The sequence below is a fragment of the Ailuropoda melanoleuca genome, chromosome 15 (assembly GCF_002007445.2).
Source record: "Ailuropoda melanoleuca isolate Jingjing chromosome 15, ASM200744v2, whole genome shotgun sequence".
Taxonomy (NCBI): Eukaryota; Metazoa; Chordata; class Mammalia; order Carnivora; family Ursidae; genus Ailuropoda; species Ailuropoda melanoleuca.
The window spans coordinates 60,344,177-60,416,265 of NC_048232.1; the positions used below are offsets into that span (position 1 = coordinate 60,344,177).

Genomic DNA, 72,089 nt, shown 5'->3' on the forward strand with positions numbered 1-72,089 from the left:
ACCGCTGTGCCACCCAGGTGCCCCTAATTCTCTAGTTATTTTATTAGCAATGCTTGTGAGATAAACTGAAAGTATTTTCCTCAGTTTATCTTTTTCTTTTTTATTGCAAAAATTCTATATATATATGAGTGTATATATAAAATATATATAGGCATACATATATACATATGCAATACCTGTGTACAAACACACTGTTTTATCTACCCTATTGCTTTTGGATTTAGAGTCATATTTAGGAAAGTTTTACCCACTTCTATTTATAAAAGAATTCACACATATTTCTTCCAGTACATATATGGTTTCATAATTTTATATTTAAATCTCATAGATGTGAAATTTATCCTGGTATATGGTTTGAGGAATTAATCGAGATTTATCCTTTTACATAAACTCTTTATCTTGATATAATTTATTGTACAAATTCATCATCTTCCATTATTTGAGATGCCATCTGTGGGAGGTAGAATAATGCCCTCTCCCCACAAGGACTCCATGTCAGAATCCCTGGAACCTGTGAATGTGTTTACATGGCAAGGGATAATTAACTAGCAGATGGAATTAAGTTTGCTAATCAGCTAACCTTAAAATAAGGAGATTACTCTTACCCAGGTTGGCTCAGTGTAATCACAGGGTCCTTTAAACTGGAAGAGGGAGGCTGAAGAGGAGGTCAGAGTCAGAGAAAGATCTGAAGATGTTACACTGCTGGCTTTGAAAGTGAAGGAAGAAGCGAGCAGCCGTGGAATGTGAGAGGTCTGTTGAAGCTAGAGAAAGAAGGAAGTGGATTTTCTCCTAAAACCTATAGAAGGAATGCATCCCTACAGACACCTTGGCTTTAACCCACTGAGAGCCATCATAGACTTCTGACCTACAGAACTGCAAGACTATTAAATTTGTGTTGTTTTAAGTCACTGAATTTGTGGTAATTTGTTACAGCAGAAATAGGAAACTAGTACCTCCTCTTTATCATAAACTAAATTTAGGAATTAATTTTGTTTTATTTCTAGATTTTTAAAAAAGATCTTATTTATTTGAGAGAAAGAGAGCAGAGTGAGAGAGAGATAGCATGAGCAGAGGTGAAGGGCAGGGGGACAGGGACAAGCAGACTCCCTGCTGAGCAGGGAACGTGACACAGCCTGGATCCCAGGACCCAGGACCCAGGGACAAGCAGACTCCCTGCTGAGCAGGGAGCTTGACACAGCCTGGATCCCAGGACCCTGCGATCAGGACTTGAGCCAAAGGCAGACACTTAACTGTCTGAGCCACCCAGGCACCCCTCTTTCTGGATTTTCTATTATATTCCTTCATTCAGTCTGTTTTTCCATGTGCCAGTATAACACTGTTTTAATTATAGAGGCTTTATAGGAAGTCTTAATATCCATTGAAGATGCCACCCTCTCCCTTTCTTCCCCAGTGTTGTCCTAGCTATTCTCACTTGTTTATTTTTCTAAATAAAGTTTATTATCAATTTGTCTACCTCCAGGAAAAAAAAAAAAAAACTTAATGGTAGACTTAGTATCCATAGTCTTTTAACCTTGGGAAATCACATATTTGATTTATGAGGCTCAGTGATTCATACAATGAAAAATAAGACAGGTGTACCTGTCATAATATGCCAGGAGCTATGGTTGAAAAAAAAAGTGTTATAAAAAATTACTTGGAAATCAGATGTGTAAACAAACAATTCCTGTATTATCAAGATTTTTTAAATGCCAAGTGAACGGAAAATATTAATTGGCTCACACAATTAAAGATCCCAAATGAGGGTGGGAGCAGGTATTCAAATGACCTCACCAGCAGGTCTAACTTCTTCCTTTCTCACTGTTGTCTTCCTGCGCACATACACCCTCTTCATGCACTGCCTCCCTGTAGCTACAGACATGCGCTTTACCAACTGAGCAACTCCTGGAAGGAAAAAAAAAAGTGTGCCTCATAGTAGTTTCAGCAAAAGTTGAAATTTGAATCTGTCTGGCAAAGGAGTGCAAAAAGATTTCAAATAATGATATAAGAACCCTAAAGGCTAATAATCTTTCCTAGTAAAGAGAAAAGACTTCAGGAAAAAAAAAAAAAAAACAAAACCATGGCAAGGTGAAAGAATGTGTTCTGTCTGAGAGGCTCTGGGAACTCCATGCAGCTGCCGCAGAGTTTGCGTAGGGAGATGTCAGGCTTCAAGCCCAGAGAAGCAACAAATGGATCTTTCATGCCAGGTTAAAGAGTTTGCATCTGATCCTGAGTATTATCAGATGGTTTTAAAGAGGAAAGAGTGATGATGAGATTTTGTTTTAGGAGAACAGCCATGTTGATTATTTAAAACTGATTGAGCAGGAGGATAAAAGCAGATGACCCATGGGAAGGTTACTGTGGTGGTTTTCAGCAATGAAATGAGAACAAGAGTTAAGAAAGAGTCACTGCTGTGCACCTGAAACTAATGTAACACTACTATCAACTACACTCCAATTAAAAAGAAAAGAAGTTGAGGGAGAGAGAAGGATTAGGTCATCTTTTTTTTCTGAAGAGTTTTCCCAGGAGCACTAATGCAGCTGAATATCAAGGTATTATGTAAAAAAAAAAAAAAAAAACCTTAGAGCCAAATAAACTGAGGTCACTTTGTTTACTGCAGGACTTTTCAGAACATTTAATATACTAATGCATAGGTTCAGCCTTCCCAAAATAGTAACTTTGTCGATTCCATTCATTTTGGTCATCATGCTAACCAGATGTCTTTTTTGGCTAGTCTTTGAAAATATTGGATTAGAGAGTAGAAAAAAAGGTGATAAGATATAAGATACATATGATAAGTAATATAAGAAATAATATTGAAGTAGGAGATAATAGAATATATCATTTATAAGGTAAATATAAATAAAATATTTCAGCATGGCACTTCTCACTTAAATGTTTGATAGGATAATGTATGGCAAGTATGTCAAAGAGCCTAAAAGACAGATTGCAATAATTTTAAGTTGTAGCTCTTGTCAGGGTGTTAGGTAATATAACATTTTGTTTAGGAAAACTCCATTTTTGCCAGACCTCTTTCTATCCTTCAGACTCTAATGTCCTGATGCTTCACCAAAAGATATTGTTTTTAAAAGCGTTTACAACAGATATTTTTAAGAAAAACAATGTGATATATTACCACAGTCTACCTCACCACCCTAAATAGGTGAGTATGATTTCTTACTTTGCACTTCCATGTACCCAGTGATAGCCACCCTCCAAGAGGGGCCTCCTGGCAATGATACTCCAGGCAAGAACCAGTGAGGAACTAAAGCCTCTTGCCAATACCCATGAGGGAGCTTGGAAGTCCCAGTCACGCTTTCAGGGTCTGGCATCAAGGCCACCTCATGAGAGACCCTGAGCCAAATCAGCATTGTCTCATGGGGTTCCATTTCTGTTACTCGTTCTATCGAACTGTAGTCACTGAGTTTCAAAATGTTAGAGTTGACTTTGTTCCACTTCCTCATACCCATGTCAGTCATAACGTACAACTTCCTACTATCTCTTTCTTTATATTCTGGTGGCCTCTGTTCTAGCTGAGCTCTTAGTCTACCACAGTAAATCCCCAGATCCCCTCCCTCATGACCCTTCATTATCCCTTTTTTCCCGATTTCTTCTGCACACAAATCCCAGATTAGTCATATTTACTTTAGCTGGGTCAACACTGAAGGCCATGCAGTCTCTTGCTTCAGCTAAATTCTCCAGATTTGGCAATGATAAGAGCTAGCTTTGCAGGGCCTCTACCCATGTCTATTCATTGGCCCTTGCCTGCCGTTACCACTGCCACCATGACACCCCAAATTTAATATACAAAGTTAAAATGGAGTGCTCACTATGTAAATGAAACATTGAGATGAGATCTGAGCAAATACTTCACCAGACTTCCACCCAAGTTTTTTCTTCGTGTAGAAATTCTGTATCTATCCTTTTTACTTTGCATTACTTTTCATCTTATATGCTATGTTTTAAGTAATCTGGACTCTTGAGGGTAAAGTGAATTGAGTTCCCTTTTCCCCATACCTAGAATCATTTCTCACATTGATTCCACATGCAGTGCTGTGGTTAAGAATGTGGGTGTGCTATTCACACTGCCTGGGATCAAAGACCAGCTCTACCATGTACTTATTTTATGGCCTTGGGCAAGTTAATTAACATCTTTGCACCTCTGTTTCCTCATTTGTAAAAAGAAGATAATTAAAAAAACCTGACTTACAGAATTTTTGTGAAGATAAGCAGTTAATTTCCAAAATATTTAAGGAACTCAAAGGCCTCAAGAGAAAAAATTCAATTAAAAAGTGGTCTGAGGACCTGAATAGACAATTTTCCAAAGAAGACCTACAGATGGCCAACAGGTACGTGAAAAGATACTCAACATCACTAATCATCAGGAAAATGCACATCAAAACACAAGGAGATATTACTTCACACCTGTTAGAATGGCTGTTATCAAAAAGAAGATAAGAAATGAGTATTGGCAAGGAAATGTAGAAAAGGCAACACTTGTGCGCTGTTGGTGAGAGTTTAAGCTGGTGCAGCCATTATGGAAAACAGTATGGAGGTTCCTCAAAAAATTAAAAACAGAACTACCCTATGATCCAGCAATTCTACCTCTGGGCATATAACTGAAGGAAATGAAATCAAGACCTCAAGGAGAAATCTACACTCGTATTCATTGTATAATTGTTCACAATAGCAAAGATATGGAAACAATTTAAGTGTTTACAGATAAATGAACAAAGAAGATGTGATACACACAAACACACACACACACACACACACACTGCAATATTATTCAGCCAGGAGAAAGAAGGAAATCCTGCCATTTGCAACAACTTGGATGGACCATGAGGGCATTATGCTAAGCAAAATAAGTCAGACTGAGAAAGCAAATAGTGTATGATAGCACTATGTGCAATCTAAAAAAGCTGAATTCGTAGAAACAGAGCAGAATGGGTGTTGCCAGGTGCTGGCAGTGGGGAGGAGGAATGGAGAGATGTTGGTCAAAGAGTACAGTCTTCTAGTTATGAAATGAGTAAGTTTTGGGGAATCTAATGAGCAGCATGGTTATGACTTAACAATGCTGTACTATATACTTGAAAGTTACTGAGAGAATAGATCTTAAATGTTCTCACCACAATAAACACATGGTAATTATGATAGGGGATGGAGGTGTTAATCAACCCTCTTGTGATAATCATTTTGAATTATATGCATATCAAAACAACAGTTGTATATCTTAAACCTATACAATGTTATATGTCAATTATGTCTCAGTAAAGTTGGAAAATTAATGAAAAATCTATATCAACTAAAACAATATCTGAAGGAAAAAGACATAGAGTGAACAGAATGAAGAATAACAGTAGCAAGAAAAGAACATGAACCAGGAGATCTCAGTTTAAATCAAGGGCAGGCACATTACATGGTCTTTGAACTAGTGACACAGAGGGTCCAGAAGTGTGCCTGGAGTCAAAGTCTGGAGCAAGGCTATAGAGCCGAGGGAACTGAGCAGAGATACGTATTGGCTGTTGTCGAATTTTTGTACTGGCTACACACAGAATCTGCTTCCGTGTAGGGAATCAGTGGAGTATGGCAGAAGGGGCTCTGGAATTGGAGCAAATTCAGTGAGATAGGGCCCAGACTCTGCCACTCACTAGCTTTGTGATCTCTGAGGACCCTTTCCTCATCCAAGAGGGGGTAATATTACTGTCTTCAAGAGATGGTCATAAAGATTAAATAATTCTTTCATTGAGAGGGAAGATAACTAGGTGGCTCAGTGGGTTGAGCATCCGACTCTTGGTTTCAGCTCAGGTTATGATCTCAGGTTTGTGGGATCGAGTCCTGGGACAGGCTCTGCCCTCAGTGCAGAGTCTGCCTAAGAACGTCTTCCTCGGGGACCCTGGGTAGCGCAGTCGTTAAAGCACCTGCCTTTGGCTCAGGGTGTGATCCCGGCGTTCTGGGATTGAGCCCCACATCAGGCTCCTCTACTGGGAGCCTGCTTCTTTCCTCTCCCACTCCCCCTGCTTGTGTTCCCTGTCTCGCTGGCTGTCTCTCTCTCTGTCAAATAAATAAATAAATAAAATCTTTAAAAAAAAAAAAGTCTTCCTCTACCCCTCCCCCACCACCCCTTTTAAATAAATAAATCTTTTCTTAAAAGTCAATTAGAGAAAGACAATTATCCTATGATCTCACTCATATGTGGAATTTAAGAAAACAGAGGATCACAGGGGAAGAGAGGGAAAAATAAAACAAGATGAAATCAGAGAGGAAGACAAACCATAAGAGACTCTTAATCATTGGAAATAAACATGGTTGCTGGAGGGGAGGTGGGTGGACGGATGGGGTAACGGTGATGGATATTAAGGCGGGCACATGATGTAATGAGCACTGGGTATTATATAAGACTGATGAATCACTGACCTCTACCTCTGAAACTAATAATATATCATGTTAATTAATTGAATTTAAATTAAAAAATAAAAATAAAAACAAAACAAACGAAAGAAAAGAGAGGGAGAATGACTAGTCTCTAACTTCTCTCTAAAACTCAGATTATACTTCTATAATTAACCATAACCCTATTTTTTTTAACGACAATCTCCCTACCTATTAGAAAACTCAAAGGTCTTGCCTAAGTTGCTAGGCACACGATGCTCTCAGTGAATTCATTATTATGTAAGCAGGGACAGCAGCCTAATAATTAGGGGTGGCAAAGTGCAGGCAGGTAACCTCCAAGAATGTCATGAATCAGGCATGGCTGTCCTTCCACGACATTGTCACTAAGGGAGAAAATCAGCCTGATTTCAACACAAACGGAGATATTTACTTGGAAACCTCTTAATGTTTAAATGTTGGCAGTAACTCAAAAATTTAAACACTTGTTTAGACCACGTGAATCCTATCTGCAGGTCCAATTGCCGCCCCCAGCCATGAGTCTTTCCCCTCCCACCTTCACCTTAATCCTTCTAGGAATTTGCATATTTCAAAAAGGACAAAAGTATTCTTAAAAAGACTGAAAGGTAGACTTCCAGGTAATCCTACAGGAAAGAACATGAGACACGTCGAGTACAACACATTTTCAGCACCCTTAAGCCAAGGCATGTAGACTTTCTTTTACTTTGCCTGTTTGTACATATGGGGGGGGGGTCTATTTTGAACCAGGTGGTCAAGAAGGCCTCTCTGAGGAGGTGACATTTAAACTGAGAAACCATCATGTAAAACCTGGAGGGAGACCGTTGCAGGAAGAAAAACCCTACAGTGGAAGAAGCACAGAGGGTTGTAGGAAGAGGAGAGAGGCTGGTGAGGCTAGGTACAGTGAGTGACAAGGAGGGATGGGTGCCAGGCACCTCATGCAGGGCCTGGGAGGGAGGAAGCCTGCATTTTATTGGAGTGCAGTAGGAAGCTAGTGGATAGCTTTAAAAAGGTAAAAACATAACATAATTTTATTTTTGAAAGATCTCTGAGGCTACTGTATGAAGAATGTGCTGGAGAGCAGCGGGCTTTGAAACAGAGACCTGTGTTTCCAAAAGCAGGCAGGAGAAAATAATGACTTCAAGTAAGGTGGCGTTATCAGAGCTGGAGAGAGGTGGGTCAGTGCAGCCTCATTTTAGAGAAAAAGTCAGTAAGATGTGACATATGCATGATAACCAAAGGGGGAAAAAAGGAAAGAAAGGAGAGGGTTGCTGGGGTCAAGTACATTTAGGAAATGCAGGTGTGTGTGTGTGTGTGTGTGTGTGTGTGTGTGTGTGTGTGTGTGTGATGTCTTCAGAGGCTGGTGGCAAGAGGATGCACATGGAATCATTTTCCCCAGAAAGCATCTCTTGGGATTTGTATACCCCAGGATACACTTTGTAAAACATCTAATTTCAAAAAGTTAAAAAACATGATGTTTATATATTCAACTCATTAATTAAGGAAACAGCAGATGGTAAAATTGGTTTAAAAAGCATTTGAAGTGGGTGTTTTTATTCTTCATTTAAATACAATTGCTGGGGTGCCTGGGTGGTGACTTCGGTTAAGAATCTGACTCTTGGTTTCAGCTCAGGTCTTGATCTCAGTATCTGAGATCCAGACATGGGATGGGCTCCTGGCTCAGCAAGGGGTCTCCTTGAGATTCTCTCTCCCTCTCCCTCCCACGTGTTCTCTCTCTCTCTCTCTGTCAAATACATACATACATACATACATGCATGCATACATACATACATACATACACACATAAAATTGCTAAGTTAGATACAAAGCCAATTAATGTCCTCAGGGTGATAATCTTTGGGATTTTCTATTCTGTGACTCAGAAATCAGTTTCTTCTCCACTGGACACTATTATCCAAGTATAATAATTAATAGCATCCTGGTTTTGAAGACAAATTATATGGTTTCTCTATTTACTAAATGAACATATAAATTCACATAAATCTAGAGATTTAATAAAAAATGAATAGCAAGTCCTACAAAAGTGCATTCCCCTAAATATTAGGTAAATAATTGAGTAGGCCTGTTGAAGAATGTTCTCTTATAACATTGAAAAGACATGCTGTTCTCTATTTTTCTTATTTTTCTTGGGGCCATTTCTTAGTGGGGTGATTTTTCTTAACAGATGCCTTTATGATCATGAATAATCTCCAAAAATTATCTATAATTAACCATGAATAGAACACACACACACATACACACACAAATGATGGTCTTCCTGTGTTCTGGCTATCTTATTTACATAGAGGCAACACAAGATGTTAGCCTCCTTGAATATATAAAGCCGTATGGTGTTAAGAAATCACTGAATTGTCAAGTCACTATGTCATACACCTGAAACTAATATAACACTATGTCAACTATACTTCAATAATAAAAATTTTTAAAAATTAAAACTAAAAATTACTAACACCAGAGAATTATCTTTCATGTGGAAATATGTATAAGGAATGAGGGTTGTACTTGGAAAAGCTTCTGTGTTGTTTGCTCTTGGTCTAGAGGCTGAAAACCAAGCCTACGAAATTTATCTCCGTAAGTTTCACCTGCAGTACCTATCAATGGGAATGAATTCCTCTCTCGTCAAGGTTCCCGAATCTGTTGATGCTCCTGGCCTGACAGAGACCCAGGAAAGCCTGGGCTTGGGCTTCTCCTTTGTGTTGATAATTCTTCCCTCTTAAGACAGTTACAGCTCTTACTGTAGTAATAGTGTTGAGCTATTTAAGAAATATTGAACGTACTAATCAAACCTAATGGTTTCGAACGTCCTTCTTTTTAAAAGGTGAAAGAACAAATTTTGTAATTGTACCTGTACTCCTTGGGAGGACTCAATAATGATTTCCAGTGTACAAGATCTATTGAATGCATCCCTCCGACTCTGAATTTAGGGTCTTGTCTTGGAAGACAAAACAAAGAAGATATCAAAACAGATTTGGTCGCTTGATTAAGATAGGATCATGGGGGCGCCTGGGTGGCGCAGTCGTTGGGCGTCTGCCTTCGGCTCAGGGCGTGATCCCGGTGACCCGGGATCGAGCCCCACATCAGGCTCCTCCGCTATGAGCCTGCTTCTTCCTCTCCCACTCCCCTGCTGTGTTCTCTCTCACTGGCTGTCTCTCTGTCACATAAATAAATAAAATCTTTAAAAAAAAAAAAAGATAGGATCATGAATACCTAAAAAGAATAAATCGTGGAACATTGGCTATTTATCAACAAGAATAACAATAACATATTTTAAGTACACAATTGTAAGCAACATTAGGTCTCAAGTAAGGAGCTCTTTGTTTTTTAATAATAGCAAGACACAGAGTATCTATCGAGGAAATTACATAAAAGGTAAAGGATAAGCTTCTATTACATCTGCAAAGAGTAAAATATGCCAAGTCGCACTCATAATTTTCAGAGGGAAAATCAAATTTTAGTGTTGCAGGAATATAATATTTAGCGGTAAAAGATACACAGGCTCCTTTTTTAATAAATTATTTTCTGAATAACTCCTTCAATACTGAATAAATTTTGCTGAAATTTAACATGTTCTGTTACTTCTTTTCGGATACAGTATTTTTAGAGATTATAAAATGAGAAAGTAAAATTTACTTTCTGTAAACTTTCTACAACTTCCTATGTCCATATAAGTTTTGTCTCTTACTATCCTCTTTTTCTGAAAACCTGACACTTTACTTTGGGTCAACGCTATACTTTTTTACCCTTCATAAGGCCAGGCACATCTATTACATTGATACACAGTTGTGCTCCTTTGTCATTATTGTTCCTAACATCATTTTGACCACTGTGAAGTAATAGAAAAATATATATATTGGTCTCTGCCACTGGTTCCTGGCACAGAACTTCTAAAACCCCTGTAATTTCCTAAATGATAAGAGCACTAAAGCATCTTTTGTTCTAATATTTGGTCTTTGACTCTGGTTCCTGACACAGAGCTCCTAAATCCCTTGGTATATCCTGGATGATAAGATTATCTTTTACTCTAATAAGGTCACTCTTGGTGGGCTCCTGAATGAGAGACGAGCCATGATTATAAACTTGAAATTTTCAGCCCCATCCCCCATTCTCCAGACAGAGGCTAGAAGTTGAGTTAATGATCCATGTTGCCTATATGATGAAGTCTCCATAAAAATCCCCAGAATGTGGGGCTTGGAGAGCTTCTAGGCTGGTGTACACATCTATATACCAGAAAAGTGGAGCACCCCCAACTCCATGGGAATAGACTCTCCTGTGCTTGGGACCCCTCCAGACCTCACCCTATGCATCAATTCATTCGGATGCTCATCTGTATCTTTTACCATGTCATTTATTATATAATGAACTGGTAAACTCAAGTGTTCTCCTGAGTTCTGTGAGCTGTTCTAGCAATTACTCTAATCCAAGGAGAAGGAGGTCATGGGAAACTCTGATTTGCAACCAAGTCAGAGAGAAGTTGTGGGGAGCTGGGGACCTGCTACTTATACCAGTGGGGCAGTCTTGTGGGAATGAGCCAACTCCCATTATATGTGTCTCAACTCCAGTTAGTCAGAACTGGATCGAACTATAGGCTGCCCAGCTGATATCACAGAGAATTGCTTCAGTGTAGGGGAAAATCCCCACTCATCTGAAGTCAGAAATACTGTGAGTGTGGTCCGAGATGTGAGAGTAAAGGAGAAACACAGGACAAAGAGTGACATTTTCCTTTACAACTGCCCATATTAATTATAATTTTGGCCAGATTAACTATTTTTCCACAGAAAGACCTGGAAGACAGGTAATTGGTAAAACTGTGTGTCATAAACAAGCATGTTAGCATACTAACAAGTCTCGTGAAAGGAGAGGAGTAAAAATTTCTGTTGGAATAGGGGGCGCCTGGGTGGCTCAGTCCATTAAGCAGCTGAGTTTTGATTTCGACCAGGTCACAATCCCAGTGTTGTTAAGCCCCACCTTAGGCTCCAAGCTGGAAGTGGAGCCTGCTTCAGATCCCCTCTCCCTCTCCTTCTGCCTCTCCCTCCATCTCTCTCTTAAAAAAAAAAAAAAAAAAAAATTCTGTTAGAACAGTGTCTGGTGACAAATGTTTTAGTATTCTGTGTTACTTAAAAATTACCTATATATCCAAGATTATGCATTAATTACCCTGATATAATAGTACTTCAAGAATTTTTGAAAAACATCTTTAACTACAGATTTTGGAAATTTTGTTTAAGCTGACATTACAGAACATAATTACTATTTATATAAAAACATTTATCAAAAGTGTAATTCAATGTAGTTGAACACATGATTTTATATCTTTTTCTTAACTTTCCATGCTATGTGGAAGTAGTTGTAAGAAGTAATATGGGCTTATCTGATTGGTGAAACAGGATTGGAATGTTGAAGGATTCAGATCAACTAATTTCTTCAATTAAAAAAAAACTGCAAATGTTATATGAAATAAAATACAAGCTTGTATTCTACTCCAGACTGGTTAAGTCCAGAAAAGACATTACATTTTATAAAGAAAAATGATTAAATCATCATATTTTGTCCTAAGATTCACTTTATTTATATGAACTTGGATTATTGTTTAAAATGTAAGACAAGGGGCGCCTGGGTGGCACAGCGGTTAAGCGTCTGCCTTTGGCTCAGGGCGTGATCCCGGCGTTGTGGGATCGAGCCCCACATCAGGCTCCTCTGCTATGAGCCTGCTTCTTCCTCTCCCACTCCCCCTGCTTGTGTTCCCTCTCTCGCTGGCTGTCTCTATCTCTGTCAAATAAATTAATTAATTAATTAATTAATTAATTAATTAATTAAAAATTAAAGAAAAATGTAAGACAAAAGACTACAGAAATATGGAACTTGGGTAATATTAGATTTATTTGAACATTCATGAATCTCTATTAGCCAATCAGAACAGAGCTCTTTTATTTTGAGACTTTATGATTTATTTCTGTCTCTAGAGACAGGAGGATACTGGGTACTTCCCATTCATATGATGAAAGAGGTTTCTGTTATTTATTGCTGCTTGTCAGCCCACTATAAAACACAGTAGCTACAGACAATAGCTATCAGTTACTTGGATCACAAATCTACAGCTCCGGCAGAACTTGGCGTGCAGTGCTGTTTGGGGTAGCTTGGCCGAGGCTTGGAGGATGCACTTCCAGCAGGTCTCACTCACATGGCTGACAAGTTGGGTGTTGGCTCTTGGCTGTGAGTTTAACAGGGCTGAAAGCTGGGACCTTGGTTCCTGTCATGTGTGTCTTTCTACATGAATGGCTTAGGCTTTCTCACAGTGGGGTGGTGGGCCCTCCTCATAAAAACAAATTGCATCACCTTTTGTGACCTAGCTTTAGAAGTCATGTAGTGTCATACCATAGTGCAAAATCTGCTCAAATTTAAGAGTGCAGAACATAGACCCTGCTTCTCAACAAGGGGGGGTGCCAGAGTCGTATTGTAATAAGAACCTGTTGGATGGGAGAAACCGTGGTGGCCATCTGGGGAAGATACAGTCTGTCAAAAAAAAAAAAAAAAAGAGTTCGGGCTTTTCTCAAATACAGTCACATAGAAACACAGAGAATGTATTGTACAACCTCAGCCATGGGTCAAAAGTAAAAACAGAACACAAAAACACACTTGTCCAGATCTTAGTGTATTCTCCTCCTTTCCAAGAGGACTGAAGGATTTTCTTACATAACTTGAGCTCACAAATAGACAACCAACCAAAAAAACAAATTTTAAAAAGGTTAACAAACCAGATTCTCTGTCATTTCTTGCCACCTGCCTGAAATCTCTGAATGATCAGATCATAAAACCAGATTCCCCATCATTGCTGCTTATTAGCCATGTGCCTCTGACTTACTAGGGTAACTGTTAGCTTGCACAAGTAAAAGTTGCCTTAAGTGCAACTCTTGGATAAATAGAGTGTGTTTGCATTTCACAATTAGACCTTACTTTCACAAAGGGCATTTTCTAACAAGAAATCCAGTCTCAGCAAATATGATTTTTAAGTTGAAACTTCTAATCAACACAAGCTATATCTGGTCAATAAAAAGCTGAACAGAAATAATATTAATTTTTAAGTTATTTTTCCATCTTTGTGGCTACTGATAAGCTTTTGATCATTAGCAATAAAGTGCTGGAGTTGGAGTTGGGGCACAAGTGCTGGGTCTACTGCGTAATAGCTGTGTGTTCTTAGGCTCCTCCATAGTCCTTTCCATCTTTTGCCAGTCAAATAGGGAATAATAACTATATCTCAAAGACTCACATGAGTATTAAGTAAATCAATTTAGGTAAAACACTTAACATGATACCTGGCACAAAATAATCCCAGGAAATGCTAAAGATTAATACTATAACAATTACTAGATGATAGTAATATAATGTAAAGTCTATTATGCACATGGTATATAGCATATAGTGTATTATGTACTATGTATACAACCATATATACTATGTTTATGTGTATATTAAGAGCTGTAATAATATGTCTAGAGTATTAAAAGTATTACTATTACTCCCCCTTACTCATACCCCTATATATAAGGTAGTATGCATCAAGAGAGCTGTTCATCTGACCCTTGGATAGTCCAAAAGTTAAAGTGATAATAAGTCTCCACAAACATTCAGTATTTCAACCATAAAGCTAGATAACCTTTCATCTAAATTTGCATGTGGTACATTTACATTGTGCTTTTGTACGAATTTGAATCTCTTTTGGTTTGAAACTGCTTCAGAAAGAACAAGTCATTTTTGCTGCTGGGAGTTGAGGAATCCTGTCTGAAAACAGAAACCTAGATACAGCCCCTTATTAGACATGTCATTCACCCGCTCCAAAAGCCATTTTGAGGCATTGAGTTTGCAGTCACATAACTGCGAGGCTGATCCCTGCTCCTGCAGGCAGCTACATGTACAAGCAGAATTCCAGCCCTTTCTCCTTGTCATTTTCTCTTGTGCCTGTTCCCAGAAAGGGGGACGCGTGCATTCCCAAGCAAAGGGAGCATTTTAAAAATGTCTGTCTTTGGAAACTGCAGACTCTCACATGTCAAAATCCTCATCTAGGATCCCATGGACCTTCACATGGAGACTGATGAAAACTCCCCTGTGAGAAACCTGGTCAATAGCTGAATATCCTGCAACCCCACCACTAGCTTATCCCAAGTAGCACCTTCCTTATAGCACAGAGCTCTGCGTCTGTAGACAAAGAACTCCTAGAAGAAACATAATGATAAGAGGAAAACAAAACTCCAGCATTTTGAAGGCATAATGTCTTCTATTTTTGATAAATGACCGCTAAACTGAAAGCAAGGCCATCGAGCATCCTCATTTTCTGCACAAGAAGGACGACTAGTGGTGAGAAGATGTACTCATCACTTAATTTCTCATGCTTTGAATTTCTCAATCAAATATTTTGAAATTAAATTTACAGATCATTTAGTTTATAGGTTTATCATGGAGGAAACGTGACGCCATGAAAAGAAGTGGAATGACTTACTCAGTGTGTCCTGTCTGTTTAGGGCCAGATCCAGGTCTCTAATACGTAGCCCTGTTAGGTCAAATTTTCTTTGCCTGTGAATATGAAGTATAAAGTAATTAGCTCAGATTCCTTTAGTGTAGTTCAGAAGAATTTGGTTCCTCGTGCAAAGACCCACTACAACCAGTATGCTCACGCACTGGGAACCTTACACCCTAGTCTTCCTCAAGAATTCTGGTAGAGGTTTGTCTTCATTTCTGACTGGCTTTGAACCTTCTGAAAAGGAGTAGGTGTTATGTATTTATGTTGGTCCATATTTGTGCGTTGAAAGTTTTCTCTTTTTTTTAAGATTTTATTTAATTAATTAATTAATTTATTTATTTATTTATGTTTGAGAAAAAGAGATCAGAGCGAGAAAGAGAGAAAGCAAGGGGGAGAGGCAGAGGGAGAGGGAGAAGCAGACTCCCCGCTGAGCAGGGAGCCCGATGTGGGGTTCCATTCCAGGACCCTGGGATCATGATCTGAGCCAAAGGCAGACGCTTAACCAACTGAGCCCCCCAGGCGCCCCTGCCTTGAAAGTTTTCTAATGGAGTTATTGTTGAACAAGTAGATGCAAACCTGAAGGGCTGTACGAGGATGAAACTCCCTGTCCTTCTTTAAAAAAAAAAAAAAAGGATTTATTCATTTATTTGGGAGAGAGAAAACACAAGCAGGAAGTGCTGAATGCAGAGCCTTGTGGGGGGGGGGGGGCCAGGAAGGGGCCTCCAGAGATCACAGGACCTGAGCCAAAACCAAGTGTCCGATGCTTAACCAGCTGCGTCACCCAGGCGCCCCAGCTCCCTGTCCTTCTATCCACATAACTAAACATCTCAAGAACACAATCACCAGAGACCTACATTCCTCAGCCCTTTACTGAATGTTGACACTCTTGCCTGACTGTGTGTGTCTCAGGATAACTGTGTACCAACAAGTTCATGATCTCTAGCTAAATTTAGTTGTGTTTAGAAACTTGGAACAGTAAGTAGGTAATTGAATGTGTCTGAAAGTAATTGTTTTCGATTCAGAGCTTAAACAAAGATCTCTGCAAATTATCGAGGCATTTGCTTCTCATGGTTCAATCAAGGTATTTCTTAATTTTAACACAAAATTATCCTGTGGGCAGAAAACTCCCACACAAGAGGAAAACATCTTAGAGGTAGGTAATATAAAAGCAATGCGGGAAGAAAAAAGGAAGGAGAACTAAGAAATATTCTCTTGAAAATAAATTGGCATTTCTGATCTCCTGCTCAAAGATGTTCCACATTTCACATTTTCTTATGTATACAATTTATTTCAACAGTTCTCTCCACAGTGACCACATTCTCTGGCACAACCAACAAACACAGAGGTTCTAGGGGATGAAATACAGTTGACCCTTGAACAACACGGGTTTGAACTGTGTAGGTCCACTTACATTTAGTTTTTTAAAATAAATACTGTACAGTATTATAAGTGTATTTCCTCTTCTTTATGATTTTCTTAATAACATTCTTTTCTCCAGCTTACTGTATTGTAAGAATATAGTATATAATACATATAACCTACAAAATATGTATTAATTGACAGTTGATGTTATCAGTAAGGCTCCTGGTCAATAGCAGGCTATTTGTAGTGAAGTTTGGAGGGAGTCAAAAGTTATACATGGACTTTTTAACTGCATGGGGGGGGTCAGCACCCCAACCCCCATTTTATTCGAGGGTCAGCTGTATTTATTTTGGAAGACTGTGGGAATATCACAAAGGTTTAAGTAGATAAGAGGAAAAAGAACCCTCCTCAGGAAAGACAATCATATGAAGAAAGGTTAGTGGTAGAAAACACCATGATTCATATGACCTCTTTCTTCTATGAAAAGATTTTCTTTTACGTGCCACTGAAAGTGCTCTTTTTCTTATTTGAATCATCAGTCTCTACCAATCTCTCTAGTACAAAAAGGGTAAATGCTTTGTCCGAGGTGGTAGGTGGTAACATGTCCCGACTGATTTACTTTGAAGCACTAACAGTGAGCCATGAACTATTCTGGGTGCTGAAGTCATTAAGTAACTAAATGTCTAGTAAGGGAGCCAAATTTTTTAAAGTTCCAATGCAATGGTGTATATACTCTGACAATGTATGCATACCAATCCAATGGTGGTATATATTAAGCAAACATTTATCGATAAGAAGATCATATGTTCCAGTTTGCAGTTTGCCCATCTTACATCTGTTATCCCAAAGGAATGATTAATAGTGTTCCAGTTTGGAAGGCAGATTATGTAATTACCCTATTTATTAGGCAACTCATGCATGTTAAGCCCTAGAGACACAAGAAAATCTCTGCCCTTGAGTTAAGTATCTATTAGAAGAGATAGAAAATTAAATAAGCAATTTTAATAAATGTGGTAAGTGTTATATATATATACATAGAATCATCTTCAAAGTTTATTCATACCATACCTGGTTCAGACCCAAGGTCAGGAATACTTTACAGATTCAAGGGGCATCTAGTAGGTCGTCTTAAAGGAAAAAAAGAGGAGTTAGCTAAGTGAGGAAAGAATGCTGCAAACAGAAGGAGGTATAGCTGCCAAGGCAGAGGAACAAGAGAGCAAAGCAATTTTCAGGAGCTAAAAGCATTTGATTGGTCCAGAGCATCCGAAAGCAGGGCAGGAGCTAGAACTGGAGAGGATAATAATTGGATCATGAAATAACTCATATGCATTTAAAGTCGGAACTAAATCCTAAGGGTTGGGAAGTTACATAAAATATAGGATTATTTGGTCACAGCATGGAGCATAAAATAGAGGGTGCAAGACTACAGGGAGAGGCAAGCAGCTGTTTTGGGGTGGGATTTACATAAAATCACATTATTTGAGCTTAAATTTGACATAGGCCTCTTTCTTCCTTTCTCCTTTTCTGTTGCTTTCTGTTTGGAATAAGGATGTGTTGGCTGGATTCCAGCAAACATCTTGAGACCTTGGGAAGGAAGTGACACATAGGGAGTGAGCAAGGCAGAAATAATGAGCCTGGATTCCTATGACTTTGTGGATACATCTTACTAATTATAGATCACCTCCTTTGCACTATACCACCCTTTTCCTCTGTCCTTCCCAAGAGTTAACCATGATCCTGAAATTGATGTGTATCACTTCACAAATATTTTATATTTTATTGCATAAGTATTTAAAATAAATTTATCACTTTGTGTTATATTAATTAGGATACACATTAAGCTGCTATAACAAAAGAAATGGAAAAATATAATGGCTCAAAAATGCCATGGCTCAAGTGAGGAATCCAGTGATAGACTTAGCAACCAAAGCCAGATGACCTTACCCACAGGGTTATCCAGGACCTACGTTCCTACTCTTGGTGCTGAGTCATCATCTTAGCTGTCCACGTAGGTGAAGTTGGTATTTCTGCACTCTGGCCATCAGAAGGAAAAGAAAGGTAGTAGTGGGTGTGCGGGAACCTTACACATTTAAGGACGTAGCAGTGAAGTTGCACACATATTTCTGCTCACATCACATTGGGTGGAATTTGTCTCTTGGCTACACCTAGCTTTAAGGGAGGCCAGAAAATATCTAGCAACATGACCACATACTCATATACTCTGCCAAATCTTAGATGAGGGGCTGTTCTTTTATTAGAAGAAGGGTAAACTGGATCATGAGTAACAATTAGTCACTGGTATGTTTTAACATCTACATAAGTTGGTCTTGTTGAATGTATCCTAATGAAATTTCTTGCATTCAATGTTATATTTTTTAGACTTATCTCTATTGTTACATATAAATACATTTTAGTCATTTTAATAACTGTATGGATCCCATTATAGGTATAAATTACACTTTAATTCATTTCCTGATGGACGTTTAGGTATAAAAATCTAGGAAATAACACCCATTCTCTAACTGATTGAACCAATTGAGAATTGATTTTATCCTGTGAGAAATTATCTTAATATAATGGAAGACTCCAAGTACGCTACCAGGAGGGCAATCCTGGAACAAAACAGTTCACAGACCAGGTTAAGCTGTTCAGATGACATGGTTTATTCAATCAATATAAATAACACGATGAGAAGCAATGGCAAATTTTCTAAAAGGGTAGATTTCAGGTACTCTGATCACACACACACCCACACACACACACAGGTAAATATGTGAAAAAGAAAAAAACTGCATGATCTCACATGGAGAATCTAAAAGAGTTGAATACATAGAAGCAGAGACTAGAACGGTGCTTTCCAAGGGAAGAGAGGTGGGGGAAATGAAGTGACGTTGGTCACGGGTACAAAGTTGTAGTTATGAATGTACAGCATTATGACTGTAGTTGATAATACTATATTGAATACAGTATTCTTCTGAAATGTGTGCCTCTAGTGACATCGCAAGGCTCAGGAACCCGTATGCTCCTCAAGAGACTGTCCGTTCTGTTTAAGTGTTCTAGCCTTGGGTAGCATTTCTTTCTGCTCTGTGCGAGTGTGGGTATGTTTTGGGGGGGTGCAATAATGGATTATCCTGTAATGCTTAATTTCACTCTACTCTTCTCCTACATCTTTGTGGAAGATTCTACAGGGTGTGTAAGTAGTTTATTTGGTTTCTTAATTATTCCCTTTCCTTGTCTACCTCATGAAGAACTATAATTTTGCTAGCCCTCAGTGTCTTCTTTCATGCATTTACAGTTTGATTTCTGACCTAGACTGTCAGTTTTCTAATATATTCCTCCAGGTTTGGTTTTGCATTTTTTTCTCAATAAAAGATATGAAATCAGTGTGTTCTGAACCCGCCAAAATAATCCACCACTCAAATCCTTGTCCACTTTCACCTTTCTTGGTTGAAGAATCTCAGCTGGAAGACACCTCCTTTGGCTCAACCTTTAACGGGGGCTGGACTCAACCTGTCTTTGCACTGCCTATTGCCTCTTTATCCTTTTACCTTTGCTCTGCCTTCCTTTCGAGTTTTAATTCCCTAATTTTCTCAGACACATTTCCTCTTAGAACAAGCGTGTCCTAGATTTCCATATGCAGAAACTGGCACCTGGAAACTCTCCCAATAATAATTTGAATATAATGCTGATCTTTTTCATTTTCAACTTTGAAATATGTCCAGATTTTTCTGCCACCACTAAGGAGAGCTGTTTCAGTCTTTAAGGGAATCTAATCTTTAAATTTTCCAAAGTAATATTTCAAATGACTTTGTCTAAGGGACAAGATCATAGCAAGTTGCTTTTCCTGTACAACATTAAAAATCTGGACAGTGACTTAAATCCTGGCCTTTCCTGGGGCAATCATTCATTTGTTCCCTAAGATTTTACTTTCTTCCCTGGGTCCCAGTCAATGCTTCTGACAGAGCAACAGGGCACCCCCTCCATCTCACCCCCTCTCTAATGGCCTCCAAGAGACTGGGTTTGAGATGCATCTCCATTTTCTTTTAATATTTTCTATATACTCCTTAAAATTTTAATGTCCCTTTTATAAAAGTTCGCCTAGTCTCTAAAGTCTCTGCTGTTTGCCTAAAGAAATTTCTCTTCTCCTAGTTCAGTCAGCCTGTCTTTCTGCTTATTGTTGTGTTTTTATTTTTTACTGCACTGTGTGTCTCAAACTTCTTCAGTTTCTTGAATTCCTAAGCAGACCATCTATGAAAGACAGATTATTCCAGGCATGGGATTTGTTGGTTGTCCTCCTCATTATTGCATCTGCAATAATTTCATTGAGCTCTCTAAGAGGAAATTATAAAATATAAAAATGGTATCTCAAGATGACTTTAATTTGTATTCCCATTTTCCCCATGAAGTTGAATTTTGTTTTTGTTTACTTGCCATCCACATTTTCTTTCAGTATGATTTCCCCATTGATATTTTCCCTCATACTTCCATTATTTTTCTTGACTTCTTACTGATTTATAAAAGACTTTTAAAAAAATCTGAATACAAAATCTAAGGTCACATGTTATAAAACTCCTTCTTTTGTATTTTTTAGCTGTTTGTCTCCTTATACTACATTTTAAGGTGGGATTGGGAGGGGGGTAGGCAGTGGGCAGGGCTCTATTTTCCTGTTGACTCATTCTCTTTTCCTGTATCTAATCTCTGTTTAGCTCATCAATCAGATTTAAACATCAGCCAGAATGGGAAAAAGAAAGACAAACTTCAAGTCAAATGCATGCCATAGCAAACCTTATAAACATCCCTCTTTAGCTCAAGTTCTTCAACTTTATTCTTGGCCACAAGCCTCTGAGTCTATTCCGTTTTAAAAATTCTTCCTCATTTAGCCTCTTCTAATTGCTTTTAATTCCCCTGAGGAACTCTTCTCTGCCCTGACCTTATATTGTTCATTCTGAAAAGCAAAAGTCTTAAAGTTGACTAAACCTCAATGCCATAGAAGACAATTTGATGACCATATTTCCTCTATTTTCAAGCAGCATCTCAAAATATTCACTCAGCAAAGGAAGGGTTCTGCCATAGGGTGGTCAACAGTGAGTTGGTCAGGACTTGCCCAGCACCGAGGGAATTATAATGTTAAAAAGGGAAATGTCGGGGCGCCTGGGTGGCACAGCGGTTATGCGTCTGCCTTCGGCTCAGGGCGTGATCCTGGCGTTATGGGATCGAGCCCCACATCAGGCTCCTCCGCTATGAGCCTGCTTCTTCCTCTCCCACTCCCCCTGCTTGTGTTCCCTCTCTCGCTGGCTGTCTCTATCTCTGTTGAATAAATAAATAAAATCTTTTTTAAAAAAAAATGGGAAATGTCCCCATCAAGTCAGGACAGGTAAGTCACCCTATTTTGTCTCAAGAAAAGCTACCCATATTTTTTCCATAACAGCGCTACTTGTTATTTTTCTAGGATAAACTTCCCTATATCGAATGACTGGGTCAAAGAGCATTCACTGCTTAAGGATTTTCACAAGTGTTGAAAAAAGTAGCCTTCTAATAGAATTGAACCTATTTTCAATTCCATAGGCAGGAGCAAGGATTTCTAGAGTTTTACAGTGGGCTAGAAAAGAATCCTTCGCTTTGAAAGCCACAGTATATTAGAGACCATTCAACTGAACAGATGGGAAAATTCTACAAGACTGTTCCCACATTTGTAGGACATCTAGCATCCTGACCCAGAACCAGAACCTCCATTCACACGTTCACACGTCATTGAGACAATTCCACAAATATCTCCAGGGGGTTGAAGACAATACTTACCTTGAAAAGTACCATGTCTATAGTAGTACCATCTCCAAAGCCATTTACTTGAAGTTTATTCTGTGCTAGGGACTATGTTAGAAACTATAGATTTCAAATGAATCAGAAAAAGTCACTGCCTTCAAACGTCATCTCTTGGGGGGAGACAAGCATATAAACAATATTTGAAATATCTATAATCTTTTTTTTTTTTTTAAGATTTTATTTATTTATTTGACAGAGATAGAGACAGCCAGCGAGAAAGGGAACACAAGCAGGGGGAGTGGGAGAGGAAGAAGCAGGCCCACAGCAGAGGAGCCTGACGTGGGGCTCGATCCTGTAACGCCGGGATCACGCCCTGAGCCGAAGGCAGACGCTTAACCGCTGTGCCACCCAGGCGCCCCTGAAATATCTATAATCTAAACTTTAACTTTCCAGAAACAAGTATACACTTTTAGGACACTGAGGAAATAAGTAATAATAGATATTTTTCCTTGGTAACAATAGAATATTATGTGTATTTCTATTCCAACTCTAATTCTCAAATTTCTTAATTTCCTGGCTTGCATTTCTAGTAATTATATCCATTGTGAATCCATTTTCCAATAAACTCAAATTCAGAAAAGAAACTGAATTTTAAGCTGTAATGTATATTTTATAAAAAGTCATCTCTATGGTGATGCTGATAATGATCCTAATGGTGAGCTATAGACTTTTTATTAAGTAGCTTTTATAGTCAAGTTCTGAAGGCTTGGTGTAAACCAGAGAAAGCAGGCTTGAGTACATTTCACCTTTGAAACTGGTCAGAGAATAAGGCTCATGATAAGCATCTCTGTAAGTCTCACGCATTTACACAGAAGTTACAAAATAGACTTAAAAATTTAAAAAAAAAAAAAAGGTGGCTCCACAAAGGAGTAATAACAAAACAAATCCAGTGGTTAAATTGGAACAAAACAAAAGTACTGTGTGTAAGTGATGCATGTCTGTACACTATTTGAGCAGTTGGGTTTTATATATTTTCTACCACTATCGGTCCTTTTTTTTCCCCACATTGACTGGACCCTCCTAGAAAGCACGGTTTTCTCAGTTGTGCCTGGGCACCTACCATCCAAATCTGTGATCACTGAAGGGGTGGCTATCAGTTGAATATTCTAAGTAGGAGTCCTGATATTTTTGCCTCAACTCTTGTAGTTGGCAATCATTCTAAAACATGCTACTCCTTTTCCTGTGAGGAAAAGCAGCCTTTCTGAACACAATTGAACCTTTCTTTGGTGATTATGAAGATTGGTGCCTCAGGGACATCCTCTGGAACAACAGTTTCCTTTGCCCAAAACCATAACTGTCAAAAGTGTGGGAGGTTGACCTTCGTAAACTTAATTCTTTATACCAGATGGTTTTCTTATCCTCCAAAAGAGGGGCACAAAAGCCCCCAAACTTTCCAGAGGCATTAAACCATGGTCAATTTAAACTAAACATTTCGTAGAGCCCCAGATTGTAAATGCTTATAATCTGCTCATTCTGGGTTCTTTTTTTCAGCCTGCATTTGGGAATTAGAGTCACAAACATCACCTTTGTTAAAGGATTAGCTTGTCTATTCTAAGCAACCAACTTCTTTCCTAATATGGCCAGTTGCTTTGCAAAAGCACGAACTGGACTCAGCTATGGATGGATTCACACACATCCATCTTTGCTGAAAAAACTAACAGTTCAATGAGCATGTACTTCCATTGCTTTTTCAACATATGAAAGATTCTACTAAATATTTGGCCATCTACCTGGCCCTGGGCCATTAGGTAAACAATTCAATTCAACCAACATTTATCAGATACCAACCTACCGCAGCAAGTACCTACCATTTGCTCTCAGTGTGTTTGAGGGAACTGACAAATTAAATCAAAAACAAGTTCTACAACCCGAAGCAGCTGTACACCTTGGCCAGGAGCAAGGAAAGGGAGCAAGTCCCATTGTTGGAGAGCAGGGACAGCCTCCATTGTGTGTTCTGAGGGATGCCCCAAGGTCTCTCCAGAACTGTCTTCTTCCTTAGTATAAATTTCCTACTAATAAAGTTTACTCTCCTGGGACAATCAATAAACATGCATTCATGTACCTATTCAATTTTTTTATTTATCTGTCTTCCTCTAGAGAGATTATAAGCTGCTTCATAGCTGCATGAAAGGTATTCATTAATATTTGCTTAGTTAATAAATTGAAGATGAGGAAATGGAGAATAAAGGAAATGTTAAAGTTCATATTCCTACTTGTTTCTCCCACTGTGCCTCTTGAACTTTTGACACTTCATAGCCTGAGAGTCTGTTGTTTGCGTCCACATCTTCCCTGAGCCTCCAGAATTGACAGATAAACTATTTCCAAAAGCAGGAATGACCATAGGCACAAACCATAATGTACATAATGTGTGTCTAGGGCAATAATTTGCTTCTTTTCTCCTTCACTGTTTAGTCTCCCAACAAAGGTTTCTAGAATTCTTTATAATTATGAGCAATCAACCTAGCTGAGCAAAAACTGATTGGCTGAGTAGCTACTATGTAGAAGGCTCTGTGGCAAGCCTTCTATTTATGTTATCATGAGTCTTAATGACAATTTAAGAAGGAAGATGTTATTAATCTTGTCCTACACATGAAAAATGTGGAGGCTCAGAGTGAGGTTGACTCACTCACCCCAGGCCACAGAACAGGAAAATGACAGAGCCAGGCTTTGAATCCAAGACTTCTGATTTCAGAGTTCTTTGCACCTTTCATTGTTGTAGCCAAGGCACCTTGACCAGGCCTCAGTTGTCACCTATACCTTGAGGATTTTATGTTGGATAACCTTGAGTTTTCTTTTTGAGTTGACCCTTCACAGTCTGCACTCCATGATCTCATCTGTCAGCAATTTAACATGTGCTTGGCCCATGTAAATTGAGATCCAGAGAGGTGAATTAACTTGCCCAAGACTAGCAATCTACTCGGTGTAATGCTAGGACCAGAGCCCAGATTTCTAATATCCATCCCCAATATGTTTAACACCAGATATACTTAACCTAGCTCCTGATTTTTCTAGCTCGTCGTCTCTATCTAGCATCAACAAATGCCATTTCTCCCTCGACTCATTACATTTTGCCCACAGTGACTAAAATTACCAGATCTTTCCCACTTCGTACACACGCTTTTCCTTTTGTCTGTCTGGTATACTCTTGCCCTTTATTTTCTTCCCCACACCTCTGAACCTGGATAATATCAATTATCCTCTAGGTCCAAGTTCAGATATCACTTCCTGAAAGTGCTTTCCTTAATTACTCCCTCCCCTAGTCCACACATAGAGTTCCCAAATAAAATATAGAAATCCAGTCCAAGTGGAATTTCAGAAAATCAATAAATAAGCTTTTAGTGTAAGTATATCCCAGGTGCTCTATAAGGCATACTTATACTGAAAGATTTGTTGTCTATCTGAATTTCAAATGTAAGTGGATGTCCTATATTATTTTCTCCTTATGGCAACAATAAGTATACTTCCAGATGAGGTCTGTCCCACTTCTTATATACTCTTAAGAGTACAATTAAAAAAAATGGACAAAGAACTTGAATAGACATGTCTCCAAAGAAGATACGAATGGCCAACAGATACATGAAACAATGCTCAACATCACTAATTGTGAGGGAAGTGCAAATTAAAACCACAGTGAGCTATTACTTCCCACCTGCTAGGATGGCACTATGAAAAAACAAAAGTATTGGTGAGGTTGTAAAGAAAAGAAAAGCCTTTTGTACACTTTTGGTAGGAATGTAAGATGATGCAGCTGCTATGTGAAACAGTATGGAGGTCCCTCAAAAATTAAAAGTGGAACAACCATACAATCTAGTTATCCTGCTTCTGGATATATTATATGTAGCCAAAGGAACTGAAATCGGGATCTCAAAGAGACGTCTGCACTGTCGTGTTCAATGAAGCATTATTCACAGTGACTTAGATATGTAAAAAATCTAAATGTCCATGATGAATGAATAAAGAAAAAACAGTATGTATATAAAATAAAATATGTATTTAGTTTTAAAAGAAAAAAAAGAGGGGGGCACCAGGGTAGATCAGTTGGTTAAGCATCCAACTCTTGATTTCAGGTCAGGTCATGATCTCAGTGTTGTGGGATCGAGCCCTGTGTCAGGCTCTGCATTGGGTGTGGAGCCTGCCTGAGATTTTCTCTCTGTCCCTCCCCACCCTCTAAAAAAAGAAAAAGAAAAAGGAAAAAATTCCTGCCATTTGCAACAACGTGGATAAACCTGGAGAACATTATGCCAAGTGAAATAAGCCAGGCACAGAATAAATATTAGGTAATTCTACCCATATGGGATATCTAAAATAGTCAAAATCATAGAAACAGAGAGTAGAATGTTGGTCACCAGCGGTTAGAGGAGGTAAATGGGGAGTTGCTGTTCAACAAGTGTAAAGTTTCAGTTATACAAGACGAATTAGTTCTAGAGATCTGCTGTAGGACATTGTGCCTAGAGTCAGCAATACTGCATTGTGTTTAAAAATGTTTTACAACAGTAGATCTTATGTTAAGTGTTCCTACCACGATAATAATAACAAAAGAATACCATCAGCATCTCCTTCTTAATACTTAAAATTGTACTTAATAATTTTTTTTATGATTCTTTGTTTCCAAATGGTTTCTATGCTATTCCAGACTCTAGGTTGCATGAGAGTCAAGACTGTGTCTGTTTTGTTAATTAACTACTATCTCCCCTGCACTTAGCACAGTGCCTGCCACGTAGTCAATATTCAATAAATACTTGTGTAGAAGAGCAAAGGGAGGGAGGGAGGGAGAGGGAGGNAGGGAGGGAGGGAGGGAGGGAGGAAGGAAGGAAGGAAGGAAGGAAAGGAGAAAAAGAAAGCAGCACTATCTCTCTTTCCTCCTTGGACGGGGAGAGTTCACATTAATATGTGTGCAACATCATGATTGCGATAAATTAGTACAACATTCAGAACCCACTGCTCTAGGGCCCAGGCACAGTGTATATATACAATATCTTCATTTCTTCCTCACTCTTTCTTTCCCTGCCTTCCTTACCTTATCCCAGGGTCTATTTGCATGTGCTGATGTGCTCAGAAACTTCTCTCTCAAACAGAATCATTTTGGCCCATCAAGATACAGCCAGTTTTTAAAAGCTATCACCATTTGGCTTCATGGACAGAAGATGTGGACAAGTGGGAGCCAGATCAGAAGAGAAGGATAAAAAAGGCCAATGAGGTGGCTGCAACTGACCGACGTACTTGTGGGCAAATGAGAGGAGCCCATATGGGCTACCCGGAAGTCACTGAGAACTCCTTATGAGTGGTGCTAATGTAAGGCAAGCAATCTTGAAATCTTTAAGAGGGGTTTGAAACAACGTCATTTTATCTTAAAAAGAAAAGTGAACTTTCGTAGCCACACACTAATGAAGAATTCTTCCAGTTGAGTTATTGGCCCAAATAACATTTCTAGCATTTTCTAGGTGTTTCTTCTCACCACGCTCAGCCTTATTCTGTTAAAGTTGCCTAATGACTAAGAATAGTTTTCTCTTTACACCTAAAGATTTCCAGGAGGTTGGGTCTTATGATGTGTTCCCTGTATATCCTCTAAAGTTTGCAAAACTTATTAAACCCCACTAAATCCTGCAAATCTATTCACTTCTCTCACACTTTCATATCTCAAACACTTTCCTCTACCCCTGCTCCAGAATTACTTATCAGCCAAGTTCATTCTATGTGATGCCTAATCCTTTGGCTTCCTGATTTTCCCCTACCCTGCCTCAGGCATAAAGGATTATGGGTTTGCCTGAACAAATGCAGTTGCTATTACTTTCTTACACAACCAAACCAAACCAAGCTGCATCATGAAACACTGGGCTCTGACTTCCATTGGGAAAGACGGATTCCAAGAGGTTAGGGCCGAAAGAATAACAGCAGAGAGAGGAGGAAGCACACTAAAAACAAACTTTAATGTTCCAAATTACAAGTTGGGCTGGCTGTTCGCCTCTGTCCACCTGGAGACCAAGCACAGTCAGTTAATTCCTCAATTGTTTCCTTTAGAAGTGAATTGGCTCCATGGCAACCAGGAAAACACAGCCTGGGGAAGATTTTGCAGAGCTAAACCCAAGAGAAGCTGTGCCAAGCAAACACCAGATATTTGCAGAAGCATTTTATTCTGCCCATGGCAGTTTCCTGTGCACATATGGGAAGAACAACGCCCTCTGCACCTCTTCAAAATATCCTCATTGCGTTCCATTGTAGAAGAGCCTTTAGTCATATGGACCCAAACTCTCTTCTATAGAACATTAACATCCACAGAAAGGTGGGTGTGTGTGTGTACACATATATATACACATATATGTCTTTTTACGTCTGTCTTTTTATATCTACCTATGTCATTTCAAATTTTATTTATTTGTTGAGAGAGAGCACAAGCAGGGGAGCAGCAGGCAGAGGGATAAGCAGGCTCCCCGCTGAGCAAGAAGCCCGATGCGGGACTTGATCCCAGGCCCCCGGGATCATGATCTGAGCCTAAGGCAGATGCTTAATCAACTGAGCCACTCAGATGTCCCAAACTCATTTCAATATAATTCTGCTCAGCATTCATCTAATGTACCCCTGGTGCACACCAGGCCCTCTCCTAGGCCTGATCATAAAAGGACTCAAGCCCTGGTCAGCACCCTTAGTCAATTCACAGCTGGGAGGAGGAGATAGGCATGGCCATGGAAGAGTACCGGGCAGAGTGATAGGTGCTGTGATCATCACAGCAGAACTGAGGGAGTGATTAGCTCTTTCTAGGGAAGTAAAGAAGGCTTCTCTGAAGAGGAGAGTCTTCAGCAAAGATTTCATGGACGGAAAGCAATTTGCCAGGCAAAGCATGAAGGGAATTCCAGGTGGAGAGAACACCTGGTCAAACACACATTAGTATGAAATACGGTGATTTTGGGAATTGAAGGCTAATTGAGAAAATGCATTTAAAGCTGTTTGCACAGCACGTGGTACTCAGTCATGTGACTTCTGCCTCGCATGAGTAGGGTAGACTTGGGAGAGAGGTAGACACCAGATTGCACTGGACTTACTATGCCATTCTGATCAGCGCGGACCTCACCTCAAAAACCACAGAGAACCACTGGGAGGGTTTCATCAGTGGAGTAACGTGATCAGATTTTTGTAGGAATTTTCATGCTTTATTAGATACAGACAAGGGAAAAGTCTTGAAATGTATATTATAAAAATATATCTAAAATCCATATTTTAATGGCAAGATCTAAGATTGCAAAGTGAAAGCAAACAAGAGAAAAAAAAATATTGCAGAGCATCCTCCATGAAGACAGCTATTCGTGTTGCTACTTAAAAAAATTGCCCCACATTTAGGATATTCCCAAGCTCTGGTCACCACCCACCACAAATTCTGTCCAAGAACCTGAGACCCACGTTTCCCTCAGGTCCATAAGCCTTAGATGAAAGCCCCGCTAGCCTTGCTTCTGCATAAGCACTAATACATTAGTGAGAGAAAATACCAGATAGATACATTGAAATGTCATACATACTAACATAAATTTCTCATCAACTCAACTACTTGTCTCTTTTGAGGCCATGTGTGCTTGCATCTTTACGTGCATCCGCATGAACATGGAACAAGGCTAGCATAAGAGGAAACTAAAGAAGGTTTGTCAGAATGGTCTTCAGGACATTATATACACAAATGAATAGAAATTATTTCAGCCAAACAGATAACTACTTTGGAAGAAAAAGAATGAATTTATTCACTCAATAGCTAGACAGTGGGCCGGCTGCATCTGTTTATTAAAACGAACAAACATGCCCACAATAATTAATCTGCAGATACGTCCATAATAATTGGGAGCCACTTAAAAGGAACTTAATTTTTTTTGGTCATGCATCAATACTTGCCTTCAAACCTCATTGAACCATGTGATTCCCAGATTTGAAAGTCTGGCACTTGAAATAATACTTTAAATATTTGTTTGTCATAATAGCTTCCTTCTTGCTGAATGGCCTCATTTTAATGATATTGGCATGTTGGCTGGGACTGAAGTGGGGCTTGGCTTGCCAACGCCTGCCGCCAGTGAAACATCTCTCACACGGTAACCTTCATTTGTAAGGGCTTCGAGTTCACAAAGCTGACTTTTGGTGGAAATCATTGCGTTTTCACACAGCTCCAGGGTTTACCCCTTAGACCTCAGCTTATACGTTATGTCCTCAGAGAGGTCTTTTGTGACCACACCATCTGAAAGAGGCCCACTGTCTCCCCAGTCCATCTTCATCACCCCACGCTATGCCTTGCCCAAACACCACCATTAGTCAGTTCAACTCTGTATCCACGACACATAGAACAATACCTGACATAGTTGCTGATCAATAAATATTTCCTAAATGAATGAATGAAAGGTGGAGTGAGGGAATGAGTAAGCTGAAAAGGGGGTCACAATTGATGCTACCAGGAAATAAAAGGTAGAGAAATATTCCCTTTGGGGAAAGGGACCAATCACTTCAGAATAAGTAACTTAACACAGGCAAATATCAGGCCTAAATGGGCATTTGCAGAATGAGGTCTCATTTGGACTTTTTGAAGGAGTTCCCTCAATAAATTTTACTTTGACCTCTAACAAATGTCCATATACTGGTCATTACACATGTTTCGTGCAAGGAAGAGCCGGGTTGGATTTCCCAAGACGTCATCTTCATAATGCAAGTGAACCTTCTGGGGGACACTTTTCTAAAGAAAAGAGAGGTCCTCTTACTCGCAAATGACAGAGATTAAACAGACAGGTCCTCTTACTCGCAAATGACAGAGATTTATGGGGTTGCTTAGCCCCCATAAATCAATCCTTTTCATACTTACTTCTTGAAATTAGCAAAGAGTAAATCTTAACTTGAGAGGATTAATAAAATAATAAAACAGCCCTGAACTCTTCAAAAATGTGTCCAAATTTCTGACTAAGAGAAATTAGTCTCTTAAGAGGCTGATATTTTGGGCATCTGGGTGGCTCAGTCGATTAAGCATCTGCCTTCGTCTCAGGTCATGATCTCAGGGTCCTGGGATCGAGCCCGCATCAGGCTCCCTGCTCATAGGGGCGTCTGCTTCTTCCTCTCCCTCTGGCTCTGCCCCCACTCATGCTTTCTCTCCCTCTGTCTCTCTCTCTCTCTCAAATAAATAAAATCTTAGAAAAAAAGAAGCTAACATTTTATCAGTGATTGCTTTAGTATGAATAACCACAATTGAGGTTCAGGGAGCTGCGCAGAGGGAGAAGAAAAGAAATGGCAAAACTTGCCCTGGGGAAAGTAATTTATTGCAAGGACACCTCTAGAAGATTATGGCCAAAATATGGTTTGTGGATATTCCAAATATGAAATGGTGGATAGCTGAAGGTAGTGCAGATCTATCTGAAGGAAAGCCATGGGAGTTGGACTTCATTTCCATTTTGAAGAGGGCTAATCGTATCTCTCCTGATGTGGTACCTTTTAGCCATTGAACTTGACCCTATCTCTTTGGCTTAGGCCTAATGACTGGATCCTTGGCCAACAAAAAATTCTTGAGACTATCACACCAGAAGGTCAGGTCTCTTCTTCAAAGGAATTTCAGCAAGGCCTTTAGCCACTTCTCTGGAATAGTTGTAGGCAAAATTAAGACATGTGGACTAGGGATGCATAATTGGGCTTGCTTCTATTCAATAAACTTACCCCCCAAAACATTGTAATGTATTCGGTACCAAAACATGGGGATATTTCTAGTAGGGAGTCTCAGCATTTGAACTCGGCTTTCTTCTAGCCCGTATTTTTAGTGAATAGTCAAACTCAGACACAGAAGGTATGCATAGCAATTTTTCAGATACCGGAAAATTAGAATGATTTCTTTGGTGATAATCTGAATTTAAAATCTGAGACAGGGTCAAAACTAAAAAATCCAATGCTTTAGCTCACGCGAAAAGTTTAGCTGTGGGGTTAAAGAATGTAAGAGACCTCACAGCAATTATGGTTGTAGAAATAGATTTTTTTTCTTCAAAGTTAGTGTAATGTCTTATTACCATTCTTCATTATAAGAATGCAAAAAATACCCCGAATAACCAGAACTGTACACTGGAATAAGAACACATTTCTAAGTAAGTAGTCATATTCTTTTTTAAAAATCTATATAACGTATGTATCTAGAGAGAACGGATTAGTGCTGAGCCACAGAAGTTCCTTCTAGAGTTATGCCAAACAGTACTGTACTTTAAAATGATTGTAAAAATGAATTTGCCCAGCATTTTGGGGGCTTTCTGTTCAATTTCAAGCAATCTGATGAGACACATACAAATGGAACAGATTTGAACATGATTGCATTTTTGGGGGGAAGTTCATGGAGGGTAGGGTTCATCTTTTCTTCTGTCTCTAATAGATGGAAGTTCAGAAGACTAAATCCAATCTTCACATTCATAGAAGTTTTCTCTTTAGGCTCAGGAAGGCACAGGAACCACTACAAATGTCCTCATCCATGGTAGTGAAGGGAACATCATGTTTCCCCCTTAACTCTTTCTTAAATTGGATTTATTAGTTTGAATGGAGCCAAGCGTCTGTGACTTTTAACATATTAAAATTTTGGATTCTGTTTATTTCTGAGGAAATAAGAGGGATCCTTTTTCCACACCAGGAGGGAAACTGGTGAGTTATTTCCTTCTCCCTATGATGAGAAAAGAAAGCACATTGGTGAAGATTCAAAATGACTCTGATAAAATGTCAACTTTTTCACCTGTAGACTTTAGGCATTCTAGTTAATCTCTCTAAGCCCCAGCCTTCTTTTCTGTAAATTAAAGATAATATTGCCTACTTGACTAGATGGTGTCCTGACTAAAGAAGATGGAAGGACATAGTGACTGGCATAAACTAAATGTGTGATACATTGTGTCTAGTGTTCAAGGTGGAACACAGGTGTCCATGCAAATGCCAAGGCTGCATCCCTGGGGGCACCCACAGCCACCTGCCTCTTGCCCTGCCCTTCTAGAAAATACATCACATTTTATTTAATTGTTCTATGTCCTTTACAGCCTCTTGTATGCACTTCCTTCTTTCTAAATGAATGGTTTAGCTTTTTTCATTTGCTACTTGTAAAGGCACTGATCTTTAAGACACAAATATACACAAGACAACCACACACACACACACACACACAAATATTTTTATGAAACTCTGAAGTTAACTCTATCTGGAAATAAGTGTGTTTACCAAGTCAGTTCAGTTAGAGATAAGCATTTCCCTTAATCTCTTTCAACTATAATTTTCTCAAACTGGAAGTCAGACCATATTTGCTAAGCTGTGACAATATGATTTCTTTTAGGCACACAGATATTCTAATACAGCAAGAATTCACAGGCGTATTTACAAGTTCAAAATATCTGGAATACAATTTTGCATTTCCTTTACATGAGCATTACATTTTTGAAAATAGGGATCTGCAAGTTTGATATGTAAGAGACAAAAAATATTTGCGTCTTGTAAAAGCTTCTATCAAACCTCTCAGAAGAACTTGTAAGATAGCTTTCAGAGTGATGGGGAGTGCCTCCTGGGGCAGAAAAGATAGTCATCTTCCCGGGTTGGGGGGGGGCACTAAATTCTCATTCACTGCAGAGAGCCACAGAGGAGAAAATGTACAATGTTGCCATTACACTATCTAGCTCACACACTTAGGGTCTGTTTTTTGGTGAAAGCACACACCGTTTTTCCAATATCCCAGGTGAATAGAATCAGCTCTCCTGACAGGAACAAAGGAGATGATGGACATTTATCAAGCACTTGACATTTGCTGGTGCCTCGCAAAGCACCCCTTTCTAATTTAACAGTCAAGACAAATCTGTAAGGTGAGTTATATTGTCCTCATACTAAAAAGAAGTTACCTGGGGTTTACTGAGTTCAGCTGATTTGCCCAAGCCAAGCAGCTAGTGAGTGGTGAACCAGGGTTTCTCAAAGTGTAGTCCCAGGCACCCTCACTCTAGGTCACAGAGAGCATCTTAAAACAACAGATTCCTCCCACACCCACACCTGCTAAATCAGAATGAAGGCCGGCAATGGAGCAGAAGCTGCATTTTAAAACAAGCACATCAGGTAATTCTGACCCTTTTTAATTAATCACTATGGTGGTGGACAAGGTCTCTGAAAAACAAACATAAGAAAGATCTCCATTCCTAGATCCATTAGTGATTTTCTTTTCTTCTGTTGAAATAATTTGTTTTACGTTGCATGAAACAACAGCTTTAGCTCCATTTGTCAGATACTCTCATACACATCTTCATCTTAAAATCAAAGCTAATGCAATACCATTCCTAGGTATTTACCTGAAAGAATTAAAAGTGGGTACCTAAGCAAGTACATGGACACTCATGTTCCAAGCAGCATGGTTCACAATTGCCAAAAGGTGGAAACAGCCCAAATGTCCACCAACAGATGAGTGGATAAACAGTGGAATATACATAGAAAGGAATAAAGTACCGATACACACTATGATGTGGACGAACTTCCAAAACATTATGCTACACAAAAGAAGCCCAACACAAAATGTCCCATGCTCTGTGATTCCATGTGTATGAAATATCCAAAATAGACAAATCCACAGAGACAGAATTCAGTTTTGTAGTTTCCAAGGGTTCTAAGGGAAGGGAAAAATTGCTTAATGAGTAATGGGTTTTGCTTATGAGTGATGTAAATGTTTTGGGACAAGATAAAGGGGTGTTTGCACAACACTGTGAAGGTACAAAATGCCACTGATTTATTCACCTTAAAATGGTTAATTTTATGTTGTGTGAATTTCACCTCAAAGTATTTTTTAAAAAATCAGGGATAATACTATTAGCTCCTAATTTCCTCTCATATTGGTCCAAGTTTGCTGCTAAGAGCATTGTCTTTTTTGGAGAAAGCAATAGTGATGACAAACTTTACAATAATATTCCTGTATTAAGTGCCTAGAATTCTATGGCCAACAGATGGCGCTCCAGCTTCAGTTGTCACAGACGGTCTCCGCAACTCTCACCGAAGGGCTGTTGCTGTTAATGACAAGGGAATATACGCATGTGCTCAAACTCTTATGTAGCTAGAAAAACTGACTAATGTTTCTTAATTTGCCTTAGAAATGACTTTCAACCTAATCATAAAGTGAATATACCAAAAAAAAGGAATATAGGGGCGCCTGGGTGGCACAGCGGTTAAGCGTCTGCCTTCGGCTCAGGGCGTGATCCCGGCGTTGTGGGATCGAGCCCCACATCAGGCTCTTCTGCTATGAGCCTGCTTCTTCCTCTCCCACTCCCCCTGCTTGTGTTCCCTCTCTCGCTGGCTATCTCTATCTCTATCAAATAAATAAATAAAATCTTTAAAAAAAAAAAAGGAATATAAAGCAACAACTTTGAGTACAGAAGTCATACATGAAATTTTAAGCGTGACTGACAGCAATGATGTCTTAGAAAAGCAGCAGTTTTCTAAGCAGATAGAACTAAATTCTAACTCAAATCCTGGCATTTGCCAACCATGTGCCCTTGTTTAACCACATTGCTTAGTCTCTTAGAATCTCAGTTCTCTCCTGCAAAATGTTGATAACGCATACTTCCAAAGTTAGTTGCTAACAATTAGGAATAATATATTTGTCAAGTGCTTTGCAAAACAGTTAGTATACAGTAGGTATTCAATAAGATTTAGCTAGTCTAATTAGTGACAGATTTTATATATTATATATATAGGATTTCTCTGCCTTGGGCCATATGTATTTAAATTAAAGCAATCCAATACTATTATTTGCATATTAAGAGCATGGAATTTGACACACCAGAGATCTATTTGTAAATTGTCAGAGTCCACTGAAAGTTTTAAATACTTATGCTTTCTCTAAATCAAACATGGGAGTGACATTATACTAACACAAGCAGAAAGCTCTTAATATACTTTTAGGTGAAGAGAGAAAACAGATTGACAGATTGCAAAATGATATTAGAGTGTACTCTTAATTTTGTTTAAAAACTGTATATATCTGGTAAGATATACATCAACATATTAATGTTGGTTATCTCTGGGTCATGAAACTATAGCTATTTTCAATGTTCTTAATAACTTTTTATACATTTTAAATATTTTCTATAATGAATATGTGTCAATTTCTACTCACACAAAAAAATCCTTTTTCGTGTAGTACGATGAAGCTAGGAATATATCAGATATGGACACTGCTTCCAACATGAACCAGTTGAGTCCATAGAGGAACCTCAGAGCTTAGCTATAGTGCCCTGGGACCTCCCTCCTACTCAGAATTCTCCATAGGGGAAAAAAGCAATGGAAAAAAACAAACCCAGCTGTGTTTCTCTTTGCCAGTTTTTCAGCCAGCATACATAAACAGTATCTGTGAGATGTTCAAACAACCGATTGGAAAGTAGAAAATTCAGTTGGCCTCATAATTTGGAATCAGGTCAAACACCCTCTTAAATGTAAACAGACATACCAATGTCAAAATTTCTTACGAATCTTAACTCATAAGATAAAGTTTTTGTATTCCTAACAATTCGGGAATATTCATCAAAAATTTTAAGTACACATATACTGTTGACCCAACGTACCCCTTTTCTAGGACTCTAGGACTTCAGCTAGGTGCTGAATCTAGCACCAAGGTTCACGGTCAAGGATTATGCAGGGCAGCATCGCTTATAAGAACAAAAATTTCCACTAACGGAATGATTTTTGCATTATGAGGCATTCGTGCTACAGAATGGTATGCAGCTATTAAATAGAATGCTATAGATTCTAAATATGGCCAGGAATGATCTCCAACACATATTAAGTGGAAAGAGAAAGAGAGTTATAACAAAGATAAGATATCATTTATGATAAAAAACCTCTGTGTGTGTATGTGCATAATCTTTACATATACATATTTAAACATTTAATACATAGAAATATTGAAAAAGGTCTAGAAAGGTAAATACCTGATTATTAACAATGATTATGTCTAAGGAAGGTGATTTTCTTTAACTTTACATTTTCTAAATTGTTTTAATTCCTGTCTCTCTGTCTCTCTCTCTCTCACACACACACACCCCATACATACACACATTAATACATGTGTCTACTATGTGCTATGTTCTGATGTAAATGCCAAGGATATATTAGCAATCCGCAACAGAAATAGCTCATTCTTATGAGAGTCTCAATGTAGAGGTTCATCCCTGGGGCCTTTCACAGCCTACTGGCTCTGTGGTCCAGTCAGACAATGAATAATTGTTTCTGCAGGTTGATCAGACAACTTGTGCTCCAGGGCCCTCTCTCCCACTTCTCAGTAAGGAAAAAAAAGACAAAGAACAAGCCCAGATTGAAATATAAGAAACAAAACTTTGAAGCGTTTGGAGGAAAACATAAAAGATTATATTTTTGGGGCTTTTTTAAAAAAAATACCCAAAAAGCATGAATCGTAAAGGAAAGTGTTGATTAATTTGACCATATTAAAGTTTAAAATATATTGAAAGCATTAGGGAAAAAAAAGAAAATGCCATAAACTTGAAGAAGGTATTTTCAATACACAGAATCAATAGGGGAACAGAAGCCAGAAGGTGTTTTAAAACACCTGTAAGAAATAAGAAAAAAGACCATGAGAAAAACAATGGGGAAAAGTCATAAAGTGTTTTTTTTAATGGATGGGAATTACAAATCTTGAACATTCAACTTTATTAGTAATCACAGAAATGAAAATTAAGACCACAAGGAGATGCATTTTATAACCAAGAAGTGTACAAAAATACAGGTCTGATATTGACAAATATTGGTAAGGACTTGAATCAATGGATATTCATACACTGCTGGTAAAAATGTAAACCAATTTTACCACTTTGGAAACAGGTTTGACACCTTCATATTAAGTTAAATATTCTATACTCCCAAGCCAAGCATATTCCTCTTTTAAATATCCACCCCAGAAAAATTCTTGTACATGTATACAAGAGAAAGGAATAAGAATGCTTAAGACATTATTATTCACATAGATGAAAACATGGGGGAAAAAACCCTCAAAGTTCCAATGACAAGCCAGATTACAGAAGTCACAGGATGGAATATTATGCAGACTAAAAGTGAATGAACTCTAGCTCCTTGGAAGCATATGAATACATTGTAGAATGTAATGTGAAATGAAATGAGCAAGTCGTAGGAGATTACCTTAACTCATAATGTTCAAACTCAAGAAATATCAAACCATATATTGCTAGGGAAACTTAAACTTTAAAAAAATTAGACTACGTTTTAAAAATGTAATGGAATGATTTCAGGAAAGTAGTAACATCTAAGAAGGAGGCATGGAGAATGCCTCTATTATATTCAGTCTGCTACAAACATGAATCAAATTCTAGTTCTTAAGATCAGTGGCAGATTCCTAGGTTTTCATTTTATTACTATACTATTAGCTTATATAACTGTTACTGTGATTTTTATGCAGTTGTTACATCTTTAAAAAAAATTTAGACAGTGTGCCTGGGTGACTGTGGCTTAAGCGTCTGCCTTCAGCTCAGGTCATGATCCCAGTGTCCTGGGATCTAGTCCCACATCAGGCTCCTTGCTCAGAGGGAAGTCTGCCTCTCCCTCTTCCTCTGCCTGCCCCTCCCCCTGTTTGCGTGCAAGCTCTCTCACTCTCTCAAATAAATAAATAAATCTTAAAAAAAAAAAAAAGAAAGAAAAGAAAATCCAAAGATTAGAGTATGTATTCAGGCATGTTTCACAGTTTGCTTTTCACCTGTATTCAATGTTCTTTCCTTTAGTACTTTTTTTTTTTTTAAGATTTTATTTATATATTTGACAGAGAGAGAACAAGTAGGGACAGTGACAGGCAGAGGAAGCGGGAGAAGCAGACTTCCCGCTGAGCAGGGAGTCCCATGCAGGATTCCCAGGACCCTGAGATCATGACCTGAGCTGAAGGCAGACACTTAACCAACTGAGCCCCTCAGGCACCCAGTACTTTCTTAAATATATGCGTTTTAGATCTAATGTTCTTCAGATTCTTTTTTTGTAGAACAGCATTTTGTCAAAGAAAGAAAGAAGTAGAGTAAGAATAGCAAAGAAATATCAAAGGACATTTCCAGGTACAATGGGACCCCAAAGAGACAATTTTTAATCCATCACTAGCTGGTAAATTAATTTTACTTTGTCTGATTGGAAAATGATCATAGGTTCTGGTTGTTCAATCTAGCCTGCCTTTATGAGGTTTAACTATAAGGTCCTGGCAGTTCTAAAATTTTAACTTGAAACAGGAGATCTCTGCTAGCCTTCAGAAGATTATGGTAGATTTGCACATTATCATGGAGTTTGCATCTGAATTTTCTACTCCTTGTGATTAACAAAACTCACTTAAAATAATTCAAGATTCAAACAAAATGTGCTTATCTTTGGATAATATAAGGTTTAAATTCTAATTTTATTTTTGGTGCTTAGCAGATTCACTTTTTATATTTGATACCTTAGACTCTTCCAATTTATGCAAAGACCTCTGAAAATCTGGCTCAAAAGCAATTTAGCTTAGTATTTCGGTATAATATCCGTCTCAGCCAGCCATATTGATCTCTTTCTTACATCACTTCTCCCTGGGTGTCAGACCTCTTCAGTAGATGCTGAAGAATAACAGTTTGGGGTTGCCTGGGTGGCTCAGTCAGTTGGGCGTCTGCCTTGGGCTTGGGTCATGGTCCTGGGGTCCTGGGATGGAGTGCCATATAGGGCCCCCTACTTAGTGGGATGTCTGCTTCTCCCTCTCCCCCGCCCCTGCTCCTGCTTTCTCTCTCACTCTCTCTCTCATGTGTGTGTGCACTCTCTCTCTAATAAACAAAAATCTTTAAAAAAGAAGAAGAAAAGAATAACAGCTGGGGAGAAAGAACACAGGATTTAGAGTATTAGTATGTGAGTTCAAGTCTGATTTACTTAGTAGCTAGGTCAAGTTACATGACTTTTCTGAGCTTCAATTTACTTATCTGGAAAACGGAAAAAATGATTGTATTTAGTCAGGCTCTTTTGTCCGCAATTCAAATTTTCAAACTCAGTTCAAGCTAGTTCAAAGAACAATTCAGACACTTCACATTCTCAAAGTTCAAGAGTCAACACAATTGGATCCAGAATGTCATAAGCCTCTTTCCCGATCCCTCTTTTCTGTCTCCAAAGACTCACTTTCTTAGGCAAACAAACCACCATTTGGTAGGAAAAACTATTTCCGATTGACCCAGAGCCACATTTTTCTGGTTTAGCAAGCACAGAAGGAAAAAAAAGGGGGGGGGGGCGAGGAAGGAGGCGATCCTATCACCCAACACAAGCTTTGTCTTTCTTAGGTCACGTGCTCACTCCTAAGCCAATCACTGCTCCTGGAAGGACAGGCTGTTATCATTGGTCCACCTGGGAACAAAGGAGAAGCTCTAGCGATGGTAGACTCACCAGGACGGCTTGCTTTGTTTGGATAATTGCAGATTTCCATGGCACAAGATGGGGTGGGGGGGTTTCTAGATAAAAATAACAACTCTCCACTGCCATAATAATTCCTCTAGGTAGGATGTTGTGAAAACTGAAAATTGGGAACAGAGAGCTTTGTATATTGTAAAATACATTAAATCTTGGGTTAAAATGATTTTTTTGTAAAAAAAAAAATCACTATGAACAAGTTGAGGGTCCATAAAATCGGATTAGAATGAGGTAGAATGAGGCATCTGTTCAAAACAAGTCATTTCTTATGTAAAATTGGGAAAATTGTTATATGTTCTTTACAAAGCAAATTATCTACACAATGAAGGAAATAAATATTAGTTTTATGTATAATATAGATTTTTTGAGAAATGAAAGCCGCAATAAAATCTCCAATGTCTTTATGTGCCCACAATAAATGTCTCATTTTCTATCAAGAACTAAATGTGCTCAGGGGTGTGAACATGTCATGATCGCTTAGCTTAATGGGTGTGAAGTAAATGTGCTCTTTTCTGGAGGGAAAATCTTTTCTAAAGATCATTGCAACATTTACAGAACTAAGCACATTTTTATAAAATTGGACAGTTGGAAATGACCTGCAAACTTCATCAAATCTCTGCCATGGCTTTAGAATGACAATCAAAACACCCCAGGGAAATAACTATCTTGAAATAGATTTTTAAAATGTCTTCCAGGGAGAGTCTCTCCGGGGAATCTATGTTTCTCGAAATACATCAACATCTACCTTCACCTCTTTCTTTCAGGCTGCCAGGAAATAATTGGATTACACTCCAGCTCCCCCAGGCAGCGGTTCCCAAACCGGGTTATTCATCAGAACCTCCTAGGAAACTGTAAAATACAGATTTCTGGGCCCCACTCTAGGCTTATCCGAATCAGGGCCCCAGAATCAGTTTTTTGTTTGCTTGTTTTTTTTAAAGCTTCCACCAGGTATCTTTATTCAGCCACTTTGATCTATGTGCTAGCTTTAGGAAATCACAGAGTACAGGACTAAGATGATATTTAATCATGACCCTAATGCCATTGCCAAGAGAAATGTGCCTCACTATTGTATTAGGCCCTGGAGGAGAAACAAGCAAGGTGTTTTTAACTTTTGAAGCTCTAACTGTATGAAGGAAGTTTATGAATCTCTTCCTAATTTTACTTTTGGAATATTGATGCTTGTACTCCGAATATTGACTATTAGATCCAGTTTGAAAACCTCTGTAAGCAGAGGCAGTAGGTTCCCTAATACATGCTCTGGATGTTGGAAAGTGCTAGAAAAGGAAATGACATTATGAGAAGGAGAAGAATGAATAAGTAGACAAGCTTCCATCATTTTGTATTAGAGAGAATTTTCTGAAATTATTAAGAATGGCTCCATTCTTTCTGAAAAGGTTATCAGTTCACATCCAAATGATGAACTATCATGCAGTTATTAAGGCGTGCTTGTACAGAATTTTAATGAGATCAGACCGTATAAAGGTTTTGCATCCTGACCTTTTCTTTCTGCATTATATCATAAGCATTTTTCCATGCAGTTATAATTCTTCACATATATGTTGGCAAACACATGTTAAGTATGAGCATGCATATACTAGTCTGTTTATAAATGCTTTCCAATGGCCTTCACTTATTTTTTCAACAAACACATTTTAAATGCTTCTGCTAGCACTTCCTAATTAACAGGGGGAGAAAAAGGGACATCAGGAAAAAGAAAAATAACCATGATAGGCAGATTGGGATGCAAGGGTAGGCCAGCTCATAGATATCTCAGCTGTTTAGAAGAGGAAGTAATTAAATGAGGAATAAGGATATGTGACATGAATTTCTGTAGGAGGGGAAATTTAAATTCATCAAAAAGGGGTGGGACTCAGACAAGTAGAAAATGAAGAGAAATTTTCATGGAGGGGAAGGGAATAAATTAAGATTTGAAATCAGAAATCTGCACATTGTGTTCAGGAAATGATAAGAGAAGTGTAAGGAGAAAAGTTTGGATTCCCAGGTAGCAGTGAGATAATAGATTTTGCTTTAATTTTCATTTCATTTTGTTTGTTTTTTAAAAAAATGAAAGATTTCAAAATTATAAAAAAAAGTATGGGATGTTATATAATAGACATCTATGTGTCCACTGCAGACTTTAAGCAGATGTTAAAGTTTGACATATGTGCTTGATTCTTGGGCATTTTTTAATGGCATGAATTTGAGTTTGGGTGCTATAGGCTTAGCCTGGGCTTCTCCAGCTGGAAGCATTCAGCAGGTTGAAGGGGATCAACATGTGGGGTTTCCTTAACTCTAAACTCTATTTAGAGATTGGAGAGGTAGGGAAAAGAGAAGTATAGTCATTTTCTCAATAAAAAATTTTAAACACCTTGACATTCTTTAATACTGATGTGTTTTAGAGGCAAATAAAAGACTGATGTGAATGTTTAATTAAAATTAAGAAATCAAGGAAAAATTTTGCCTGCTACATGCTCCCAAGGGCCACATCCCCCATGCCAAGGGTGAGATCCGGCTCTTCACAGGCAGACCTATTTCCCTATCTTTGGCTGTTAGGAATGCTTCTCTGATGAAAGTGTCAGATGCTCTCTTCTAGAGTACAGGGATCCACTGAAGTTTTACCTAATATGGGGCTTAACATTCTAAATAGTGAAGTTATACTATTTGCAACTTCAATGGACCATTGTCAATTAGTTCATTAAGTAAAAATGAACAGAAACCATGGGACCTTCTGGAGTTTTCAACCATAAGCAAGGAAAGATTGCCCCCACTGAATAAAATAGAAAAGAATGGTGGAAGATAAAAAGAATATTGTATTTTGAGTTTCTCATGAGTCAGGTGTGCTCAGTTTACTAGTTACTTACGTGAAATTTCAAGACAGCAGTCATGACCCCTGGTTTTCTCCCTCCCATAGGTGGGCTCAGTTCTCCAGGGTGATGTGAAGGAGGGCAATCTAAGCAAGAGACTGCCCACATGGAACCAATACTGAATTAGCTTGCTCGTGGCATCAGCTAGATGAGCCTGAGTTTCTGACTTCTCCCTCTCCAGAATGTCCTTCCAGACCCTGACGTCAACAATGCAAAATAGATTATACAATGAGAAAATAAAGTCGCATAATTTTTTAGTGATGGTGCCCTCACCAGAATCAATGGGAGAAGAACACTAGAAGTTATCCAACTCTCATACTTTGATTTATAGGGATCATAGTGTAAGGCTTCGGATTATAGATCCGGAGCCTGACTTCAGGGACCCAGCTCTGCCACTTACTCTGCGCCTCAATATCTCCTTTGTAAAATGGGAATGTTTTATCCTGTAAAGGATTGCTATGAGGATTAGATAATACGTAGAAAGTACTTAGAACAGTGCTTGACATTATGTATTCAATTAACCCTAGTTTTATTCCATGTTTATATAAAACCAAGACCTTTTCCTTCCGGTCTATATTTGTTATTTTGAATCCTTTCAGATTCCCGNTTAACCCTTTCAGATCCCCCCCCCCCCCCCCCCCCCCCCCGGGCAGGCTTACACATCTCCTACCTCCATGCGCGGACTACGGCTGTACCTCCACCTCCCAATGCTTCCAAGTCCTTTCAACACGTTGGGCTGATCCAGTGCTCCCGTCTGCCGTGTTTCACGCCCTTGCAGTTTTTCCTTGGTGATAACTCTAATAGTAATTGGTTTTCTCCCAAGTATGTGTAAAACATATGTGCAATACTAGCCTTGTTTCTCTGTGCCTTTCTCTTATACTAATACTCCTAGTTAACACTGAAACAGGAATAGAGATTTAAATAAATTGCCAACCTCAGCACCAGATGCAGTTTTCCTTCTAAGACACATTGTTTCAGAGATGGATTTTTTACCTGTGGGGTGACATTAAGGAGAAGAGAGTGGAAGCGGAAAAGCAACTTTATTTTATTTTTACATTTTTATTTATTTATTTTTTAATCCCAGTATAATTAACATAGTGTTATATTAGTTTTAGGTGTACAGTATAGTGATACAACGATTCTATTCATTACTCAGTGCTCATCATGATAAGTGTACTCTTAATCTCCTTCACCTATTTCACCCGTCCCCCCACCAACCTCCTCTCTGGCAACAACCAATTTGTTCTCTATATTTAAGACTCTGGTTTTTTGGGGTGCCTGAGTGGCTCAGCTGGTTAAACATCTGACTTTGGCTCAGGTCGTGATCCCGAGGTCCTGGGATTGAGCCCTGCATCTGGCTTCCCACTCATCGGGGATTCCACTTGTCTCTCTCTCTCTCTCTGGCCCTCCCCCTGCTCGTGCTCTCTCAAAAATAAATAAAATCTCTCTAAAAAAAAAAAAAAGATTCTGTTTTTTTGTTTATCTCTTTTTCTTTCCATTGTTTTGCTGTTGTTTTGTTTCTTAAATTCTACATGTGAGTGGTTGTGTGGTATTTGTCTTTCTCTGACTGACTTATTTCACTTGGCATTATGCCTTCTAGATCCATCTATGTTGGTGTAAATGGCAAGAGTTCATTCATTTTTATGGCTGAGTACTACTCCATTATATAGATATAGATATAAATGCCACATCTTTATTCATTCATCTATGGACGGACACTCGGGCTGCTTCCATATCTTGGCTATTGTAAATAATGCTGCAGGAAACATAGGGGTGCATCTATCTTTTCAAATTAGCGTTTTCATTTTCTTTGGATAAATGCCCAGCAGTGAAATTACTAGATCAAATGGTAATTTTTTGAGGATCCTCCACACTGTTTTCTAGAGAAGGTGGGGGGCTCGGACGGGTGAGGGCAAAGGGCCTGCTACCTCACTCTACAAGGAGCACAGAGGATGCCCTTTCTTAGAGCGTGGTTCATACTCATTTCCTATAGATCTGTCTTGTTACTGTCCTAAATACTTTATAAACACCCCCTGACCCTTAACAGAGGAAACCAAAGATAGGGGAATAGCCTAAAGGGAAACCCTTGCCTCCCGGTAAAGGTAACACTAAACTGTATTAGCGGGAAACTTTGCTATGAGGAGACAGATTATGCTTCTGAGATTAAATGTATTTAAAAATGGAAAAGCCCAGAAGTTTATCTTCTAGTATATCTTAAGGAAACCAGTTTGTGTTGAACTGATCTCTTTGCAAATTTCATCATTGTGTCTATTTGGGAATAGAGCACAGTTTTTCCCAGAGATCAGGTCTTCTTGTTCAAATTTGAACCTACTCATTTCATTATGTTTTACATGTCATTATTTTGCTCCCAAACAGAAAGTTCCTATATGTGCCTGAAGGAACAGAGAAGTCAAGGCTGATGATACAAATTTTGGAATCATCCACTTAGAACAAATATTTGAAGGCATGAAATCAATTGAAATCATGAAAGAGGTGGTAAAAGTGAAGAGCAGATGATAAAGGACAGAGTCTTAGGAACTACCAAGTTTATTTGCATGAGAACGGGAAAGAGAAGCTCTCCTAGAAGAGAGAGTAATTAACCAAAAATGTGAAGGACAAGAAAGCATGGAAAGGAGGATATCAAATAAGGAGGGATTCGCTAATAGAGTTAATTGTTTAAAGCAGGAAGAAAAGTGGGAACTGAGAAAAAACTTCTGGATTTATCTATTAGGAATCTGCTAGTGATATGCAAAGAAGCAGTTTCAATAAAGTGCTGGAAGAAGATGCCCCATTGATCCAGAGACATTGAGGAGGGTGAAAGTGTTCTGGTTCCAGGGAGCAATGAGACAGCTCTGGGCATAGATTCACAGGCTCTGCTCATGGAGCCTGCCTTCCCCATTTACCAAATTGCAGGTGCTGAGGTCCTACACCCAGTTTTACTCAGTCCAGCTTTTCCACTGAGGTAGGCTTCCCTGGGAAATATATACATTGGGATTTTCTGGAGAGGACTTTGGCATTAGTTGTGGGGCCATAAAGCCAGGTCCCTGGGCCTTGGCAGCGTGTTTGCGCCAACCTACAGTCTCCCCAAACTTCCACCCTTTGGCTCTGACCATTCCTAGGCTTGAGCTTTGACTTTAGGATTGGTACTCCCATTTTCCCACTGATGTTAAACCTGCACTGAATCCCAGCACCACCTGTCTGGGAAATTGGCAGTCAGACTAACCATTGCAGCACCTTCCTCAAGGGTCTGGCTTCTATTCCAAATCTCTGGTGGGGGTCATGATCCCATCATCATCATCAATCATCATGTTGCATATAACATATTAACATAAAAGAAACCTCTCTTCCCTCACCCCACCCTACTCTTTCTAACACCATCTGTCACCTTAGTCCTGTTATTCTAATGGACTTCAACCCCTTGGTCTGTGTTCTAGGTTGGCATGTATGCTTGTGAAGGTTTTCCATTTTTGGAGGTTATTTGGATACTCTGGCTTGCAAACTGCACCTTACTTCCAAGGCACATAAAACGTACATACACACAGATATACATACGTACACACACACAACCTCTGATTTTTGATGATCTTCGCATTCCTGTGGTTCCCACAGCTTGGGACCATCTTGAATCTACCAAAATTCTGCCAACTAGGCTAAACCCCAACCATAATCTCCCCACCCTCCGGAAGTTGTGCAGAGGGAATCAAACCTAGCTTTGGGCTCTACTAATAGAAACGAATGGCCCAGATAAAAGAAATTAAGCATCTAACTGAAATGGATACTGGGAAAAGACACAACTGAGCACTGAATGCAATTTGAGTACATTTTAACCTTTGTGTTCTCACAAAGTTCTGGTAAAAAATTACCAAACATGAAATAAGAGAAGCCCAATGTCTTAAATAGAAAAAAATAGCAAAATATCTATCCCATAATAAGATTACTTTTTTAACTGTGAAGTCTAATTGAGAAGGAGTTGTGGCTAGACAGTTAAAGAGCAATTAGAAAAACCACACTTGGGATCTACTGATCCCTAATGTTCCTTCCAGGTCTTAAATTCTGAGACATGGGAAACATCAAACACTCCTTTCACATCTCTCAAGACCTAATCTTGTTTCACTGCTTTTCTTTTCTTTTTTTAATCTCTCACATACATTCATTTTAAAAAAAATATGTAAACCATTCCATCTTCCAAACTCAGGAGTTCTACATCTAATATCTGGCCTGGCTTCTCCAGAACACTCTGTACAAACTTGATGGTTGTTTATTACATTTATTCAGATCTCACTTCTGAGAATCAAGAGCTTTGGAGTCTGCCAAGTCTTTCCTCAAATCGTGGCTCTGTCCTTTACTAACTGTGTACTCTGGGCAAATTAATAAACCTTTCTGAGTCTCAACTTTCTCATCTATAAAATAAGCACACTAATGCTGACCTATCTTCATTCATCCAACAAGTATTTTTGTTTGGAGAAAGACTGAAGGAACTAAGATATTTTTCTAAAATAAGAAAAAGGTATGGAGGAGACTTCCTTTTTGGTTTTCCAATGGGTAGCAGAAGGACCAAATAGAAATAGCAGGAAGACCGATTCCAGGGCAAGGAAACTGTGTACCATCTAAAGCCATCTTGCAGTGAGCAGGATGTCCTGTCCTGGAAAATTTTCCAAAAGGAATCAATGGACCTCAGGTGAGGTGCCCAACAGATTCCTCCACAAGCAACTAGGTTTGGAAGGAAAGGAAACTTCTTTCCAACTCCTCAGTGATTGCATAAGATATAAAAAGTACAAAGCTAAAATTGAGAAAGGAGATTGTTCTCATGTTATTTAGAAGTTTCTAGTTATTTTCCTGTATTGCTCTTCTTTCTTGTAGTTTACGTTTCTGCCAGTGCCTCTGAGAATCTCTTTCTTGCAGGAGAGAAATATCTTTTGAAAGGCAGCAAATAACTAAATTAGTAAAATGATGGGTTAACGAGCTGAGAGTCTCATACAAACAATTTCTGCGTCAGATTATACATGATAGGGGCTTAACAGCATTACAATTCTAATCAGGAATCAAATGCTGGTGATTTAGAAAAAAAAAAAATCCCTTTTAAGTCACTCTATAGTTAGCACTTCCATTATGCTACACATTGTGGTAGGCAGAAAAACAGTTCAAGTGTGGTTTTTATTACATCATTTTGGTATATAATGTCAGTTTCAGGACTCCTTTGGGTGCTCCTCATGAACGAACAGAATCTGGATTTTCAATATGTCAAAAAACACTGAACCTTAGCTCCAAACTAATAAATCCAATTTAGAAAGAGTTAAGAGGGAAACATGATGTTCCCTTCACTACCATGGATGAGGACATTTGTAATGGTTCCTGTGCCTTCCTGAGCCCAGAGAGAAAACTTTATGAATGTGAAGATTGGATTTAGTCTTCTGAACTTCCATCCATTAGAGACAGAAGAAAAGATGAACCCTACCTTCAATGAACTTCCCCCCAAAAATGCAATCATGTTCAAATCTGTTCCATTTGAACAATTCTCATCAGATTGCTTGAAATTGAACAGAGAGCCCCCAAAATGCTGGGCTAATTCATTTTTACAATCATTTTAAAGTATAGTAGTGTTTGACATAACTCTAGAAGGAACTTCTGTGGCTCAGCACTAACTGGCTTTCTCTAGATACATGCAACTTTATATAAATAAGAGATTTTTTTTTAAGAAAATGACTACTTAATTAGAAATGGGACCATTGATTGTGTTCTTATTGCAGTGTAAAGATCTGGTTATTTGGGGTATCTTGTGCATTCTTACAGGGAAAATGGTTATAATACATTACTTATAGTAACTTTGAAGAAAAAAAATCTATTTTTTACCAAAAATAATTTCTCACACAGACTGTCATTTCAGATGAGGAATGCAGAAAGCATTTTATGAAGAATCATCAAAATTATTTCTTCTTTCTTATTCCATAATTTTCCTCCTTGACGAAATTAAAGAGAAACTAGGAATACATGTGTTATTTTAGCTCCTTTAATGTATGAATCATAAAATACAGCTTGTACATTCCCCCTAAACATTGGAAATGTATATTAAGATAGACACACCAATTATATCTACCAAACACTTCTCCAGTCCTTGTATCGTCCTGATATATATTCTTACCTCCTCACAAATACATAAGAAAAGCTCAGAAATATACATGACTGAAGAGAACATCAAATCAAGGCCTCTCAGAGTTAAAAAAAAGCTTTGGTCCTCATGGACTTCTCCACGTGGGCATCCTGAAAGCTATTTTAATGTGGCATGTTCCAAACTGAACTCAACACCCACCAGCTCTTCCCAACTTCCTCCCCCAGTGTTTCCAATTCTGAATGGTAGCAGCCCCACCTCTTCATCTTGGTTGTGAATCTGGAAATTAGAATTTTCTATTCCCTTCTCTCTCCACAATCAGCAAATCAGTACATCCTGACAGGTGACCTCCTAAATACTCCTACCGAGACAGAATGCCACTGCCCAGGTCCAAGCTCTGCCCTCTTTCACTTTTTTCTTCCTCAATGACACCTAATTTCTTAAATATCACTCATGAGACTCTCAGGCTCAAAACCATGCCATAGAGCCTCACCCCCTGTAGAATGAAGGCTGTGCTCCTTAGCATGGCATAGAATACCCTTCTTGCTCAGCTTCTCAGCAGAGAACTTATCTTTTGTTAGTTCTCCACAAGTGCCCTTCACTTGGCCGTTCTGAAGTCTCGAAGTTTGCCTCTGATGGGGCATCTTCTCCACAGCTCTGCACCTTTACGTCTATTCTCCTCACTAATTGAATGAGCTCCCTTGACCTATCCGTCAAAAACACCTTACTTGTCCTTTAAAAGGCTTTCATAGAATAGAATAGAATAGAATAGAATAGAATAGAATAGAATAGAATAGAATTAAATAAAATTTTAAAAAAGGCTTTCTTCAGATGTTCTTCCCTAAGAAACACCCCCACACCACGCCCACCCCAGACAGGTGCTTTTCTCTCCCTGTCTTGAAGCCATTATATGTATTGTAATTTTATTTGTCTGTCTTCCTCATTAGACGATAAGCTCCTTAGGGCTTCCTGTCCACCACAGGGTGTGACATATAGTTAAATATTTGATCATTGCTTTCTGGATGAACTAATGAATCTAGGCTAACTTTCTTCCTTGTCAAATGAGATAATTTAGTTCCAGAGAGGTTAAGCAACTTGCCCAAGTCTACATAGCTAGATGACAGAAGAGACAATAAAGACAGATATGATGTGCTTTCAGACTGTAGCCTAGCAAGTACTCTGTGGTCCAGCTGATTTTGTATCTGATGCCATCATGTCCTGTGGAAACACCTTTCCCTGAGTTTCTATCTGTATTAGGGAACTTTGGCTTGGGGCTTAGCTTCCTTTTTTAGCTTCCTTAGTTTCCTTTTTTCCTTGCTTTTCTCTCGGAGAACCACCCCTTCTGTATCCCCAGTGCCTGTGGTTAGAATGAGTCTGGCCCCAGGCCCTGGCTTCAGGAGAGGGCAAGTGACCCAGGGCTGCTCAGTGAGAGTGCTGTATTCCCCTGGGTTAATCAGAGACAAGTGACATCCCAGGACTTGATAAAACTATTGAGAAAGACAAGCTCTTCTTCCATTGGGCTTATAAAGCTAAAGTGAGAGAAGAGGCTCTTTGAGAAGAAAGAAGAGAGAAACAGAGCTGAGAGATTTCTGAGGACGTTGTTTGAACCCCTCCAGCCAGCTGTTCCTCATGCCAGTATGCAAGTTGTTTGCACTGTCAACTTGGCTACATTACACTACATCTCTCAGAATCCCCTTCACTGTATGTTTTCGGTTAGAGTGGAACGTAAAGACATTCTGCATGGGTTTTGGAAGGTAGAAGGGAAGGCAGCCATATTGTTTTTAAGCCTGAAAGGATCTGGCAGAGGCACCAAATGCTGCTGCCCCACAGGGTCTATGAGCTCGCCTTTGGTTTTTGTGGGGCAGCAGCTAGTTTTTCGTCTGTTCTGCTTTCCCCCATAGTCTCCTGCAGCTGCACCAACTGCAGGACCACATGCATATTTAGCTTTGTAACAAAGAGCACCAGCTTTCCTTCTGCTGGACCCTCACAGAAATCCAGTGCGGTCTGGAGGTCGTGAGAGACTGACATGGGTCACTGTCCATTCTCATAGGTTCTGGCTCATATTCCCAGGTGCCAGTTTACCCTTGCTCTTTCCCACTTGGCGTTTAGCTTCCCCACCTGACAGCTAGCCCTGAGGTCTTTAAGCACCAGCATTAGAAAGGAAGACCGCAACCTTACAGAAACTGGCTAACCAGTCTCTAAAATTGCATCGGTCAAACTCTTGCAATAAGTTCTTTTGTGTGAGTTTGTGTATGTGTGCGTGTGTGTGCACACTTTCCATTGGTTGAATTCTTCTGTTTGGACTCTGACTGATACAGTAGTATCCCTGGACTTTTCCATTATGTAAATCAAAGTGTTCTCTTTAATGTTCAAGTCAGTGTGAATTTGGTTCCTGTCAGTTGCCACTGAAAAAAACCTGAAATGCAAAATTTTTATATTTTAACTAAACAACTGATTATCCTGAGGGCAGGATCTATGCTTCTATCATTCTTACATCCCCAGCATCTGCAAACTGGCACATCTACAGTAGGCACTTGTCAAACATGTGTTGAATGAACTAACAATGAACAGCTACGGAATAAAAATGCTCTCCTGGGGACCCAGAGTTAAAGCCTCACACAATGTGAATCATGTGGAAGATGAAAAGCAGGATGAGAGGGAACTCCAGGGCTCTGGATAAAGCCATGAAGATCCTGGGTATAAGAAGCAGCTGAGTCTTCCACCTGACAGCCAGGGGGAAGGGGCAGCACCTGTTAGACGTCTCATGTTCGCTACCAGCGCAACAGGTGTCCCAAGGCCAGCCAACCCTCGCACGGAAGTGAGCTTCTGTCACTCCTGACCAGGATTCGCTACATGAGCGTAACAGAAGTGGTGCAGGAAGGTATTTTTTAAATAGAAAACTTGAAAACATATCAGGTTCCTAGAAAAGAAAGCTTCCCAAAAAGGTGATTTTACAGTAAGAAAACCCATGAATCATCTAAAGAACTTATATCTGAGGTAAAACATAAATTCTAACTATTCCTTGTGCCTACCTAGGACACTTTGACAGATCCTACCTAAGTAAGGGGTTGAAGGGAACCAGAGAGACAGAAATTTTTGAGCAGACATTTTCTGAATGGTTTGGCCGATAGTCACCATAAGTGAATCAGGCAATGAACCAGTGTATTTCTAAGTACAAACCTTCACAGGCAAAAACATATGACACAAACATATTGAATTAAAATGGTGGAGGGATAAGATAGGCCCATAATGGCCTCCTCAAAGATATCTCGTTTCTCATCTTAAAACCTGTGACTATTATCTTATACGGAGAAGGCTTCTTTCTAGATATGATTGAGTTAAGGATCTTGAGATGAGAAGAGATTATCCACTTGTGATTATGCAATCACAGATGTCTTCAGAAGAGGGAGGAAGAAGAATATTTAACCACAGTGGAGAAGACGATGTGAAGGAACAGAAATTTGAAGGCTCTGGCGCTGAAGATAGAGCCAAGGGCCGTGAGTTGAGGAATGCAGCAGGTACAAGATGGGACAGAGAAGGAAAGGGATTCCCCCCAGAGCCTCCATGGAAAGAACCTCAGTTTCAATCTCATAAAACCTGTTTTGAACTTCTGAGCCCCATAACTCTAAAAGAGTAAATGTGTGTTGTTTTAAGCAATCAAGATTGTGGTAATTTTACCTACCCTAAAATGGTCTCCACTTGGGTATCTTGACTACAACTCTTCTCCTCATCTAGGGGAAGCCCAAGCAATATATCAGTGAATCATAACAGATGAAAAAATTCCAATTTGGGTCTCTTGTCTGACCATCTGAGTGGATTAAGAGAGTAGACTATGAAGTCAGATGTCCTGGATTCAAATGCAGCTTTGTGTCTATTTTCTATTTATGGGACCTTGGAAAAAATTATCTTTCCTCTCTGTGCTTCAGATTCCCCACTGTCAAGTGGGGATTGTCATAGCTTCCAACTACCTAGAAGAAAATTGTCAGAAACAGCTGAACATACACTTCACAAGAGAGTATATCCAAATGGCAAAAAAAAAAAAAAAAGTAAAGAAGAAATGCTCTACCTCATTGATCATCAGTTCACACCACAATGAGATGCCACCACATACCCAGCAGAATGGCTGAAATAAAGAGGACTAACAATACCAAGCCTTGATGAAGAAATGGAACTACTGGGACTCACAATACTGTCCTCAGACCCAGTCAAGAGGGATCCATTCTTGGAGTTGCATCCCATGGAGTAAGGAGTCCATTGAGCCCAAGAACATACCCAACCAGAATCCATGTCCTTCCTTTCCTCCCCTGGACAATAATCCAGACACCCAGTACTTCAGAATTTCCTGCCTGAAGGGGTCTCTTCCTTAAGTCCATTTTTCAAGCAGATCACATTCTGGGTGTGTGCAAATCCTGATCCTTGGGGTGGCCCCCGGGGTGGCTGTGTTGACAAAGCCTACAGATGCATATTAGGCTTGTTGCGATGTAGGACAGAGCCAAGGGTGGGAAAGAAAAACAGCAGGCTTTGGACTAAGGGATAAGGGATAGCTCTCCCTGTGCCAAAGATAACTGGCACAATCACTATGGACAATGGTTTGGCAGTGTCTGCTAAAGCTGAACATAAACATACTTTACAACTCAGCAGTTTCACTCCTAGTTATGCAAACCAACAGAAAGCAACATACTTGTTTACATATATGAGCTAGATATATAATCTCACATATGTATTGTTAGACAGAAGTGGCATCACTATTCACTATTGCCCCAAACGAGAAAGAGCTCAAACTTTTTTTTTTTTAAAGATTATTTTATTTATTTATTTGACAGAGATAGAGACAGCCAGCGAGAGAGGGAACACAAGCAGGGGGAGTGGGAGAGGAAGAAGCAGGCTCATAGCGGAGGAGCCTGATGTGGGGCTCGATCCCACAACGCCAGGATCACGCCCTCAGCCAAAGGCAGATGCCTAATGACTACGCCACCCGGGTGCCCCGAGCTCAAACTTTTTTAACATTAAAAAGTGTGTAAATAAATTTGCAATATAGTCATACAATGGAATCCTGACAGCAATGAAAACGAATGAATTACTGCTACATTCAACACTGTGGACAAATCTCACAAATACAACACTGAGCCACAGAAGCCAGACACGAAAGAGTATTAGAGTCATTTATAGAAAGAGGATATGATTCCATTTATATAAAGTTTAAAAACAGGCCCGCAGACTGCTTTGTGATAACAAGTCAAGATAGTGATTAGCCTCAGGAAGGAGGAGGGTAATGACCAGAGGTAGGGGTGCCTCTCAGATGCTACCAGTGTTCTAGTTTTTTATCCAAGTTACACAAGCATGTTTAATTGATGAAAATTCATTGAAATGTACACTTAGGATTTATGCCCCTTTCTGTTATATACACACATGTATTTTTTTTCTTCACTGAAAGAATTAAAAAAAAAACCTGTCACTTACCTCATAGTCTTGTGGAGATGAAATAATTCAATACTCTCCAAGCTCCTAGGACAGAATTCGATACAGCAAGTGCCATGTTGTTGCTGTCATCATTACCTAAGATGGCAGTGCTTTCTTTGTAAAACCAGCCCTGATTCCTTCACCATCTGGTTTCGAGCACCTGCTTGTGATCCCTGCTTGGTACAGTGGCTCAGCAGGTTAACTAGCAGGAGCAGTTGATGAGCCCCAAAGAGTTGTCAACTACTTTGCTCGGATTCATGCATGAAACACGGAAGTCACAAACTCCGGTCTCAATAGGAAGGGAGCTCAGGACCGCCCAACCCAACTCAGCACAGAAGCTGCTCACCCTAGAACATCTACCCAGAATCTCCAGGAGCAGTCGCACCCTTCCTATGCGCTCCCGTTGTTTTGAGTGTTCTCTCATAGTGAGTGTGCCTTTTATAGGTGTCTCTCCAGTGGACCATAGGCTCTGTGAGGGTAGGGACTGCCTCTCTTATTTCTGTCTCCCCAGTGCTTGGCATTGTGTCTGGCACATGAATGATTCTCAACAGCTCTGAATCAAAGAAAGAATTCCTGACTCCTGGCAGGCATGTAATATGTGTTAATCCCATCTCTCCCCATCCCTTTCTCTCTTCCTCCAGTTTTTTACTTGTAGCTAGAGGAACCTATATGAGACAGAGACTTTTGAGCGTTTTCAGATGAGACCCTTTATTAACAGTCTAAACTGAAAAGTCTAAACAGTCTAAACTGACCCAGTGACCGAGCCTACCTGATAGTGACTATGTACCCCAAGCGCGTGCCGTGATTTCATTTTATAATGGGACAATGTGTCCATAAAAGAAATTCATCACCAACTTGCTTAAGCAACAAACACCTGAAGCTTATGGAGTCTTTTAAGATGGTGGGTAAAGCTCCCAAAGAATCCTTCATGCTATGTGAAGTGAGGATCAACAAATTCAACAGCTGGTAGCAACACGACCCACTTCATCTGGGGACGAATAGGTACAGCTAATGCACTCCACAGATGGCTGTAAGGCTGCCACAGATGCCTTACAGAATGTTTCCAACAAGGGAAGGAGGATCCGGAAAGAGAACCCAGTGTCTGAGGAACACGTGCTAATGGTGCACAAGTACTGGTCTACATTTTTTTTTTTTGCACACAGTATTTCACTTAAATAACACAATTATTAAACACTGATATGTAATTGGCTGTGAACAAAATTAATTTCTAGGGCTTTTTCTATGTAATACATATGTGCACAATGATATATGAAAAGAAAGTTCATGGACTAATTGTTTCAAATAGTGAAAAATCAGATTCAGTTGAAATGTTTATTGCTAAGAGTAAGCTCAAATTCTAATACCTCCACTGTATGGGCTGATATGCAGCTGTTAGGACAGGAAGTGCCTCTGTGTGGATTGATGAAAGGATGTCCAAGTTATCCAAGGAGAAGACTCTGCGGAACAGTAAGTGATCTTCATTTACATGGAATTTTAATAGAGAAATACATTTACAAAATGCACAGAAAATCATCCAGAGAGAATCATGCCAAAAGAGTAACAGAGATAACCTCAGAGAGGAGGAGTTAGAGCAATGAGAAAGTCGGGGGGTGGAGGAGAGAAGCGGATGGCTTTTTCCCATTTATATATCTGATTTGCTTAAATCTTGCACAATGGGCTTGTATTAGTTGACAGTTTTCTAAACTTCAAGGTATTGGATTATGTTGGAAACAGGTTTGGAATAGCTCCATTGTTTACTTTGGGCACTCACTCCATCTTTCTATGTATCAGTTTCCCCAGTTGTAAACAAAAAACAATCGCTACTTCCTGGCATGGTAGCGGGTGCTGCTCTATGTAAAACTTGTAGCCCATTGCCTGACACTAATAAAACTGAATTGTAAAGGCCAGCCATTGCTGTGTAATAAAGCATGACACATATCAGTGATTTAAAATAAGAGCCATTTTTTTTAAGAGCCATTTATTATCACTCATGCAAATGTAGCTTTGCTGTGCTATAAACCAGGCTTGGCCAGGCTGCTCTGCTGAGGTTGGCTCTGCCCCACACACCCCTCATCCTCCTTGGAGCACTGCAATAATCAGGACATGTCCTTCTCATAGTGATGGCAGAGGCACAGACAGCACAAATATGCAATGTCTTTATGCCTTAGGCTCAGAACAGACACATTGCCATTTCTACTTCATTCTATTGGCTAAGCAAGTCCCATGACCAAGTCCAAAGTAAAAGGATGAAAAAATACACTGAGCTCAGGGTAACCAATATCCCAGGTTGCCTGAGACGAAGGGGCTTCCCATGACATAGAAATTTTAATGCTAAAGCCAGGAAAGTCCTAGGTTAATCAGGACCAGTTGATCATTCAATGTCTCTCTACTGTTCTAGTAGGATGAACTTCAAAGTCATCCAAAGAACGGTGTGGTATAGGGACAAGGTGAAGTCTTGGGACCAATTATACACTTTACCAACTCTTACTAAAGTTATCGTACTCAAATACCAGGCAAACAGTAGGTGGTTCAAATTATTTTGGTAGACTGGTTTAGGTTGGCTAAACAAAATCAGATCCCCCCCAAGTCTCCATCAACAGAATATTTTCCAGAATATTCTTGTCAAATAAAATTGAAGATGTTTCAGTAGCAACCAGTTATAGCATCAGTGAGGCGATTAGGCTAGATTCTCAAAAAAGCTTAAGTCTCTTCCAATCCGATTCTAATTTCATTTGACAGAGAATAAAATAAGTCTACCCAAGACCAATGAAATTCCCTAATACAAACTTGTTTCCTTTTAGAGAGAATGCTTTGCTTATAACAGACTGCTAGCAGGAACAGATTGTTTACATGTGATCATTAATATTTATTTAACTCCCTCAGCTTTACTAATCCTTTTCAAATACCAAGCCCCATAGTACGTGGTTGTCTGGGGTGAAACCCACAGAGTCACACGGAGCTCTGCTCTGCCTGTTGTTTCCTGATACCTGCCACTTCCCTCTTCCTGTCTAGACTGTGTATCTCTCGTGTGAGGTCAGGCCCTTATTGGATAAGATCAATGAGCAGGCACAAATCAGAAAGAATGATTTATCTGTCCTCACAACCCTTTTCATTATCTGAGATACAAAGAGGAAGCCTATTAAAAGGTGTTTAGGTTTTTAAATCTTAAAAAAAAAAAAAAAAATTAAGGGAAAGCGGGACTCCAGACATTCCTAGTGGGAATGAACTGTTAAAATACCTCAGGGTTCATTTCATATGAACTTGTAGAATAAAACAAAAGAATATTAGTATGCTAACTCAAACATGTTCAATTGAGAGACAGTTGGCTGGGAGCTGGGAGCTGACTGTCAAAGGCATTAGAGGGTCAACGTGTCAGGTTGTTTTACAACTGCAGACAAATCAATTAGGGTTTAAGTGACTCTGGGGCAAGTATCTGGGCCCTAAATGCTTTATAAATTCTAATCCAGGTGCCAATGCAAGTGCAATTAAAGTGCTTAGACCATTTTTAATGATCAAGGATGTGCTTATTTTTTTAAAAAGATTTTATTTATTAATTTGGTAGAGAGAGAGAGTGAGCAAGAGAGAGCACAAGCAGAGGGCAGAGGGAGAAGGACAAGCAGACCCCCCGCTGAGCAGGGAGCCCAATGTGGGGCTCAATCCCAGGACCCCGGGATCATGACCTGAGCCGGAGGCAGACACTCAGCCTACTGAGCCACCCGGGTGCCCCAAGAATATGTTTAGATAGCTTAAATATATTGCCTTAAATTACAGTCGTAATTTTAAAAGGACCCAATCATCAGCTTTATTACACTCTACTAAGATTGTGTAAGTGGGGTCAACTATAGACTAAAGGCCTTTTAAGCTGCCCACACTCCTTCAGAAACAGGCATTTCTCCCTCTCTGACATTTACACAAGCCTCTAGCTCTAAACAGACCACTTGCTCTGAAAGACCTAGAAACAATGTAAAGATTTCAGATTTTGTTAATCACCTGAGGCTAATAGACACTGACAACATCTTTGCCTTGCCTGAGATTCCAGCGCAGCTGAGAGCGCAGGCCATTCCTGGTTTACAAATAGTGAGGCCAAAGAGCAAGACAATCTCCGAGATGAGTTTCTGCCTGCTTCTTCCGCTGCTCTGTTGGCCTCCATCTATTTTCATTCTTGTTTTAATTTGATGAGGCAGGTGGTTAAGAAGTATATCATTCCAGGAAGATATAAAAAGGCATGGGGGTAGGTACTAATTGGCAGTGTTGTTACCTTCGGCCTTTTTAAAAATGATCTCATATGGCATTATGACTATAATCATTAACCAGGATACCGTGCTTGGGGGACAGCTTATCAGTCAAACCCATGACAGTCTCTGAGAAGGGTTGACCAACCAACATTTTATTAGAGCAGACTGAATAATAAACAGGGAAGAGATAAGATAAAGAGATAATGTTCCTTCAGCTTTTTAAATCATGAAAGGAATTTTAAAAATTGCAAGACAAATATCTATCTTGAATTAAAAGCTACCCAGAGGATAGGAAATAAGAGAGAATCTATTACGCCTTACAACAGGTCTCCAGAGACCCGGGGCAATTTTTTTTTTCTCCTATGAGCTGTTGATTAATGACTTGGGAAAAGGAATGTTTAGGGAGTTAGAGACTTGTAATTTTATTTCCTTCTGGGAGTGGAAAGTGCGGAAGGAGGGAGAGCCACCTGAGTAATTAGAATTGGAAGATTTGTGAGTTCAGGAAAAACAGAGGAAATGAAATTAACTTAAGGAATCCTATAGAAAGAGATAGAGGCATGTAAAACACACTCTTCAGAGAGATGAGAAGGTTAACTAGCAGTTCCTGAGGGCTTACTCGGTGCAGGGACATCCCATGCCGAGTCAACTCTAGGGGGCAGGCACCACCACATGTTCCATCAATTCTGAAATGAATACATACACAGATAGATTGCATATATTTAAATTTAACACACACATACACATATATGTAGTATAATATCAGGTAGCATCTCTCTCTCTTTCTCTCTCTCACACACACACAAAACATTTTAATGCAGGATAGATGTCACCTTACAATCCCATGAACCAAAGGGCAGACATGCTATAATTCTCTCACTGTCTGTGAATGTGTAAACTCATATTACAGTCACATCACTTGACCAATGCACATCATTGGCACTGCATGTGGTTTAATTGCTATTTAAAAATCTTTAATGCTATAACCTGGTATTTAAACTAAAGATTATTATACAAGCAGAATGGCATAAAAACCAAGCAAAGAAGTAGATGAAATGTGTTATTAGTAAAGCAAATGTTCATCACAGGAAGGAAAGGCCCTGATTCCATATTTTTTTTAAAGCAACAACCAAGTGCTTTATAGGACCCTAAATGAAACTACCAACAAATAGATGAAGTTGTGCTTTGTTTCATCACTGAAATGTAGGCAAAATAATTGCCTATTACATGTCAAGCAATTGAAATAAAGGCAGAACAAATGACCAAATCCCCAAGAATATCTTAAAGACATTTCCAAACTGGGAAAGCCTGGTTGTCCAGACTCATGCATGATTAGCAGTGTGGTTTTGTATTTTCTTAGTGGTACATAAAATTATGCGGCATCTTACCTCTCGTCTCATCGCATTTAGATTCAATTAACCAGGGTATTACCGCCTCTTTTCTACAGATAAGAATACAGAGACTCAGATAGGTTAAATATTTGCCCCAAAGCTCACAGGGAGTGAGTTCTTAGACACAGAGATCCTTTGGAAAGAGGTCAGTCTTATTCCAGAACTCACGGTCTTAAATATTATGATAAACTACTTCTCAAAACAGGGAAAGAAGATTGTCATAGTCTTTTGAAAAGTTAAGTCAGATCATGGCACTTCTCTTTTTAATAAACTTTCATTTCAAAGTAAAAGCCAAGAAGTACTTTTAGAAGGGCCTTCTAGATCTCAGGACATCTGTGGTCCTCTCCCTCCCCCACCATATTCTCTCTCTCTCTCTCTCTCATCGCCGCCTCACTTCTCGTCTCCAGTTCCACTGACTCTGCTTTTTTCTTACTATACCAGCATGCTTGCCCCTGCTTCAAATATACTCCTACCTCAGGGCCTTTACACTTGCCGTTCTATCTGGAACACTTTTCCACCACATCTCCACTTGACTTACTCTCCTGCTCCTTCATTGTCTGCTCAGATGTCACCTTATCAAGGGGACCCTGGTTGACCAGCCTACATGGAAGAGCAGCATTCTACCCCATCTGAGACCCTCTTTATAAACTGTAGCCTGTTTTCTTTTCTTTACAGCATGTTACTCTATGAAATATTAGACATGCTTTTTTCATTTGCTTTTTGCTTATGGCTTGCAACAATGCAAGTAAGCTTCAGAACGCAGGGGCTTTGTTATATACATCTCTGTATCTGTAGAGAGAGCGCTCAATGAATGAAAACACAAATAAATCTTCCTCTGACACTATCAGTTTACTATCTTTCCCTTCTGTTTGTCAAGTCAGGAAATTATCCTGAATTACCAGCTGTGGGTTACTATTCCTTAGACGTCAGTAATTCCATTTTGCACTCCACTGGGGGCTTAATAAGGACTTAGACTTTTGTAGCAAAGGATTTTCAAGTGCAGATTCCAGAGCCAGACCACCTGGATTTTAATACTAGCTCTACCACTTGCCTATGTGATGTCATGAAAGTTACTCAACTCTCAGAGTCTTAGTTTCCTCATCTGTGGAACAGAGAGAATAACAGGACTTACTTCTTAGGGTTCTTATAAGAATGAAATTAAATAATACAGGTGTATGGCCTGTCCCCTACTAAGTCATGTTCAATGAAATATTTGTTTTGATTGAAAAAACTATTTCCAACTTCCCTAATAGGAATTGTTAAGATGATTCTCAGGCAGAGGAAATGATTCCCCCCAGAGGACATTGGACAATGCCGGAGATGTTTTTGGTTATCACAACCGGGGATGCTACTAGAATCTAGTAGGTGAGAAGGCATGGATGCTGCTACACGTATCTTACAGGGCAGGGCAGGGGGTGGGGGGTGGGGAGGCTGCAACAATAATTATCGAACTCAAAGTGTCAACAAAGTCACTAATGAAAAACTCTGATAGAGAACCTTTGTTTCAACATACTATAAACTCCAACATTCCAGAAGTTAAGAAATTAAAAGGGGAAACTTTTCTGTCATTTGTAAAGCCACCACCACTCCTTCTGTCATGCCTATAAAATCAGCTTGGAGATCCAAATCCAGACTTGCATTGCCCTCCTCTAGAGACCTGGCCTATGATTGATTCTTTCTGTTGGTGTTTTTTGTTTTGTTTTGTTTTGTTTTTTTATAATTCACGGCCAGGTAGACGCAAGGGCTGCTGTCCAGACCTCAGAATGGCCAGACAATTTTCCTTGGGCATTCTTGGGTTGACCATTTTAGTTCTGCCTCAAACCACTAGAGGGGACAGAAACACTATCAATCATTCAGCAGTTGGGTGCCATACTCCTCACAGTTTTCCGTCATGAATATCTTCATAAAATGCTAAATTATTTCTGAACCCTAAATTAAAAACCCAAAATATGTTTATTAGTCGCCTCTGTAGGTACACAGTTTACAAGGCTGATTCAAGTAATTACTCTAATTGTCCTCACCCCCAAACTGTAAAGTATGGTAGTAACTTAATGTCATATGTTAAACGGAAATCTAATAAACGGCTATTGGTGCTGTGATTAAAAGTATGAGGCTGTTATAATGATGGTATTATGATAATATTCAATGACTATAATGATAAAACTCTTGCTTTGATGAAGATTCAGTTATGTTGTGTGCTAATCATACTAAATAGTTACATATGATCTCACCTGCCAGGAATTAAGCAAAAATTAAGCAGGAATTAGAACCTAAACATGAACTCCAATTTGTAAGACATCGTGTTGTTTTGCTGAACCCTGAACCAAACACAAACCAAATATAAATGATCATTTTCCCCAAATTATTGCCTTAGGATAAACCTGAATGACTGAAGGCATCAATAAATATTTAGATACATCTCAATTTCACACACTCAGATTTGGAATAGAGGCACTGAGGAAAAGCTATAGGGAATTTTGCAGGGAAAGAATTAAAGAGTTATTTTAAAGAGCAGAGTGTCCAGTTGTTTTTCCTTTCAACTAAAAATTAACAAAATTGTGAATACAAGCATCGTGCAAGTGATTCAACTTGTTCCCGTGGCATCTCAAGCTGTCCCTAATTATCTCTAAGAAGATTGCAAAATTCTGTTCAAAAATAACTTTAATTTTCTTTGACTTACACACACAAATATAAACAAAAATGCTGTGTATTTTGGCACGGAGCTGAAGAGCTACATGATGCTATCAAATCTAATAAATGAGGATAAAGGTCAATGATTCAGAAATGTTTAGGTATCACACTAAACAAGATTAGATTTTAGGATTCTGCATAGAATAGGGTTAACTGCATAGCTCTGATATCAGATCATTTGGTTTGAAAGCTGCCTCACCAGGTAATAGTTTTGAAGCTCTGGGAATATTGTATCTCTATGCTTCAGTTGTAAAATGGCTGTAAATATCCTAGCATATTTACCTCATAGGGTTGACGTGCGGATTACACGAGTGAATATAAGTGGAGTACTTAGAATAGCAGCTGGCACAAATTAACTCTGTATATGTGTTTTCTATTATAATTATCATTTCCTTTAATAGCTAGACCAACCCAAGCAATAGTATCTATACTATTCTATTTTCAATTGGACATGCCCTTCCTTCCTAAACTATCACTGAAACATTTTTTCTTTAAAAAAGGAAATCAAACGACTGAACGTATTGGGCTTCATGGACCTTGAGAAATAGGGAAAGCTGGCTCAGTTTCTGAGCCATCCCACCACAATCATCATAATAGAGGCAGCCCCTCATTCTTTGCTTTTCCTTTCCTCTCTGTCCCCCCATTAAATTCTCACTTCACCTTTTTTTTATCAGCACAGACCTAAGCAAAAGGTGTAAATGAGGGAGAGTTATTATCACTCTTTTTTTATTTTTATTTTTCCATGTAGTCACCAACCCTCAAGCCAGGCACGAGGATAATCATACTCTATAACAGAACAAGCCTCTTACAGCCTTTGTGAGGCACTCTTTGAAAAGGTCAAGTGAATTAATGGGAGCAACATTTTTTTCCTTTTATCAGGTTCTAGGAAGGTTCACGGGATGCTGACCTTGCTTCTTCCTCCCCTAACAACTGGTTATCGTTAGCTTGTGATAGGACCAGATGCAAGAGGAAATACATCTAAGAAGTTGAGAACACAAGAAAGGAAAGAGTGAAGGGCAAATCCAGAACCCAAATCTTGCCATCATGTCAGCCCTGCAACAGTCAATGCCCTGACCTGTTGCCATGGAAACAAGACCTCCGTGTCAGACTCCCTCCGGTTCCACGGGCATACAACATACTTCACCCTGCACTTCATTCAGCTTCAATCGATTACATTTCATTCAGAAAAATCCTCATTTGGGGAGGTCAGTCCCAAATCCTAAAAAAAGCCAAAATGTCAGGTGCTCAATATATTGGGGTGAAATACCATTAACAAAAACTCACTAACCTACGTCACAATCAGCCTTATATCAGTGTACCATCAAAGCAAGACTGAGCTGCCATGAAATAAAAATTTTAAATATGTATAAAACTGAAAATAGGTAACGCAATGTTGGTTTTTTTTTCCAAGATTTTATTTATTTGAGAGAAAGAGAATGAGCAGGGGGGAGTAGCAGAGGGAGAGGGAGAAGCAGGCTCCCACTGAGCAGAGAACCCCACACAGGTGTCAATGCCAGACATGACCTGAGCCAAAGGCAGATGCTTAACTGACTGAGCCACCCGGGTGCCCTGGTACCATTATGTTTATATTAATGTTATTCCCTTTAGATTTCCTTCTCTTGATATCTAGCTCACCAGGACCTCACTAGTTGAAAAATAACATTATATACTTCTTTATGTGTTCTTTTACATCTGCTTTTAGAGCACAGTTGTGAGGTGACCAGACTCTAGGCACAGATGGACTAGGTTTGGATCTTGGCCTTGTATTACCTTAGTCTAAATTTCTAACTCTCTGTGCCTCAGTTTTCTCATTTGTAAAATAAAGACGATAGCGGTTCCTACTTCATAGAGATTATTGTGAGAATTAAATGGGTTAATACAAAGTACTGAGTGCCTGGCACATTACTAACACTACATAGGTGTTTGTCACAACAAAAATCGTTATTTTGTTATAATTAATTATTTGATGAAAGTCTTAAATGCTCAGTTTTGTTTTAATTAATTTTCAAAAATCCTATTTGCAGTGCTTTAAGCACTAAAAAATTACGCTTTCATTATATGCAATGGCTAAATGAGTCATCAGAACATTAAAAGAAGGAAAAGGTGAAACCCCTTAGGAGAATTTTCTGTTTTTCTTCATTTCTTGTTTTTGGTGCATTTTCCTACATCCAATCACAGTTCAGGACAACCGCTAATGAATGAACAAATGAATGATGACCAGAACGGTTTCCTGACCAACCAGCAGCCAGGCCCATTCATTCTAGTTGTGGGACTGGATTGGAAATTACTTTGCAACCACTTGAATGGTGGTAAATGGTGGGGAAGACTCTGTAAAGCAGTTTCCAATGATCAGGTTGTAATCAAGCAGACAGCATTAGAGACTTTCTCCTGGCCATATTTCCTGAGCTCTGCTTCTCTGCAAGTCATCAGAATAAACAGGTCCAATTAAAGAAAACAGGGACATACTCCCCAGATCATGGATGCTGAGAAACATGTGATCTTAAAGCCCTTGGGAGAATGTTCCCCAGATCTTTTGACTCATGAAGAGAGATACAGTATTACATAGTGGAATGCTTCAGGTTATTCATCTTTACCAGGAAGTAGAGTTAGTGTCACGAAAAAGTGTATTTAATTCCTGGGTAGGACTGTCACTTGAATATTTCTTGCCTATGCCAGCCTGTGACATAGTTCTGACTCAGTTCTGCCATCTACAGCTGACCTTCTGAGACCCTAGGGTCAGAAGGATCTGAGCAAATGAGTTCAGGCTCCCACTGGTTTTTCTTCTAGATGGTCCCAGGCTGCAGCATGAACATTTCCAGTGGTAAATTCCAACTCCCCTTGAGGCAGCTCATCTCCTCCACACACATTTATAGAGCATCGACTGTGTTACATATATTGGGTTTTGTGTTAGGAATACAAAATTAAATATAACGAATTCCTTGTTTTCCAGAAGCATGTTATCTGCTGAAAAGAAAGGCATGAGAAAACACAACGACAACACAGCGTGAAATATTTCTAGGAAGACGTACAGCATGCTAGGGGAGTCTATAATAATAATGGTTGTGATAGCTCACACTTGTTTCCAGTCAAGCACTGTTCTCAAGTTCTGCACGTATTAATGCTTTCAGCCTCATGACGCCCTTTGCCATAAGCTGAGGTGCTGAGCGGCCAAATCACTTCCTCAGTCTCATAGTAACGTGTTATGGCAAGTTGAGAAGAAACATGCAACCCACCCTGGGAGAATTAAGAAGAGTGTTTGGAGGAAGGAGGTGGAATATGAGGTGATCCTTGAGAGGTGAATGTGAGTCAATTAGATAACTGACTCAGGATGAGCAGCCTAGGAGGATGGGGAAATGTGTGCCAGTACCTCCCTTAGAGCCAAAAAGAGGACGTCTGCTCTGGAGCTCCTCCTGCCGTGCCCCTCCCCATGGGTACACAGTGCCAAGACATCATGCCCACCCAGCACCCGTTCCCGCTCCTTCCCCTTCAGACCACACGCTAGAAACTAGGGCCTCGGAAGCCCTTGCCCAGTGGCTCCAGGCTCCCTCACAGAACCTGTACGGCTTCTTCCATCCACCCACGGGTGGGCCAAGCTGTGTGTGTGCTTGCTGCTAGGGGATGGCCATTTGCATGGACACACCTGGATGTGCAGTCTGGGATGTCCACACACCCACATGCAAAACATGTGGTGCGGGACAGACAGATCAAGAGGTGTGAAGAGAAGGCAGGTGGGCTGTGTGCCCGGAGCACTCGCCTGTGTTGCGACATTCTGCTGTGGAATTCTGAAGGGTCTGAGATTTCAAAATCAAAGCCTAGCTTTTCAGGTAGTGATGAAGGTATTTTTGTCCAAGATAGAGGATTGAGGGGTCCCTGGCTGGCTCAGACCCTGGCTGACTCCTAATCTCAGGGTCATGAGTTTGAGCTCTGCATTGGGTGTAGGGATTACAAAAATAAACTTAAAAAAAAAAAGATAGAGGATAGAACATATTTCATATTACACTGTGTTATCTTAGTCTATACATGTTAAGAATTCAGAAATATAGCCTGTACCCTCTGTTTGTACTCAAGCCGCGGGCCCTATAAATGTTAGAGGCAGACCACTGTGTGTGAGGGACGAAGACATGAGAAAACACAGCTTGCTCAGGAGAAGCTAAAAGTAGTTTGGCAAAGCCTGAGCCTAGGTTATGAAGCAAGGGGTTCAGGCAAGCACTTGCCTGCCTCGCAATTTGAACTTAATTCTGAAGGCAGCGGAGATCATTAAGGGTTTTGAGCTACGGCGTAAGCCGGCAGCAGGTTCGGAGCCCACACAGCACAAGCGTCAGTCTGCTCTGTCCCCCAAAGGAGTACACGATGTTTTTTCTATTGTTTCTTCTTCCCTTTGCCCCTATCCAGAAGCAGGAAAGAAAAAGAATGGTGTTATCTGTTATAGCTGTAGGCGTCCAGATAGCAAAGCCTGGCACAGTTAGAAAAGCAAATATCTGGGAGAAAAAATAGCAACCCGACATCCTTATCTGGCCTACTCAGCTGAACAGAGTCTGAAGTCACAGACCCAGAGAAGCCAGGTGGCCAGGCTGAAGCCCAAGAGCCCACAGACATCAAGGACGGGACGTCTGGGAATAGGACAAGAAAATGGGTCAGTGCTGGGTAGGTAATCAAAGAGCTAACATAGAACAGGAGACACATGGAGTCCTCAGAATGAGGCTTGCTTCATCTCGAAACCTTGTAATTCTCCCGGGTGCAGCAGAATACTCCCGGTTATTGATTATTTCCCTGAGCAGGACCAGCTGGCCCGGGTGTTCAGATCTACAGGGCCGGTCTCTCATACCATCGTTATGCATGACTGCATGTAACCATAAATCACGGACACTGGACAAACAGAATCAATCCCCCTTCAGTAGGTCTCTGTCATAGATATTTATCAAATTTTATGTGATTTGGGAAAAAATAGCAAAACTCCAACGGAACCTCCCACCAACAGGACAGCTCTTTTGATTACCATCCTCATTGCACTTACAGCCAGGTGGGGAGAATGACCTGAGCTCAACCTATCAAATACTCACCCCAATGCTTTAAACTGTGAACTGGTGAAGGGAGAATTTGAGAAGAGTTGGGGTGCAATAGCAGCCTCTGGGGCACCAAGAAACACTGCTGTGATGGCAGCAATTGCTCCAAGAGAATGACCTTGGAGGAGGGAGATGCTGCCCACCCTTTCCAAGCCCCCTGTGCACTCCTTTCAATCCTGTCAATAAATCCCTAAGCGCTCCCATAAAATCAGCCGACTTTCCTTCCATGTCATAAGTAAGGGAGCTCTTGCCCCCTCAGACCAGCAAGTCAGTTTGAAACCCTGGAATTGCTGCCCAAAAGTATTCGTGAAGACACAGATTTTCACATAATCGTGGTTTGCACTGGCGAGCCAGTGGCTCCTCCATTTTTAGTGAAGTGTGTTTAGCACAATGCTGCATTCTGTTTCTGTGCTCTCTCCCCACATTCCAGGGTGTGCTAATTGTTACAGAGCCACTGGGCTGTTGGCTTACTCTGGGACAGTGGTCCCCAAAGAAAGAGGAGTTATTTTTTATTTCCCTGGGGCCGTATGATTCCTGCTACTGTGGTGAAAAGTGAGGGATGCTGACAGAAAGTCAATTTGCTGAAGCAGAGGATGGAATGCGGCACTGGTCTGCGCTCTGCACTCCAGAATATTCTCGAGCTTGAGCAGGGAGAGAAGTCAATGCATGGGGGATGGCGGTGGACGAGGGGGGTTGCTGGGCCTTGGCTACTTTAGCTACTGTCTACTGATCACATTTGGGCAGATAGATTGCCATTAAAAATGTCATTTTGAAAGTTAGAAAAGCATACACACGTATGCAACTCAACAGATGTTCATATCCCTCCTCCTCTTCCTGCTACAGCACTCACAGGAAACACATGTCTGTGTTGTCCTAAGTCCAGTTACTAATTAGCACGTTTCAGTAGCACATTTCACGGAGGATAGGGAGGATTTCAAAGGGATTCCTTCCTTTTAAGTTGAGACAGCTGGTGCTAATTACCAAGCAGGAAAAGAATGTGCAAACAGAACATTGAGAAGCCCTCCGTGAAACAGAAGGCTGAGGGGTCTTTTGGTCCTATAGTAGAACTCTTCTCCAGTGGTTGGAAGGGGCTGCAGATTACCTACATCTTCACCTTACCCTCAGGAAGCAGCTGTCGAGTTTCATCACCCTGCAAGTAGGTGGGAGACACAGTCCAAGAACTCGGACTCAAAGGTCATTTCACAGTATGCATGTAAATTTCACAGAGCTCTAGTCAGAGCTATGGTAGTAAACCAGCTTTCCCTCGCTCAAAAATACACAGCAAAATAAAAGCTAAACATGGCCTTTTCCTTTTTCAGTAACCCCAGGGATTAGCGATTCAAAGTACATCTTTGTAATTAAGTGTTGCTATGAAATGAAAGCAATCCAGACACTCTAGATGATGTGTGGTAGGGAAAAAGGGAATCTTGATTCTAGTTCAGTCATACCTCTAATGGAAAGAACACTAAACCGAAAATCAAGAGACCTCTGATGCATACTAATTATAAGACTTTGGGAAAGTTATTTAGTTTTTCTGAGCCTCAGATTTTCATCTATAAAATGAGAATAATGGGACCTACCCCATGGGCTTTTTGTGAGAGTTTTAGAGTATAATGGAAGTACAATGGTTGGCAAAAGCCAACCAAAGTACTCTCAATCCTTTGGAAGTATATGAGTGTCTCATTGTGGGAGTTGTTGTCCTGGGTTCTCAGGCTCTCCAGAGAGTATAGAAAGCTTGCAGGATAACTAACTGGATATTAGCAACTAACTCCATCATCAGGAACAATTACACAAAGACAGTGAAGCAGAGCGGCTAAAGGTCAACTTTCTACAAGTTCTGAAATTCCACTGCCTAGTTTCAAGTTCTGTGCCACCACTTCCCACCTGCGGGACCCTGGGCAAATCACTTGACCCCAACGATAAAATAAGAATTACAGGAATGACACCAACTCATGGATGGCTTCATTGTGAGGATTAAATGGAATGTAACATAGGTGCAGTGCTTGACAGGTTATAACTTTTGTCTCAAAAAATACCAATCTTGGGGCGCCTGGGTGGCACAGCGGTTAAGCATCTGCCTTCGGCTCAGGGCGTGATCCCGGTGTTATGGGATCAAGCCCCACATCAGGCTCCTCTGCTATGAGCCTGCTTCTTCCTCTCCCACTCCCCCTGCTTGTGTTCCCTCTCTCACTGGCTGTCTCTATCTCTGTCAAATAAATAAATAAATAAAATCTTTAAAAAAAAAATACCAATCTTACTATTGCAAAGACAAAGCTAGTATTATAATTACAGAGCTGAGTAACAAGTTCATTTTGCTTTATTTTTCTTTTAATGATTACGATTAGCTAACACGTATACAATGTTTACATTATACAGCTTTTATGCACGTTGATTCATTTAGTCCTCATAGCAACCCTATGAGACATGCTAGCGAGGAGCAGAGTTGGGATATAAATGCAGGCAGAAGGCTCGCTCTTAATCACTGCACCAATTACCGTGGGCTGGTGATTAAGGCCAGGGGAAGGGTAAGAGTGAACTGCTTGCTGCAGTGGTAGTTTGTACAGCTGGATTTGAATCTGAAAATATTCCACGTACTTGCTGGGCTGCGTGTCACCCCTGCACATCAGGAGGGCAAGTATATTTAGCTGCTTCAGCGTTAAAGTCCTCATGCCTTGGCTTACTCAAAGCATCACCATTTGTTCTTTTATCTCCTTCGTTATCTCTACTTTCAGAAACTGAAAACACTCTGAAAGATAAAGGAGGTCTTCCCCCGTTCCAAATATTCTACTTTTAAAGACAAAAATAATAACTCAGAATAATGGCAAGATAAATTCGATGAATCCAATGCCATCGAGAACCTTTTAACACCCACATTCACTGTCTGTCTGAAAAGTTCCAAGTTCTATCATTTTCAGCAAAGCCCAAAGATTTCACTCTGCTCTTTTTCTATCAAAGAGAAAGAAATTTCTGAATCATTATGAGTGCTTTTTATAACACCTAAGTTTTAGGAATAGTGCCTAGACCCATACCCTACGCATCAAGGAACTCACTAAAGGTTTCTTGATTGCTTACGTGCTGATGAACAGTGTCTGGTTGCTATTACATGACATTGCCATGAGTTGGAAATGTACCGATTTTTGTGCAGAGACGCCTTTGAACCTGGAAGGCATACTTGGAAGGTAGTGGCTGGCAATGAGGCTGTGGATTAAATACAAGCCAGTTGTGTGAGAACAGAGGAGAAAATTGTTTCATGTTTAAGAAGACATACATAAAGCCTGAGAAGTGACACGGAGAGAGGCAGTGACAAACAAGATCACCAAACAATGCCTTGGGTCATTTACAGAACAGAGCCCCCCTGAGAACTCCGAGGTCATGCCAGCTTGTCCAAAAACTGCTCTGTTCCCTTCTCTGGCTCTCTAGCATAGATTCCGGCTCTCGTCATGCTCATCGCTTGCCAACCAAGTTGCTACATCCTGCATCTGTGCTCTTATTTACGCTTGGCTTCCTCTCCAACTTTTCTTCTGTTTCTAATAATCTGCATCTTACAATTTTCAGACACCTGACCAAAACTCATGTGTCAACTCCTAGAGTTTAGTTTTAGGGGTTGATTGATTGATTGATTGATTTACTTCCTACTTACTTACCTATTTATTTTTTTGTTCTCAGTAGACCTCTCTACATTGAAATGGTATTATATATTCCCTTGAAATTAAGTTCTTGTATTTAATTATTTACAAGGTCTTCCATA

The 72,089-nt window shown here is 39.6% G+C and overlaps 1 long non-coding RNA gene across 1 annotated transcript; it reads right to left on the reverse strand.

Moving 5' to 3' along the window:
* Positions 1-12,413: 12,413 nt before the first annotated feature.
* On the reverse strand, positions 12,414-18,377 carry LOC117796373. The gene is made up of 4 exons (XR_004620830.1): positions 18,245-18,377; positions 17,369-17,427; positions 14,918-14,991; positions 12,414-12,936 (listed from the first exon to the last, which is right to left on the reverse strand). It is a non-coding gene; the product is annotated as an uncharacterized LOC117796373 (long non-coding RNA).
* Positions 18,378-72,089: the final 53,712 nt, after the last annotated feature.